Source organism: Oreochromis niloticus, linkage group LG3 (genome assembly GCF_001858045.2).
Source record: "Oreochromis niloticus isolate F11D_XX linkage group LG3, O_niloticus_UMD_NMBU, whole genome shotgun sequence".
NCBI classification, from domain to species: Eukaryota; Metazoa; Chordata; class Actinopteri; order Cichliformes; family Cichlidae; genus Oreochromis; species Oreochromis niloticus.
This window is the reverse complement of record NC_031967.2, coordinates 46,548,636-46,620,724: the sequence shown is the minus strand read 5'-3', so window position 1 is coordinate 46,620,724 and position 72,089 is coordinate 46,548,636. Positions and strand designations below refer to the sequence as shown.

The window sequence follows — 72,089 nt, the reverse complement described above, 5'->3', positions numbered from 1 at the left end:
AGCAGGACGTGAAGCGCCCAAGACTCTGGGTGACACTGTAGATCTTGTTCTGCAGATAGACCAACAAATTGTGTCATGGCTTCTTCATGCTCCTCGGGTCTTTTGCCCCCTTCCAGCCCCAGAGAGCTACAGCTCCACCACCTCCTCCATCCTCTGAAAGAGCAGCCTCTAATGCCAGAAATATTTCCATCAAGGAGATTATGCAGCTGGGGAGGCTATCCAAAGAGGAGAGTAAAAAGAAGCTGTGAAGGCCTTTGTGCTTACTGTTGGTTGGTTTGACATCTCTGCACCTAACAGTCGGGTGACTGAGAGAAATGCCTGTAGTTATTCACTTTGGTAATTGTGAACATTGAAGGAGATGTCCTCCATAATCACACTTATACTTGTGTTTCCTTAACTTGCATCCAACACCACTAGGTTCAGTTTAAATCCAGCTTCCCTTTATGGTTTGAGGGAAACTTTTGTTAAACCATTGCTACAGGTATGTCTGCATGAGAGCAGATAATTCTGACGTACTTGTAAGAAGATTTGATGAAAAGGAAACTGACCCTGTAACTAATTGAAAGCAGGTCACAGCTGTGTTGAGGGCTAATAAAAATAAGACCATGTAGTGTCCAGTGTGACTACACGTGCAGTGGGATATTCCAACACTGATTGTGTAACCCAGGAGGCAAAGAAGTTTTATGGTTCAGTCCTTGCTGCCAGTAAAACCTGTTGAAAGCAGCGAATCTGAGAGTCTTTGGTCATTTGCTTGAGTGTTACCCTAAAGTGTAAAATTCCAACCCCAGCATTTGGTTTATTACACATGGGCCAGAAGTGTAAGTCACTCTTTACTGATGTTACAATATGGCTTTATGGAGCAGACATGACCCCGCGTTCTCAGGTTTCTGCCATAACTTTCATTATTTGCATAACACCTCCCCCCTCTGGCTTCCACATGAACTGCATCTGAATTAATAACTATTCATGCACATCATGACATGTCCTCTTTTTTTTCTTTTTTTCCCTTATTGATAAATACCACTTCATTACTATTCATACCACACCAAACTAATTATTAAGTAATATATAGAAAGTTAAATAACAATTAAATAATAGTCCTCACTTTTCTTCAATATTAACTATAAAAAAATTAAGCTTTTACAATGGGTCAACAAAAAAGGCAATTTTTTGCTAACATTACTGTAAACAGAAATTTTATAAATACAGGACAGGTTGGGCAATAAAATACCAATTAAATAAATTCCCATTTCTTTATTATCTGGAAAACCTGAGACAGCTACAACTTTACTTTTTTTGTTGAGCACAAAGTATTTTGGTCACCAGGTGGCACCAGAGATCACTAATCTCTCTCTTTGAACTTTAAAGAAGATATTTAAACTACAGTTAACCTAAACTTTCACACAGTTAGTCTGGGAAATAAAATCTGTGTTCCTACTGACTACTGGTGAGATAAAGCAACAGAAAATAACATTGGAAATATAAAGAGATGTTTCAAAATTGATCATACATACAGCAAAGTACTCGGTTATGAGCTGTAATGACAAAGAAATAAAAATACACAAAAGTAAAATGAGTAGTTTGTTCACATTAGATTTAAGAGATGCTGGTTGTACTTTATGGTCATTTTGGAGGTTTGTGGTGATGATTTATATTCATGGCAAGTCACTTATTACCCCCAGAAACAGAGGAGCCTGATGAAACACACAGCAGCTGTGTTCACACTCTGGGAGGTTTGTTAACAGTGCTGTACAGTGCAGAGGCATCCTCCACAGCAGCTTGGTGTTTTGATCTGTGAAGTAATCAATAAAATGATACTACTATTGTACACGAAGTATTAAAACATTAAACTTGAGGTGCAGTTATCCTGAGTGAAGAGCTGCTCACCTTCTAGCACTTCTGACATTCATGGTGGAGTATATAACACTCTCTTCCTGGTATCTGTCAAACTGGGCTGAGCTGAAGTTGGAGTTAGCAACGTCTGGCCGGGTGGTAGCAAATTGTACAGCAGCATATTGAATTTCATCCGTCTGTCAAACACATGGATGAACATTTTTTAGGGCTTTTTGACTTTTTGCAAACGGAACTAATAAACTAAAACCGTTAAAATCATAAAACTTTCTTCCCTCCTCCCTTCTTACAGTTAAACATCTGTTACTACCTCAAGGTATCTTGACTTTGCTCATAAGTTAATGCAGAAAAGCATGAATGTGGAAGTACAAGATAAATAATATGGGTGAACATTGATACAATGGATGTAATCAGTCTGTGTGATGGGTTGAGCTAATTGGTGACTCTGAAGTCTGAACATTATGTTTTATCTGAACTCTCATCACTCACCTGTGCTCCGTTGTCTGGCCTCTCTGCAGCCTCTGATTGGTGTTTCAACGCCCTTCTGATAAGACAATAAAATACACATTTCAACAAACAGGATGGATTCATGTTTTAATGTACAAATGTCCAGTGGCATAAATTTAGAAACTATGAACAAGATAAACTATCACAGCTAACAAAAGCAGTCTTTAGCCAACCAAACCTGCAGGAAAGTGTTGTTATGAGCATAAGTTGTAATGTAAATATATCAGAAAGGTGCAGAAAAGTCTGGATAAACATTCAAAGGAAATAAACATTAGATATGAGGCCATATCTGTATGCAGCTCACTTTTAAAATTCTTGCCAGTATAAAAGGTTTTGGCTCACAATCATTCTGCAATTTTCCAAACGAGTGAAATCCATGGACTGAGATGGTTAGTCATATGTTTTAATGCTAAACAAACCCTTTGCTGTATGTTTTTCCAGCACTTATTGCTTGCTTGCTTGTTTAGCGATGTTCTTATAATCTGTACTAACTGATCAGCTTCACATTATGTACCATGATTTTTAAACTTGTCAATGACGTTGCCAACAAAGTCTCAGAGAACTTTAAGTGTCTCGAGTTGACTAATAAAATGATCTCTTAGTTTTTTTCTCTTTACTGTGCTCTCAGTGTGAACCTGTACATCTACAGAATTAATATCTGTCAGATGAAAAGGTTGCAACAATTGTGATTACATTTTGCAAAACCCCGACAACGCTGAAAGATTACATCAAGTTTTTGTTAAAGATGCCATGAAATCACACAATCCTGACAAAAACTAGGTTATGAGACTAACATATCAAAGTTGAATATTTTTGACAAAAAATGTATTTCTGACTATTGTCTTAAGATTGACTTGAACAAAAAACACCTTTAAAATCCAAATCAGTTATTAAAACATCCCACCTAATCCAGAGCAGGAGAAAGAAGAGTATGATGACCAGAGCAGTAACAGAGACTGAGAGCATGACAGGAAGTTTCCATAAACCTGGAAATAAGTGAAACAAAAACGTTGAACTTAATAAGTTAATCAGTGATTGATCATTAAACAATACAATTTTCTCTAAAAATGTTAAAATATCAGGACTTAATGCTGTGAACTAAAACCAAAACTGGATAATCGAGGATTCCAGGATGTTTTGGTATCATTTCAGTTTAATTTTATTTGTGAAAAATCACAACAGTCCCCTCATGGTAGTTTTCATTGTGAGGTGAAAACCAAACAATAATAATATCAGTTTCAACATCAGTTGCATCAGCAACTTACCTGTCACAACAGTGAGATCATGTAAGGTGGAGCTGCGACGTCCTCTTGTGTTCTGGGCTTCACAGTAATAACTCCCACTGTGTTCAGGTCTGAAGTCAGTGATGATGAAGTTCTGTCCAGATGCTTTTGCTGAGTTATCATTCTCCTTGTACCAGGTGTAGTTAGCTGCTGGGTTAGCATCACTGCTACAGGTCAGAGTGACTGAACTGCCCTCCACTAACTCACCAGAGGGACTGACTGACACAGAGGGAAGCTTTGGACCATCTGGAGGAAACTGAGAAAAATTACTCAGAAATTTTTTACATTCAGTGTGAGAAAATTTCCACAAAGAAAACATTACAGGAAACTGTTATCCAAACTGATCACTGATCTGCTGATGTTTACTTACACTGGACATCTATGAACAAAGACACAGAGAGCTGATCCTCAGTCTTGCACTCATAGATTCCTCTGTCCTCAGAGCTGATGGAGGTGAAATTATAAATACCTTCTGGTGTTAGAGGCAAGGTTTGGTTGCCTTTGTACAAAGTGCTGTTAGCTGCTGGACTAGCATGTGTGTGACAGGTCAGAGTGACTGAACTGCCCTCCACTATCTCACCAGAGGGACTCACTGACACAGAGGGAAGCTTTGAAGGATCTGCAGATAAAAGATTTCTTTGTTAAAGTTGGCGTTTAAACTCATGTAACATTACAGCATGATAAACTGTAGGTGGCTTGGAGCTGTGATATATTGTTGGTGACACAGTGAAATAGACTCACACACTGATGGAGAGCGATAATCCTCATATCCAGAGAAAGCACAGGAGATGTTGTCTCCAGGATTAAAGTAGTCTGTATAAGCAGACGTTTGCTGTGTCGTGTTTTTCTGTCCGTTCTTGAACCAGACGTAAGAAAGACGACCAGCTGGACTGCAGCTGCTTTGACACCTCAGCTCTGCCTCAGTCTGAGTCTGATGGACTGATATTATTCTGCTCACCTTCACCTGCAGAGCTGAATATGACAGCACAGCAGTGACATCATGTAGAGAGAGGCTTTATGTGTGGATATGTAACTCTACATTTGACATGTGAGCTCATAAAACAATCACTTTTGTTTCCACTTAATTAAACCTGCTAACATTGTGTGTTCATCAGTACCTGTTACAGTCAGAGTTGTTCCAGGTAAACTGCTCTTCCATTCAAAGCTTTGTGTTTTGAATTTAAAGTGATACTCGGCTGAATCCCTCTCTGTCAGGTCTCTGATTCTCAGAGTGGAGCGTCCTCTCTCTGTTTCAATGACCTCAACACGACCTGCATAGTGGGAGTCTTTTCTGAGGTCCTCGGGGTGTGAGCGATGCTGCTGCTGATGACTACGTTCAGGACTGAACCAGAATTTGGACAAAGCAGGATGTGCATGACTGTAGATGCAAGAAATGTCCACTGATGAACCTTTGAGGGCACAGATGCTTCTGCTGGTGTAAGACACTCTGTTACAGGTTTGATCATCAACACCTGAAATATATGAAACAGATTTGTTAGAGGAAGATTTGACTGCAGCACCACAGGGCAGGAGGCAGTTGGGACTTCTTGCTGATATATTGACTTTACTGAGATTTAAAATAAACATGAAGGTGCAGCAACATCTTTTGTATTAGAAACAGAAATTAAGGATATAGATCATTAATAAAAAGACTGCAGCAGCAGCTTTATGTCAGTGTAAGACTGAAGTAAACTCACACACTGAAGGAGAGGGAAGCTTCTCGTATCCTTTTACAGCACAGGAAATGCTGTCTGCATCACCAAAGTATTCTTCAAAAGAAGACTCCTTTCTGTCAATATTCACTTCGTTCTGGTACCAGACATATGAATGAGGATCAGGTAGACGACAACTGCTCTGACACGTCACCTTCTTCCATGTAGGATACAAGGTTGGCCAAGTTTTTATCACTTGTGCCTGGAGAACTAAAAATTAAACACAGCAAAATATAAAATACACACAACATTCATAGCTTGTAGTGTCTCAAAGTTCAAGCAAAACTTTTCATTTCGAAATTATGTTACAAATTTTTACATAAGAATCTGACCTGTGACAGACAGAGTGACTCCAGGTGATCCACTATATTTCCCTCCTGGTTGGTTTGTCACAAATCTGAACTTGTACTCAGCTGAGTCGCTCTCTCTCAGGTCTGTGATTCTCAGAGTGCAGTCTTTGTTATCACACTGATACTGAACACGACCTGCAAACTCTGCCTCTGTCCCCACATCCACATGTTCATCACCCTTCATTTTAGTAAACCATACAGCTTTTTCAACTACAGTCACGTTCCCATTTACTCTGGATGGGTACGTGTAGGTGCAGTGTATGTCCACTGTTGATCCTTTTAAGGCACAAATCTGAGTAGAGGTGTAAGTCACTGACCAACCATCCTGACCCTGTACTGCTGTAACACAGAGCACATCAGAAACAAAACAATGAATTCTTCTGCTTTTAAAGGTATATATAACTCTAATGACAATCAAAAATGATAAATACACCAACATCTCTAATTACACCAGGAAATGACATGGACACGTTGAAATCAATTCTCCAACAGAAAGTAATTGATCTAGATTGTGAATATAAGGAGCATAATATAATAGACCCAGAAATAGGTTCTGAAAGTAATTTTCTCTCTTCTTTTGTTAAAAATTGTAATTATTTCACACAGGAACAATATGAAAAAAAAATCAACCTAGACGGGAAGCTCTCATTAATTCACTTTAACAGTAGAAGTATGTACTCTAATTTTGATTTCATTAAGGACTACTTGCAACAATTTTCTCACCCCTTTAGTGTTATAGCCATCACTGAAACGTGGTTTAATGTCGATAAAGGAATAGATTTCGGTTTGAATGGATATGATTTAAAATACATGAATAGATTAAATAAGGCGGGCGGCGGGGTTGCTATATATGTCCATAACTCTATAAGATATAATGTTGTAACAACTATGTCTATGGCTATTGATGGAATTTTGGAATGTTTGACTATTGAGATCATGAATGAAAAAAAGAGAAATGTTATAATAAGTTGTATATATCGGACACCCAGTTCAAGTATTGACATTTTTAATGAATGGATAGAAAAAGTGTTTTCTTCGGTGAACCAAAAATTACTATTCATCTGTGGTGATTTTAATATTGATTTGCTAAACCCAACAAGGTTAAAAGCCATTGATGACTTTTCTGACACGATGTATAGTTTATCATTATATCCAACAATAACAAAGCCAAGCAGAATAACATCACATAGCGCCACTATTATTGACAACATTTTTACTAATGTCATGGATTTCCAAATTAATAGTGGCCTGCTTGTCTGTGACATAACTGACCACTTACCAGTTTTTACTTTGTATGACTGTGATTTAAAAAAAATAATAGATACCAAGATTACGATAGCAAAGCGAACAATAAATGAAGAAGCAATTCATGCCTTCAATTTCGATTTAGCGCAACAAGATTGGAGTTCGGTGTATGAAGAGTCAGAGGTGGACAAGGCTTATGAAAATTTCCTTGATATTTACACTATGTTGTACAATAAACATTGTCCTGTAAAAGAATACAGGACAAAGAAAAAAAAGATAAAAAGTCCTTGGCTTACAAAAGGAATTATCAATGCATGCAAAAAGAAAAACAATCTGTATAAACAGTTCATCAAAGTAAAAACAAAAGAAGTGGAACAAAGATATAAAGCATATAGAAATAAATTGACTGATATTATAAGAACGAGTAAACAACTTTATTATAGAAGAAGATTATATGATAATAAAAACAATATAAAAGGAACTTGGGATGTGTTAAATAACTTAATTAAACAAGGATCTTCTGGAACATCATATCCTGAATATTTCATTGATGCAAATGGTGTAAATTACAACATGAGTAACATTGTTGATGGGTTCAATAAATTTTTTATAAATGTTGGCCCTGAACTAGCAGCGGACATCCCGTGTCAAAAAAATGAAAATATCAGTAATATAAAACCAAATCCCTTTTCACTGTTTCTCTCTGCTACAAATGAGCAAGAAGTAATAAATATCACATTAAAATGTAAAAGTAAGTCTTCAATGGATTATCATGACATAAATATGTCTGTAGTTAAACAGGTTATTCTGAATATTGCTAGTCCCTTAACATACATCTGTAATTTATCATTTCAGTCCGGTTGTTTTCCAAAAAAAATGAAAATTGCAAAAGTAATACCACTATACAAAAGTAATGACAAACACAGTTTTACCAATTATAGGCCTATTTCACTACTGCCTCAATTCTCAAAAATTTTAGAAAAACTTTTTAATTCAAGATTAGAAAAATTCCTTGAAAAACATAAAATAATGAATGTTGGTCAGTATGGTTTCAGAACGCAAAGAACCACTTCAATGGCGATAATTGAGGCAGTAGAAGAAATTACTAATGCACTGGATAAAAATAAATATGCAGTTGGTATTTTTGTTGATCTCAAAAAGGCCTTCGACACGATCAATCACTCAATTTTATTGGATAAATTGGAAAGATATGGTGTTCGAGGGAAAGCTGGAAACTGGTTAAAAAGTTACCTAACGGGTCGGGAACAATATGTTAGCATAGGGCATTACCATTCAGAGAAACTTGGTATTACATGTGGTGTTCCCCAAGGGTCAGTGTTGGGACCAAAACTTTTCAATGTTTACATAAATGATATTTTTGATGTTTCTCAAGTACTTAAGCTCATACTGTTCGCAGATGATACTAACATATTTTTCAGTAGCGATGATTATACTGATCTTGTAATGACTGTAAACAGGGAGCTAAAATTAATAAAAAAATGGATGGATATAAATAAATTATCATTAAATATAAATAAAACTAAGGCAATGTTTTTTGGTAATTTAAAATATAATATAGAATTACCAATTACTATAGAAGGTGTACCCATTGATAATGTGAGTGAAAACAAATTTTGGGGAGTCATAATTGATAACAAAATTTCATGGAAACCCCACGTCAGACACATAAAAACCAAAATTTCCAGAAGCCTCGCAGTTTTGAATAAAGTGAAACCATACCTTGATAAAGATGCACTTCGTACTCTGTACTGTACTCTGTACTGTACTCTGGTTCTTCCATATTTTACATATTGTGTGGAAGTGTGGGGAAACACATATAAAAACACAACTAATCCATTAGTCACAGTACAGAAACGAGCACTGCGTATTATTCACAAGGCTGGTTATCTAGATCATACTCACAAACTCTTTCTTCAGGCAAAGTTACTTAAATTCCAGGATCTGGTTAATTACAATACATCCATAATCTTATACAAAGCCTTTAATAAACTTCTACCTGCAAATTTACAATCTATATTTGAAATTCGAGAAAGGGCTTATAATGTGAGAGGCTTTGGACAATTCAAATTACCCAGAACTCGAACAACCCGTAAAGGTTTTTGTGTGTCTGTATGTGGTGTGAAAATCTGGAACAGTCTGAGTTTACAACTGAAACAATGCAAAAATATTCATAGATTTAAATTTCTCTACAAACAGTTGGTCTGGTCACAGTATAATCAATGATGGTGTTAGTGTGCTCTGTAATGTCTGTTCTCTTACCATTGCTGGCATGGATTCCAAGGGGGAAAAAAAAAAAAAGTTTGTGTGTATGTATGTATATATATATGTACATGTGTGTGTAGATATATATGTATGTATGTATATGTATGTGTGTTTGTTACTTGTAATTATTATTGCCTGTTACCTGTGGTAACGCAATTTATAATTAATATATTCTGTATTCAGTTATGAAGGTTCTATTTGCTTTGCTTGGGTGTAGCTGCGGGAAGTTTATTGTTTTTGTTGATAAGTGAATATAGGGGTGGGATTTAATAAGTTTTCTTCATCCCACTCCTTTTCAGGTACATTTTGTTGTTTGTTTTTTGTTTTTGTGCACTTTATGTTCAACTTTATTGTTGTGCCTGAAATGAACAAATTAAAAAAAAAAAAAAAAAAGGTGTGTCCACGCTCTCTACAGTTTAGTGATGGTAAATTTGATTCTTTTTACTGAATCGAGTTTTAATGAGTCACTCACCAAAGTGAATCGGGTTTTTTGAGTCATTTGAGTCACTGAGTGAGTTGACCAGAGAGTGCAAAAAATGTACATTTTCACTCAAACTTAATTTTTTTCTCTTTTAGTGTAAATCCTACTGCTAAGATGAGTGATTCTTAAAGAAAACAACTATTTTATATACCAAAAAAGAGCAAAAGAATTTCTAAAGGGAACATTTCTTTTGTTTATTTTTATTTTATTAGTATTTTCCTTACATGTGTCAAATATATATTTTCTCATCTAAATGTCCACTGAGCTGTGAGCCAGGGGGCGGTAGTGCGCCTTAACATTGGTTGCCAACGAAGAAGAAGAAGAAGTAGCTGCGAGCCAGGAGGGAGGGGGTGAGTGAGTGAGTGAGTGATTCGTTCGCTCTATGATTCAGCACAGGAGGGAGGGGGTTAGCGAGTCATGAGTGATTCGCTCGCTCTATGATTCAGCACAGGAGGGAGGGGGTGAGCGAGTCATGAGTGATTCGCGCGCTCTATGATTCAGCACAGGAGGGAGGGGGTTAGTGAGTCATGAGTGATTTGCTTCCCCTACGATTCAGCGCAGGAATGGAGGGGGTGAGTAGCTCAAATGTGCTGTTAGCATGTTAACAGAGCGTTGCTACTCTGAACTGAGGAGCTATTGTCTTGATGTGAGCTTCTACTCAGGGTTTTTTCTTCCAGTTCAGAGCAGAAATGTTTTTGTTAAGATACTGGATGTTGTGTTTTTCTTCACAATTTGAATTATAAGCTAGATATATTTCTACTAGTGAAATTAGTTTGCTAACAGCAACAGGGATGAGTCAGTGAGTCAGTTGCGCTTGTGAATCATGATTCACGAGTCAGTAAAGTGATTCTCGAGTATTGAACGATTCGTTCATGATTCGCGCATCACTACTACAGTTAACCTGTATGTGAGCTGAGGCAGGAGGACACACACTCTGAAAGTGCAGTTAAGGAATTTCACCTGTGAACCACGAGGAGGCTGAACTGAAGACAGGAAAAAATAAGAGAAGTCTTTGTGAGAAAAGAGATGTGACCTAAATAAATGAGAAAAGCAAAACACTGATGTGTGCAAATTTCCAGCTGATGGGAAAGTTTCTTAAAACATTGCTCAACCTTTGTCTGCATGTGAGCAGTTATTTATGATGCAGTTGCAGGAAGAATTGTCAAACAGGAAAAGTGCTCTTGAAAAAAACACTGATGCTGAAACTAACTGCAACCAGGTTACAGCTGGGTCGGGTGATAATAAGAATAAGACCAAGCGGTCTCAACGTGACTGCATTCACAGTAACTGAGGATACAATCCCACTATAAGGGAGGTCGAGACATTGTATGATTCAAAATATTTTAAAAAATATGTTACAGACTCTTGTTCAGGTGGTTTATTGTATATCAACGGCAAAAAAATGAAACTTGGACCTTTGTGTGATTTTAGTGTAGCTTCACTGTTTAACTCAGTTTGTTTCTTTGTGTTGTGTCTGTGTGTTTTCTTGCTAATGTGACAAAATGGAGGCAGAGGAAAGTTTAACAGAAACTATCTTCTCTTCAACTCTTGCATAAACAGAGCTGGAGTTTAAAATGTTTAGAAAGCCATCAACTGCAAATGTTCCATATTTCTGTGTATTTTCTTATAGTTGATCAAAAGTCAGTTATCTGTAAAATATGAAAATGTAAATATAAAATACCTGACAAAGTGAGAAGACAGATGATTGCAGCTTGTGCTCCTTTCAGTCTCATGGCTGGTGTCCTCCTCTCTGCTGTGGCTGCAGACAAGTTCAAACACATCAGCAGGTAAATGATATATACAGGAAATGATGTCCATCATATTGATCTGATGTGTAGCTGATGGCGCTCTCCACTATAGTTAGTGTGCACAGTTACTGTAAATGCCTAAAACGTTATCAGAGTGCAGAATTTTTTCTTTGTCATCTCACTCTTTTCGAGACACAAACTTCTCAGTTTAACCTGCTGCTTCCTTCCTCTTTTTGACAACTAAAACTGCTGCAATTTCATCATTTTACTTCTGCATGTGCAACCAGTGACAAGAATAAACAGCCAAAGACAAACTGAAGTGGTCTGCACAGCCAAGACAAATATACCACCTCACACACACTATTATTACACATATGTGAAAATAATAAAACCCCATAGGGTACACGTGAAGTTTAGGGTCGATGCAGTCTTTTTGGCTCAGTACGCATATGTATCGAACGATACAATTTTTTAAATTTATTTTATCAACTTTTCTTCTGACGATGCTGTCTGTGTTGAGCGCTCAGTGGATCTGCGTTTGACTACTCCGCCTAGGCTGCACTGTCGAGCGCAGATCCACTGAACGCAGAGCAAGCTAGCGAGACAGACGCTAAGCTCGTTGCAACATGGCAACTGCCTCAATCCTACCCGAAATTGAACCTCCCCCACTCTCATTCAGATCTGGCGTTTGGACCTATCTTGGTTTTCATGTGAAGCATGACCCTGATGGTAAGCGCGTCATGGGAAAAAGTAAAACAGTATGTCGGATGTGCCACGCAATGCTCAATTTGTGGGAACTAGTGCGTTAGCGCAGTTAGCTTGTTAACGTGTTGACGCCGTCCAGCCTCACGCACGGGGCGATCCCGAGTCATTTAGACAGCCGTTAGCACATGATTCGCCTTATGGGGACCTGGTATGTTTAATATGCTGCTGAGAATATACCCCAGAAGAAGCGCATAGTATAGCTTTTATTTCGGAAAGAGCCATTTCTCTGTAATAAACTCTCTTTTCCAAAGATGAGTGATTTCTCGATCAGATAGATTTATTTTTTTAATTATTTTGTTGTTTCAGCAACATTAATTTAAAAACTGTACTTTTGAGTTAAAATTTATATTTATAATTTTAATAAATGACAAATTAAAAAGGTATGAACATTTTTTTTATCGAAAAAATATCGAACCCTGACACCAAAGTATCGAACCGAACTGTGAATTTTGTGTATTGTTGCACCCCAAATGTATATATATATATATATATATATATATACATATATATACATATATGCAGCCACATCAGACAACTTTAGGGTTAATCTAGGCCAGTGGAACATAAGACCAACAAACTGCACGACAAAACAAGATAAGACAGAGTTTTTTGTCTTTGTGGCTCACAAGGGAAGCCAGCCCAGGCCTTCACCTGTCCTTAGCCAACTTCAACTGATTCCTTCGCTACAGCACTTTTTATTGTCAAGCAATCATTCATGAATATGCCATTACAAATACGTGACATTCTTAAGCAACATCAGTGTCTATATTCTGTGTGTGTGTGTGTGTGTGTGTGTGTGTGTGTTTCCAGTTATACCATACATAGACATACAACCTTTCAGTGAAGTAAACTGTGTGTATGAGGTATGCAGAAAAGCAGAAGTAAACGTCTTGCTGAAATATAAAAACATGAACTTGCAGTAGGACATTTAAAGGTGTGAAGTCTTACACTTGGAGATAACGAACAAGACAGTCTGGTTTCTACAGCTATAATGGAAATTATAACGTCAAGGCTGCTTCCGCTCATCTCATGGTGCACAAGTGCACACAGACTCTTATCAGACCTAATAAGGATAAGATACTTTATCGGCATACAAATGATTATATATTTCTAAGCATAAATGACAATACAAAAAATATCAATTCCGACATTGCCCACAGCACAAGATACTGAAAAATAAAGACTCACTAAAAGAAAAGAAAAAAAAATGGCTAAAAATAATGGCTGGCTATTTTACAAAGGATGTGAATCTTCAAGAAACATCGACCTGCCGTTGCTGTACCCGACTTGTTTGCAGGGGTGCTTGGTTCAGCTGGTGATTCACCATTTAGCCAATTAGACCACTTAACAGTTTGACTAAGTTTCTGTTTCTTACAGATGTCCAAAACACAACACCAAAGAAAAAGAAAAACAGATTCAACAAAACCATGACAAAGGAGAATCATCATGGTTTAATCACTGTGGAAATGAGAAACAAACATGAGTATTGCTGGTGTCCCTTTTTGCACACAGCTTAAATACATCATAATAAAGCTTTGAATCAACAACTGTTCTAAGATATTTATAACATTCAACATACTTCACAATGTGAGCTTTAACAGAGGTGTAAGAGAAATGATTTTGTGTGTATAAGTTATTTTATTGTAGAGTCTTTGCTGAACAATATCTTCAGGCAGCTGCTGTGATTTAGTGCTACATAAACTTTCTGTTTTTGAGTGCAAGGTTTAAGTAAATGACTATAAATGTATGTTATCGGGTCCTTAAGACTTATTTATTATGGAGTGGAAGGCCAGACTCTTACTTAGCATCAGGTAACTCCGAGTGTTAATGGAAGCCATGCAGAGTGACACTGCTGCTATTCTTTGGGTCCCAAAGGCTTGCTGTTTTTCTGATACTGGACTCGAACCAGCTTATTTGCAGCTATTTTGCTCTCCAAGTCTTTTTATTTCCGTCAGACTTTCAATTTTCAGCTCCTTACTGGCTATGTGGAGGTCAGAAGGTATACCATGTTTAAAGATATGATTCCTTTTCTGTATGCTGGACTTCACAGATTTAGTCACCCAAGGTTTATTGTTAGGATACATTTTAACTCGCCTTGATGGAATTATTGTGTCTCTACAAAACACAGTGCAAAAAATAAATAAATAAAATACTGACAGCTGGCCTTGCTTGCCAGGGGTTGAAAGGGTCCCACACCTTTGATGTCCTAGCTGGTGCCCTTGATGACATTCATTGTCAATACAGAATAAGGTGGGAAGTCGTAAGAACTACACCAGACAGTGGGTCAAACTATTTAAAAGCATTCCTTGTGTTTGGTGAACAACGTCGGCCTGAGAAAGCGGCATCAGAGTTGGATCAAGACTTCTGAAGAGACCAAAAGGGACTACCCAGACATTCATCATTCTGGAGCAAGATGCCAGTCTTGATTATCAGCTTCCTCCACATCAAAGGTATCCATGCCACCTATTAAATTTAGTTGCCACAACAGATGCTGCAAGAGATGCATGATGCATACAAATGGCTATCACAAGCCACCTTCAGAAATGCCAGGCAATCTGGAATAAGCTGGGTCGGTCTTACATGGCAGGAGAAATTGTGGAAAGTGAATGAATCTTCCAACTTATCCGGCCCAATTAAACTCATTGGAAGTCAACATACATAGCTCTGGAAAGAATCACAGGGATCATACAAGAGAAGGGGAGGATGCTATCAGGAATGTCTGTGAAAAATTCATAGTGAAAAGTTTTTTGTTTCTAAACTATGAAGTAAAAGACAAATGGAAAACAATGGCTGAACCCTGAGCCAGGTTCCTTCCTGTTAAAAGGGAGTTTTTCCTTCCCACTGTCGCCAAAGTGCTTGCTCATAGGGGGTCATATGATTGTTGGGGTTTTCTCTATATCTATTATTGTACAATCTACTGTACAATATAAAGCGCCTTGAGGCAACTATTGTTGTGATTTAGCACTATATAAATAAAATTGAATTGAATTGAATGGGCAGGAGATCAGATCTCCAAGGTTTCCTCGTCTATCCAAAGAGCTGTGACCCCTATGAAACTTTGCTGGTGCGTTGTCCAACAATCTGTAATGGTGGCAACATGGCTGACTTTACTGAGGTGCAACATCAAAGCTTTTTTCATCTTGTTAGCAGCTCCCTCTATTATAGTCGAGTATGCCTGCAAATTACTTTTCATTGTGGATTCAGTGTCAATGAAAGTTATCTAAAAGAAGGTTTTTCAACCACAGAAAATGACCTTCACAAATGAAATTAATCATGAGCTTGTCAACCTTCACCTGTAGTACTTGTATGTTTGCACCCACTGTCATCACATCACTGATTTTTGTTTTCTTCCTACTGAGATTTTATGTTTTTTGTTTAGATTCATTGTGCTAATAGAGCATTTTAAAATGAAAAAAAAAAATCCCTTTAAATTCAGACACGTGAGGTATTGCTATAACTCAAAAGCTGGGTCCAAGACCCAGAGCCCTGACACCGTGAAGGTGAATAAATGGACTCTTGTCCTGAATCGCTGCTTGTGAGTGTGTCGGCTCCTTGACACAGTGTACTACATAAAGGTACTCTAGCTAAATTGTTTGGTGCTGGTAAAGATCATTATGAGGTCAAGCTCATCATTATTTTTATCCTTGCATATGCATCCAATGACCGCTGTAATGTAGGTCACATATAGCATGCTGTGTCAGGTCTTGGGATTGTGCTTGTAAATCTATCCAGCTGCTGATAACTGCCAGAGTTTATAATCTTGGCATTTATTTTTATATCAAATCCAGTGATGTCTGAATTCATGATCAGTTATTTTTGCTTTATGATGTGTTCTACCTTTGTAATAATGTGTTGCAAGGACAAGCATCAACCTGAACTGACCTTCAATATACAGAGCTGTTGTAGCTGCAGGTTTTTCTCTTTTGTTAACAAAAAACAGGCCGCAAGTGCTCTAAAATATTTTCTTCTGGATCAGCATCTTTTTGTTAACTTTTACAAACAAATGAATCTAAAAATACACCTTGGATAAGAACTTCTATACTACACATAATCTGAACAGGTAACAGAAGAGCAAAAATAAGCTGTAATTCTAGTCTAACGTTGTGCTGCTGACAAACAAGCTTTATATAACTGGAGCTGAAAGTAAAAATATAAATCTGCATTGCATCAGCATCACTCTCCACTGTGCTGTTTTTACTTTCTGTTTCCATCAGCTGAGTCCTGTCTTTGGTTTGACTGCATCTGTACAAAGTAACAGAGTCTCTGATTAGATCTTCTCAAAAATTAGATGGTGAACTTTTGCTTGAAGGTTGGTCTGATGTTTCCATCCAGCAAACTCAAAGCAGATTGCCATGGATACAATTAGATTTCTTTTTAAAATGTGGTAAAATGTTTTTACAGAAATTAACTTTTCTACTAAAAATCCATTTGTAATAAACTACTAAAATATTTACAATAGCATGGCTAATGATAGTATATTAAACAGAGTATGAGATTAGACAAGATGTTTCATCAACATCAGTTCAATTCTGACCCTGTCTCTATCTCACTCTCACCTCCATTGTCTCCATAAGTTCATTTGATTCAGCTGTAGAGCTCAAAGGTTTCTTCTTCCTAATAACAAATAATCACATTTTAAATGTAAAACTGTTAAATCAGAAAGTCAAAGACCACTTCTGCAACAGAGCAATGTTTTATTTTACCTCATCCACAAAATCACAAGAAGCAGAGGAATCAGCATCAGGACCACCAAAGTTAACCTGATAATATTCTGTATAATTATTGATTTCCCTAAAAATAAAGATAGAAATTTGATGTGATTGAGAGAGAGAGAGAGAGAGAGAGAGAGAGAGAGCATATGCTTTGTTATTGAAAACCTGGAGAGGAATCTTATGTTCTTTGTAACTGTTTTTTTAGTAATGGCTCAGTGAAACATGTTGCAATAAACAGACTTGTGAATGTAGAAAGAGCACCTGTCACAACAACACGTTCTCACTCCCAACTCGTCAAATGTGTGACGCATGGTCAGGCTCCCTCTGCTTCACTTGTCGACGCGCAGGGTACCCCCCTCGCGTCGAGAATTGACGTGAAGGGTCCTCCTATTGAATACTATAGAGCTCCCTAAACGTTGTTTATTGACGACAAGAGATTGCCGCGGAAGAGCCTGTTGTCCGTATATTTATACATTTCCGAAATCACATTGTAGTGACGTGTACTGAACATAATATATTATATAATGTAAACAACTACCCGAGAAACAGCAGATACAGCAGATAAATTAATTATAGGCCATTACTTTTGTATCGTTTATTGCATTTATGGAGGGAGAGGTGTATGCTGGGTAATGGCACAGCTAGCGACTGGGTGACTTTATTCACCCGCTTCGGATGTTATCAGTCCATACAATGGGCGTTATTAGCAGAAATCAGTCCCATAGATATGGGCCATCCACCTGCTAGATTGTTCAGAAGGTTGTTATCATCCATCCAGATGGAGGATCACTAACAGGAACGTGGGAAGACTCAGCGAGTCAGCGAGTGTCAATAATGTTAATGTGGTTATGTTAGTAATACACCGAGTGCTAATATAACAGCTTTAAGATGCATTTGTAGATATTATTACGTGTTTTACCGTCTTTATGGTGCTAGCTTAAAGTTACGGTGTAAACGTTAGCTTATATTGTAGTAAAGCTGTTACTGTTTAAACGATGTTGGGACAGAAATATTAGCTTCTGTCATGACTGATGAAGTTACTAGTTAATAAAGTTTGCAGTAAAGTGATTAATCGCAGCCACAGATTAACAGTAAATATCCCGATTAGCTTCAATGCATCTGTAATAAATATGTGCAAGTTTCAGTGCTTCGTTTAAACTGTATGATACTTATACTGACCCAGGGTCAGTGTAAAATACAATCCTAGCTGTATGAACAAAGTCTGGCTCCTTTAATCCTGCATGACAAACCTCAGGATGCAGGTTATTATTACTCTTTCCTGCTGGCACACCTGTCACACCTGAGAGTCAGCTAGAAACTTACAGTGACCTGGACATCATGCAAAGACTGCCAGACTCTGTAATACTGTAAATGATCAGTGACTCAGGTTAACACTAAACTTTAAACAGTACCTCTGTGTCTCTGTGTGTGCTGAACATTTAGGATTGAGTCAGGCTGCATCAGCTGAAGCTTATTTGTAAATATCAGTATTTTTTATTCAGGTGTGGCGAAAATATGTAAGACTGCAGTGAAGCGATGTACCAGATTAATCCCTGGCCAAAGGTATCGTCAGTAGCGGTCCTAGCCTGTTTGGCGCCCCGGGCGAACACTCCCTCTGGCGCCCGCCCCCCCCCAACCACCACCACACACACACACACACACACACACACATAAAACATATTAAGGATTATACATTAACATAAAACTGTTGTCGGAACCATACTGAATTTCGCCAGAAAAACACACACACACACACACACACACACGAGAGAGAGTATGCATGGTATGCAAACGGCTACCAAACAGCCATCATAATTCGTCATACAATGAGAACAGGACAAATCAACAATTGACAATGACTAATTAATATTAAAATCTGTAACATAATGTATTGTTTGGAGTTTAGTCTGTTACTGTTACTATTTTTACCATTTCTTCTTGGAGCAACTGTAACCCACATTATTTCCTTAGGGATTAATAAAGTATTCTGATTCTGATTGTTTCAGGATGACCTGCCATTATCCAATGACACATCTGCTTACCTGGATCTTTGGCTCGTTTCTCCTCCTCTTCTTTTCTATTTTTTCTAAACTGAGTACCTGATGGCTTTGAAATTATCTTGTCCATCTTACATTGGTTTTAATTGTGCACTCCAGTATGAACACAAATCCCCCAACTCGAGGATTGCCACAGCATAACCTAATAGACCTGCACCTTAGTTCACAGATTCACTTTGTCTAAGGTGTATTACTGGGATTTCGCACAACCCAGGATTCAAATCATGAATACATAATGGGCTTGGATTTACAACATTATGAATGAAATGTGCTCTATTTGGAAGCAGCCCCCCCCCCCCTTTCGTGTGTTAGATTTTAAATCATCAAACTGTAAATTTTAAATTTTAAATTGTTATTGATCCCTTTACCCCGAGTCCTGAAGTGTAGGGGAGACCAGGGATAGTTGTAACATTTTTGACATTTCTGTCTGTAGCTTGGAGCTGTTTTAAGGTAGTGGATTCAAAATTTAATGCAAAGTATTTACATGTCTCTGCTATTAAATAGTGCAGCTATTTTCTCTGCAGCACAATTACTCATTGCATGGTATGGTCTCAAACACAAAGAGTGAAATGTTACATCCATCCATCCATCCATTCGCTTCCGCTTATCCTTTTCAGGGTCGCGGGGGGCGCTGGAGCCTATCCAGCTGTCATAGGGCGAGAGGCGGGGTACACCCTGGACAGGTCACCAGTCTGTCGCAGGGCCAACACACAAGGACAGACAACCATTCACACTCACATTCACACCTAGTGATAATTTGGATTATCCAATTAACCTATCCCCACAAGCTGCATGTCTTTGGACGGTGGGAGGAAGCCGGAGTACCCGGAGGGAACCCACGCAAACACGGGGAGAACATGCAAACTCCGCGCAGAAAGACCCCGGCCTGATGGTGGAATTGAACTCAGGACCTTCTTGCTGTGCGGCAACAGTGCTAACCACCGTGCCACCGTGCTGCCTGAAATGTTACAATTAACCCCATAGTCTGGGTTAGTTGTAACATATCCTGGGGTGAAATGTAACACAATGAAATAAGGGTACTGACAAAACATTAACATGTAATCTTTTTTATTCAACACATGAATGCACTTAGAGCCATTAATGTAGCTATGTGTGTGTGTGTGACAGAATGCAGAAATCTAGCTATTGAACATGTTCCAACCCCCCAAAAAAGACAAATTATGGAATTTTCTGCAACTGAATATTTCATTAATTTTGGTTGGTCTTCCTTGAGTTTGGCCTCATTGGCTCAGTGGGCATTATAACCTACAACTCTTGCACCAACTTTTGAACATAACAATGAAGCTGAAAAAATGTAGTTGTTCACCAGCATCGCAATTCCATTACTTTTTATCATGGCTTACCTTGGTGTGGTTTGCAAAGTGCTTCAGAAAGATGATAAAATCTGTTTCTTGCACCCATCCTGATTTATTTCCACTACCAATACTTCCTACTGGTCCATCTCTGACACAGTGGTCTGCATAATGTATGTGTGGGAACACAAACAGTGGAGGAATTGTGTTGCCAATGGCATTAACCGCATATACAAAGATGACTCTCTCTGCTGATGTCGTTGCCCCAACTTGTTTAATATAAGTTAAAGTAATACAGGGAGTGCAGAATTATTAGGCAAATGAGTATTTTGTCCACATCATCCTCTTCATGCATGTTGTCTTACTCCAAGCTGTATAGGCTCGAAAGCCTACTACCAATTAAGCATATTAGGTGATGTGCATCTCTGTAATGAGAAGGGGTGTGGTCTAATGACATCAACACCCTATATCAGGTGTGCATAATTATTAGGCAACTTCCTTTCCTTTGGCAAAATGGGCCAAAAGAAGGACTTGACAGGCTCAGAAAAGTCAAAAATAGTGAGATATCTTGCAGAGGGATGCAGCAGTCTTAAAATTGCAAAGCTTCTGAAGCGTGATCATTGAACAATCAAGCGTTTCATTCAAAATAGTCAACAGGGTCGCAAGAAGCGTGTGGAAAAACCAAGGCGCAAAATAACTGCCCATGAACTGAGAAAAGTCAAGCGTGCAGCTGCCAAGATGCCACTTGCCACCAGTTTGGCCATATTTCAGAGCTGCAACATCACTGGAGTGCCCAAAAGCACAAGGTGTGCAATACTCAGAGACATGGCCAAGGTAAGAAAGGCTGAAAGACGACCACCACTGAACAAGACACACAAGCTGAAACGTCAAGACTGGGCCAAGAAAACACACAAGCTGAAACGTCAAGACTGGGCCAAGAAATATCTCAAGACTGATTTTTCTAAGGTTTTATGGACTGATGAAATGAGAGTGAGTCTTGATGGGCCAGATGGATGGGCCCGTGGCTGGATTGGTAAAGGGCAGAGAGCTCCAGTCCGACTCAGACGCCAGCAAGGTGGAGGTGGAGTACTGGTTTGGGCTGGTATCATCAAAGATGAGCTTGTGGGGCCTTTTCGGGTTGAGGATGGAGTCAAGCTCAACTCCCAGTCCTACTGCCAGTTTCTGGAAGACACCTTCTTCAAGCAGTGGTACAGGAAGAAGTCTGCATCCTTCAAGAAAAACATGATTTTCATGCAGGACAATGCTCCATCACACGCGTCCAAGTACTCCACAGCGTGGCTGGCAAGAAAGGGTATAAAAGAAGAAAAACTAATGACATGGCCTCCTTGTTCACCTGATCTGAACCCCATTGAGAACCTGTGGTCCATCATCAAATGTGAGATTTACAAGGAGGGAAAACAGTACACCTCTCTGAACAGTGTCTGGGAGGCTGTGGTTGCTGCTGCACGCAATGTTGATGGTGAACAGATCAAAACACTGACAGAATCCATGGATGGCAGGCTTTTGAGTGTCCTTGCAAAGAAAGGTGGCTATATTGGTCGCTGATTTGTTTTTGTTTTGTTTTTGAATGTCAGAAATGTATATTTGTGAATGTGGAGATGTTATATTGGTTTCACTGGTAAAAATAAATAATTGAAATGGGTATATATTTGTTTTTTGTTAAGTTGCCTAATAATTATGCACAGTAATAGTCACCTGCACACACAGATATCCCCCTAAAATAGCTAAAACTAAAAACAAACTAAAAACTACTTCCAAAAACATTCAGCTTTGATATTAATGAGTTTTTTGGGTTCATTGAGAACATGGTTGTTGTTCAATAATAAAATTATTCCTCAAAAATACAACTTGCCTAATAATTCTGCACTCCCTGTAGTGTGGTAAGTTGTAACATCTGCATTATTGTTACAACTAACCCAGACTGTTGCTGTTACAACTGACCCAGACTCCTATAGCCATGAGCAAACATTACAGCCAACGGCTAAAACATTAGCACTAAAGACCTACACAGAATATATCCCCATAGACATACAAATAACATAATTTAAGTTTGATGAGTTTAACTGCAAAGCAGATAATGCTATAAGAAATTGAAATAAAGTAGAAAAACTTACTTTTTGGCATACAAATTACTTTTTTCGTGTTAAATTGTCTGTGTTTGACAAAATGTGCTGATTTTTCACATGTGATAGCAGAACTGAATTGGGCATGTAGGATGAATCACATCATTTGAAACTTAGCCCTGATTGGAGAAATTGGAAGTGTTACAACTGACCCACGTTACATCTATCCCCGGTCTCCCCTATATTTATTTTCTTACTCTTCTTATATTTATTGTTTGTTTACTTGCACTGCTGTAACTGGAGCCTCGTCGTCTCGTCTCTCTATATACTGGACTGTCTGTAGCGGAGATGACAATAAAGTTTACTTTGACTTCAGCAGCGAGCAGGCGCACCGAGGGCTCTCGCGCTCACTTTTCGTGTATAGAATTTTGAAAAAACATCGGTGCAAATTATAAGTCTGTATCATAATGTCTGGTGTTTTCGTGTTTGTTGTTTTGTTTTTATTTAGTTTTATTTTGCGAGTTGGTTAATAGATGCTGCTCCAGCCAGCCACAGAATCCCCCGCCGCCCCGCCCTCTCCTCCCTGAGCCGCAAGCAGCAGGCGCACCTTGCAAACGAGGGCGCCCTTACTCCCAGCAAATGGGCGATAGAAACCGATCGGTGCCTATGCCATTCCCAATATGCGCTGGCTGGTGTCGGGGCAGCATGAGTATGAGCAATTTTTTTTTTTTTTTTTGCCGATGCCCGTGATGCCGCCCCCCACCACGATGCCGCCCCGGGCAACCGCCCGTGTCGCCCGTATCTAAAACCGCTACTGGGTATCGTACTTAAATCAGACTACTGATCCAGCCACATCAGCCTTTTTGTGAGGTCTGTTTAAAGTAGACTTTAAGGCCAAGGGCACAAAACAGCATAACCATTGATCCGTTAGGTTTCATAGCGAGGCGCGTGAAGTGTGGTATGATCAGTTTGTAACTTCCTCCCTCTTCCTTGGAATGCATAAAGGAGTGTGAGCACGACTTCTGTGGCAGAGCTGACATGACTGTGAACTGTGATGTTTGATGTGTGTTGGCTCTCCTGCGCGCAGTAATAAATAGCTTGATCACAGCTCTTTCTGTGTTGCAAACTTTATTTACAAAATTCCACAACACCCCCCCCCCCCCCCCTCCCACTGTGAACCTGAATTCAATATTCAGAAGAAAATGAATGGATAGACTGACATTTGTTTAAATACTTCTAGAAATCTGAGCTGTTGGTGTGGTAATAATATTAGAGCTAGCAATCTTTCTTACTGAATCTCTACTGTGAGTCATGTTACCTGAGATTAATTCTATGTTTACCTGACAGCCTGGACAAATGTGCTGTGTGAAGGATGTAAATCAAATCAGATCTTAACTGCTTACATTTAAGGAGCCTGGTCATATTTAATTGTAATATGTATTACAATTGTAATTTAATTGTAATATGAATATGAATATGATTTTCTGATTGCTGATTCCAAGAGAGTCTTTGTGGAAATACTGTTTGGCTTTTTGTCATTTTAATTCTCTTTTCCGTTTGCCAGAACAGTTCTCCACAGTTGCTGTCCACATGGGTCAGTGGGACCAAGCAGCACTCTGCTAATGTGTGGACTCTGACCAGTGTGGAGATCAGGGAAATATTTTACTGCTAATATTCATAATCATCATTACCATTGCATTAATTATCATTTCATCAAAGCATTTATTGAAGCTGTTGGCCTTATGTTAAAACTTGTATAACAGGTGCAGCTATAATCATTTATTCATTATTATCTTTTATTTGTTTATATCCTTTTTATTAAGCTTTGGGTAGTGGCATTTGATTAGAACATTTATTCAACATATTACATATATAGTTTCAGTTAGGTTATTGCACACATGGGAGTTGGCCTCTGTCCTCATAGACAGAGTGTATTTTGAGGTCGAGACAGACACACACACACACATAAATAGTAGTTAGACTCATGTTTATGTAAGAGTTCAAATAATGGTTTGCAAAAGCTTGTGACTGCAAAATTATGTCTGCATGAGGGACAGTTTGTTCTAGGGGATAAGCGAGAGTTAGAAGATTAACAGGAGGCACCTGGCCTCGAGACGGAGAAGATGTCCTTTCTAAATGTGTCAAAAGTCGTCAACAGAACATGTGTGGTTTTGAAACTTATGCGTGTATTGTATCTGCTTGACGCATGAGGGGGCGTCTAACCCTGATGTTATAAAAACAACTGCTTGTGTAGTCTTGGGCGGAGATTTACAGCTGGTGTGTGCAGTGTTCATCTCCCCACGCGTGTGTTCATTAAAAATCATTGTTTGACTTGACTCTTCTGGACCATTGTTGTTTTTGTGCCCATCCTCAATATCTGAACCCGCAACACCAGCAACATCCAGCAAGACCCAGGCAGCGTTTTCTATCTCCCAGCTGGAGTTTTTTTGTTTGTCTTTGACTGGAGAGTCAGATTTTTGTTGAAGCTGGAGGTACAGCCTCACACTCGCAGAGGTAAGTCAGTTTGCAGAGATCCCTCCCACCCTGGCTTTTAGTAACATTTCAGTGACTGCTGCTTATACCACAGGTTAATACACGCTACTAATCCCTGATGGGAGAATCTTCACCTCTGCCAACAAAGAAGCCTGCTGGATATTTGTTTGCAGTCTGATAATGGGACATCATGCTGTGCATCTTCAAAGTTTGTCTCTTGATGATTATTCATAAACAGTAATGTGAAGTATGCTTATATCTAGTATAACTGGACCAACGTGGTGCTCTTCATTTATGGAGGCTGTTGAGTCTGAATGTTGGATGTTGTGTATCTCGTGTTCTCTGGGCTTTGTTGTCCTCAGTCTTTTTGCAGGATCAGAAAACAAAACCAGGATGACCATAAATGTTTCTTCTCCAATTGGATGATGATAAGACTGTGACACGGGATGCCACCTTTAGTCTTGTGATGAAGCAAAGCTCAGGAAGAAGTGTGATTAAATGGTACCCACATGTGTGCTGCTGAGAAGGATGTACAGGGGCACCTGCAGCCAAATCCAAGCCGCCTCAGGTTAGTTGTAGTTGCAGACAGCTGAGGCATCAAATGTTTGATTAAACGGATGAAAAAGAGAAGTTTCTTCCCTATAATTATCACTTTTTAAAATCTTTAGCAACTTCAGGTCTGTCAGCGTGCTGAGGTCACAGAAACAAGAAAAGAAGCTTCAGACTTCAGAGTGTTGTTTACAGTTTTCTGTCATCATGATCTCCCCTGAAGTTTATCACTATTAGGCAAGCAGTAAGTCCACAATACTGTAATGATGATTCTGACTTTGGTCACAGTTGCATAATATTTTAATAATATACAATTATTTTTTGTAATTCAGATTTTGTCTGTTAATCAAAAATTTACTTTGTGAAATTTGTATTTGAGAATGCAGAATGTGACAATATATTTTTGTTCAACATTTAATTTCTTTCGGTTGCAATTGTTAAATGAAAATATATATATATATTTTTTCAATTTAGCAAACTAATTTATCAAAAATATATATACATATATCTGTATTAGTTTTAATACATTAATTTGACACCTGTATTGAAAATACCATATTGTATTCATACAGAATCAGTTTGGTATCATTGTCTGTCTGTTCACTGATTGCTGAAACTAAGAGCTAGTTTGATCTGTTTAGATCTAAAGCATCCAAAGTTGAGCTCTAATGTTTTTTCACCCTTGTGTGTGTGATATGTGATTTCCTACATGCTGACAGAGCAGAGCACCAGTTTGTGCTCACAGATGGTGACGTTGTGGAGAGACGGTGGTGTTTCCTCAGAAGAACTAGCAGAGTCACAAAGAGCACGAGTCCATCTCACCACCTTGACTTGCTGACTGATGCTCGTCTGCACTGCACAGAGGAAATCAACTGACCGAGGTTTGTCCAGTGACGTGTTATGAAATGTATATTTGTTTTATGCTTACAGATATGTTTTTCTTGACAGAGGGGCTCTGCAGACAAAGCAGAGAAAATATGTGCTTTACATTTTACTGTGATTTACTGGGATATTTGTTGCCTGATGTTCAGCAGGAATGGAGGAATGGAATCAAAGGGAGATGTTTTTGATGTTTTTGTGAGTAAATCTTCAGTATTATTTATTTGCTTGGTTATCTTAGGAGTGTTTCTGAGTGAGGGAGAGAGGAGTCATCATCCAGGTAAAGTGACGTGGATCAGTGGATACACTTGTCTCCCCTTTAAAGGAGACGATCCGAGTCATCCTTAAATGTTAGTGCTTTCAAATACACAAACATTTTTAAAGGACAAAAACGAACATCCAACTTTGACTGTAATACAATAAAATCTTTGCATGTGTGTTTTCAAACTCTCAGATGGACAGGATATCAGTCTTGGACTGTCTAACCTGCCGGAGCAGCACTGAATGATCACCACACATGAGCATGTTCCTGCAACATTCAGCAGCTTTGCTTTTGGTAAGTAGAGTTACCTAACTACAGTAACACATGCCATCCATTTCTAACGGCCTGGTTACTTCCTGTCAGTTATTTTAGAAACCATGTGGTCACCTGACCTAACACTGTTTCTTCTTCTTCCCCTTAATGTTGAAGTGTCAAATGTCAAACAGCTGGAGAGGAAACTACACCAGTGTACTGGGATGTTTCACCAACACGTGCCAGATGCTGTTCCTTCATGGTTTCATCACCATTTAAGAAAATAATCCTTAGAAATCGTTGTTTTTCTCTTTTGTAATTGATGATAATTCAGTGAATATACTGCGCTGCTTCCTTTTATTGCGTCTCACATTGCTTTAAGTTTTTCAGTGTCCAGTTATTTTTTACTGCTGTTTGAATTCTCTGCATGTTTGACCCTGTAGACTGTTTAATGGACTGCTTATCTTCCTGTTTGTAACCGCTGCCTGTTTTTGACTAAAGGTTTGGATTTCTGACTTTAACACAGCCTCTGCGTGTCCTCCCTTTGTGTCCTCTTCCTCTGTGAATGTGTTGCATGTGTCACAGATTCATTTTATTAACAGCTTTCACACAGTGAATTGCATCAGCATTCATTCACAGCACATTTCAGAAGGATTCAGATCAATACAGTGATCTTATAGTCAGAATTATCCTGACAGACTGCCACTGTAAATTATCTTTCATCAGCTAAATTTTAAAGTTCAGTATTTCAAAGCAGGCGTTATGAAGAATCATATTGGCATTAGGACTGTACCAATATGTACTAACAAAGTCAAAGTTTTTTATTATGCTAGAATATTGGAAGACAATCAACTTTTAGTGTTTTCTGCATATTAATTATACTGAAATAGAGATAGTGACCCTTACTGTACAGAAGTATACTAAACAACTGACAATCTAACAAACATTATTGGCCTGAGCCGTCATGCACAGTGAGTCTGATCCTGTGCTGTGAGAGTATGACAAGCATGTTTCTGGTCAGTTTGGAAGAAATAACATCACAATGTTGATCTTTTTTTAATATTCCTTCTCTTTTACAACATAAACTGTGATCAAAGCTACTTATGTTCACAGCATGTAATAATACTGACAGTCCAGGGCATTGTGGTCTGTTGAGCTAGGGTTAGGGTTAGCAATTCAGACATATGTAATCAATATTACTCTTGCTGGAACAAACGCCTAGGAATTTGTATTATAATTCATGAAATATTCAAATTCAGTATCAGTCATTTTATATTATAACCATGTATCCACCCAGGCTCATGGTGGGGCAGGGCTCTGTCCTGGGATGCTTGAGTGAAAGGTAATGTACACCCTGACCAGGTATCCAGTCTGTCACAGTTGTTTTCAATATTTGGTTCCTAAATATGAGTGAAAACAAAAATCCAACTAGGATTCTGTATGATGGATGAAGTCTGTCTTTGAATGTATTGTCCAGCTGATCCATCAAACCCCCAGCAGGTGAACCTTATTCATGACATAACACAGTAACAATGTAAAAAATTAAACAGCAACAGTCTAAATGTAAAGTGCATTCTAAACTCCTCTTCAATAAATTATTTGGATGTGCAGTGAGTCATTCAGGACTGTAAAACGTGAACTACAGAACCCAGAGTCTTCATCATTAAATCTCTGGTTGCTATCTTATATCAGATACTTTAAAGGTTTTAGTAATGTTGCATTCTCATGGTGAGGCAAAGTGTTTTATGTGTGCGTGTGTGTCATGAACGGCTGTAAAAGCCCTTTAATTACAGAACAAAACGGGGTTTGAGTTCGAGTTGCAGACTGTCGCTACTTCTAAACGGAACGCAGCCTTCCTACGGCGGACAGCTAATAACAGGAATCGGACGCGCGGTCCACCCTAGTCCACAGCAACCACCATAGCAACCGCCTAGCATGTCTTTAAAAACATATTCTGTCTTCATAACTTTCAAAAACGTGAAATGATTTGTAAAGCATGAAAGTGTTGCAGAGAGCTATGGCGGTATCTTTGGAAGCTGTTTACATAGCTAATAATATACGATGTAACCATGGAGACAGTCAGTCACTGAGCTAGCATGTTTACTACAGTGAATAAGGTGATTGCGTGCACAGCATCCACACGCTGCAGAGGGTAAAGACATTACTTCAATATTGTTTTATATTTATGTATATTTGCCTTGTGTTGACCATCACCTCAGGTTCACCATTACAGTTTCAGCATACAAATGTACACTGTCTAAATGTGAACACATTCAAAAAAATCATGTCTCAGAAATAAGCACAGCTGTTCATGTTTGTCATTATAGTTTTATTTGTAATAAAATTGTGAACTTCAAATTGTTTATCAAGTCAAAGAACATTTGACAAGTCTGAGTCATTCCTTTGCCCTATGAGAGCTGGAATAAATATATATCCTGACAATTACAGTTGAAACAGTAAAGACAGGTAGAAATGGGCTCAGATTAATCTTTGCTTAGTCAGACACGTCCTGTGTTGGCCTTAACCCAAATTTCCCTTGGGGTCAACCTTCAGGATCAATAAAATTTTATTGAATTGAATTGAATCATATTAAAAAACAAACAATAGCACGATCCGTGTGAGTTTGCATCCATTTCCAAATTGTAGTAAAGCAGCCCAGTCTCATACATAGGTAACAGAAATGTCTCTAATGTAGATGTGTACAGTGTAGTGTAAGCATGAAAAGATCATAAAGGAAACACTAACATTTATGTGAAACTAATTTTAATAAAAAATGAACAGGTGATTTACAGATTTATAAGAAAGAATCTGAAAACAACACTTTTTTGTTCTAAGTGGTCAAAGTAGAAAACAGAACTGATGTTCAAGAACAAACCGTAGCTGCACTAATATTACATATCTCGATTGTTGTGGTGAACAGACATGTTGCTTTTAAAACCACATGCAGTGTGTGACCATGACTGTCCACTGAGACCATGAACGCCACTTCGCTGAAGCATTCTTCTTCTTCTTCTTCTTCTTCTTCTTGCCATCAGAATGGAAGCAGACAGAGCACGAGCTGCTTTGATCTACTGAAAGGAAAAAGCAGAACATCTGAGCTGAAACCATTAAGATAGAAACAATCGTTCAATGCAGTGTCTCAGGTAGCTTAGCCTGTTACAACTGTTGATACAAGCTCAGTACAGTTAACACAGTGTCAGGGAACTCCAGTGTGGGAACTAGTGGCTTTAGGTTTGTAGTCATTCAACTTTCATCCATTCATTCATTTAATTCAGGAGGAAGAAATGTCAGGTTGGTGCAGGCTGGTTACATGCATTTGGTCCCATGCTGTCTTTAAACAAATGACTTGGTTCACTTTATGGCTGGGCTGTATGTGGGGTTATATCATGTTATTTGGGCAGGAGTACCTGTCCCCTGTTAGGCTTAGAAAGTTTCTCCATAAGCAGAGCTTCTAACTCTTATGGCTTTTAGCACATCTGTAGCTGTGCAGGCTGACAGGTTTTTGGTGGCTCTTTTTAGCCCACACTGGTTGTGAGTGTGTAAATAGCTCCACTAGGTCTTTTGGGTTGCAGTTAACTTGGGAGGAAGGGGGGGGGGGGGGGGGGGGGGGGTCTGCCAGGACTAGATGAATAACAATGATCTGGGATACATAAATTTCATAATGCATGCATATATCTCTATCAATTAAACCTGGCCCGAGGGCTGCCATTTTTACATTCAGTTATTTCTCTGTTGGATCTAACTAATGAATGTGTTACAGTTAAACTGACACTGGTCAGTGTAAATGGCTCATTGGGACACAGAAACCTTTAAATTAAATACCATCACCTGATATCGAGTGTCAAACAATATCAAAGCTGTAAAAGCTGTTTACAGTCAGAATTTATAAAACTATGATTGTAAATAAATTCAAACAAGTGAGCTTTTCTCTTTGTGCTGAATATCAACACTGTGACTTCTTAGACTGTAAGCTTTACTTCAGCACAGTTGTAGAAGCTGTCACTCCAAATGTCTTTTGATAACAAGAAAAAAATACCTTTTCAGTCCACGGCCTGAAGTTCTTCTCCAAACATCTTCTGCCATCGGCTTTGTCTGCTGGTTTGAAGACAATAGACCACAAAAAAGATGATTTAGTCACTTTGTCTGCATCATGCAGCTCGAATGTGTTATGTAACGATGTTGAATAGCCGCTGTTATCCCTCTGCTGTGTCAGTAGGATTGTACTGTACAGCATCTCATTCATATGTGAGGAATGCCAATGTAACACGATAACAGACGTCTGGTCTTACATCATTAAAATATAACGGGCAGGAGATATTTAGATATTTTTATATTTATATTACATTTTATAGCTGACAGATATTACTAAATAGATAGAATTTACTAAATGGTTGATGTACATGAAAAATGTGTCCATAATCACAAATGACCATGAGAGCCAGTAGAATTAATTCAACTAAACACTCAAAAGACGTCCTTAAATGCTCTTTAAGTGGCAGAACAAACAAACAAACAGTTAATCGCTTACTTGAGGTGAAATCTGCTCAGCTACTTTGAAAACAGCTTCTAACTGGTTGGTCCTTTAACAGGATGATTGCTCAGGGGTAAGGCCATCATGCAGTCCAGCAATCTTTATGGTTCTGCTTTGATTCACCAGGAACTATTAGGGAAACCTTTCAGCGCCTCCTGTGAAAGACACAGGGATAAACACACAAACATTTATTAACATGTTCCACAGTCTTCCAGTTTGATTTTCTCATCCTGTGGACAACAACGTACAGAGATGCAGGTTTATGTTAACTTTTGTAAGGTTTCTTTACTGAACACATCCAGCTGCAGCTCCACTGTGATCCTGAACTGGATAAGCACTTAAGAAAGTGTGTCAATAAACGGACAAACATCAGCTTACTATATTTATCCAAACAGACGGGACCAATAATGCTTCACTGAGTTAGAGACTTTAACAGACTCTTCTATGTAAGAATGTCTCGTGCTGATGGACCTGCAAACTTGACAACAAAGGTTTTTCAGACTACATGTAGCTGTCCTCTATGTCAGCTCACACATTTACATTCATGTCACACTTATTTCTGCTTTCCCATTTTTATCATTATTACTTACATTTTGATTGGATACCTTGAGTTTGTAAATGATCAGATTACATAATTGGGATACAATTCAATACAATTCATGTACCCAATTCAAGGTCGCGGGAGGGTGAAGCCTATCCCAGCTGATACAGGACAAAGACAGGCTGCCAGTTATCGCAGGGCAAAGACAATACGTGTAACAGAAAATCCACTTAAATGTTTGATATTTCTAATAATAATCATAATTATGACTATTATTTGAAATATTATTTAAAGGTTTCTTTATAAATACATTTTGATTTTTTTTATAACCCCTAGAATATAAACCTGAGCTGTTTCAGATTCTGACCTCTGACCTCAGTGACCAGGCTGTGTCCTCACTGCAGCTCCCTCTTGGAAGTACGTCTGCTTCTTGTCTTCCCCCAGTGATGACCGCCTGCCCTTAATATCACGTACTGTACCTGAGGAACAAAACAGGACAAACACTTGCCTTCATTTAAGAAGTACATTCATACAGAGATAATCTATGGAAACACACTAGTTCACCCTTTGGGAGGAATCAGTTCCTGTGAAACATTTCTGTAAATCAACATCGTGGAGAATGAATGAAATGAGTTCTTCAGGTGACTCAGCAGTCCCACACTGACAAATGAAACTTCTGTGGAAGAAGAATCTGGATTTCCAATCCAGTTAAACTATTAAGGATTAAGCAACAGTGCTCATCTTTGCTCTTCTGAAATCTGTGTTAAACAACAACAAACATAAATTAGTAACAAAAATACAGCTGAGTAGAGGCTTTACAAACCACCAGCAGCCATAACGCTAAATTTTAATCTTCAAATGTTTCTGAGCCGTCTTCAACCTGCTTTTAACACAGAAAAGTCCCACAGTCAATGCAGTCTGACTCAATCCTAGATGTTCAGCACACACAGAGACACAGAGGGACTGTTTAAAGTTTAGTGTTAACCTGAGTAACTGATCATTTACAGTATTACAGAGTCTGGCAGTCTTTGCATGATGTTTTTGATATTTTTTTCTTAGATCTTCTTAGTTTTTATTTCCACTCGGTAGGTTTCTGTTATCATGGGGCACGGAACACGGGAGGTTCCATGCCCCATGTTTAGTCACTCTTATCCATACTTTTACTCTTGTCTCGGCATTCAGTGTTCTTTCTGTCTCCCAGTCAGTCTTGTGCCCATGTCTGTTTCTCCACTGGTCTCAGTGTCACACCCGTGTGCTTCATGGTGATGTTGGGGTATTTCTATAGAAAACAAAAGATCCAAAGGGGGTTGTGGATTTTATTATGACATATATATCTCTCTACACTAGACATGTAATCATAGTTGCTTTCATAAATTGTCCATCCATCCATCCATCCATCCATCCATCCATCCATCCATCCATCCATCTTCATCCGCTTTATTCGAGGCCGGGTCGCGGGGGCAGCAGCCTAAGCAGAGAAGCCCAGACCTCCCTCTCCCCAGCCACCTCCTCCATCTTATCCGGGGGAACACCAAGGCGTTCCCAGGCCAGCCGAGAGATATAATCTCTCCGGCATGTCCTGGGTCTGCCCCGGGACCTCCTCCCGGTGGGACATGCCCGGAACACCTCAGCCAGGAGGCGCCCAGGAGGCATCCTTGTCAGATGCCCGAACCACCTCAACTGGCTCCTTTCGATGTGGAGGAGCAGCGGCTCTACTCTGAGCCCCTCCCGGATGGCCGAACTTCTCACCCTATCTCTAAGGGAGAGGCCAGCCACCATTCGGAGGAAGCTCATTTCTGCCGCTTGTATCCGCGATCTCGTTCTTTCAGTCACTACCCACAGCTCGTGGCCATAGGTGAGGGTAGGGACGTAGATTGACCGGTAAATTGAGAGCTTAGCTTTTACACTCAGCTCCCTCTTCACCACGACAGACCGGTGCAGCGTCCGCATCACTGCAGCCGCAGCACCAATCCGTCTGTCGATCTCCCGCTCCCTTCTCCCATCACTCGCGAACAAGACCCCGAGATACTTGAACTCCTCCACTTGGGGCAGGAACTCATCCCCGACCCGGAGTGGGCACTCCACCCTTTTCCGGCTGAGAACCATGGCCTCAGATTTGGAGGTGCTGATCCTCATTCCCGCTGCTTCACACTCGGCTGCGAACCGTTCCAGTGCGAGCTGGAGGCCTTCACCTGATGAAGCCAACAGAACCACATCATCCGCAAAAAGCAGAGATGAGATTCTGAGGCCACCGAAGTGAAGGCCCTCCGCCACTTGGCTGCGCCTAGAAATCCTGTCCATAAAAATTATGAACAGAACCGGTGACAAAGGGCAGCCCTGGCGGAGCCCATCACCCACCGGGAACGAGTCCGACTTATTGCTGGCAATGCGAACCAAACTCTTGCAACGGTTGTATAGGGATCGAATGGCCCGTAGCAATGGGTCAGACACCCCATACTCCAGCAACACCTCCCACAGGACACCCCAAGGGACACGGTCGAATGGCTTCTCCAAGTCCACAAAACACATGTAGACTGGTTGGGCAAACTCCCATGCACCCTCAAGTATCCTTGAGAGGATAAAGAGCTGGTCCAGTGTTCTGCGACCAGGACGAAAACCGCATTGTTCCTCCTGTATCCGAGGTTCGACTAGCGGACGAACTCTCCTTTCCAACACCCTGGCATAGACTTTCCCAGGGAGGCTGAGGAGTGTGATCCCCCTGTAGTTGGAACACACCCTCCGGTCTCCCTTCTTAAAGATGGGGACCACCACCCCGGTCTGCCAGTCCAGGGGTACTGCCCCTGATCTCCACGCAACATTGTAGAGGCGTGTCAACCAGGACAGCCCTAGAACGTCCAGAGCCTTCAGGAACTCGGGGCGGACCTCATCAACACCAGGGGCTCTGCCACCAAGGAGTTGTTTAACTGCCTCAGTGAGCTCTGTGACGATCCGCTCCCACATGTGCACCAGGGAATCACTGACCTCCTGCACAGTCTAAAGTTCTTGTGGTGTCAGATGGAGTGAAACATAACGTCATATAATGTTCCATTGGATTTAGGTCAAGTGCACATGGGGGGGCAGTCAGTCGTATCAGTTAACTGATCTTCCAGGAATTGCCTGCTTACTTTTAACACATATTACTTTCCTAGGAGGAAACCAGGACCCCCTGCACCAGCGTAGGGTTCGACAGTGGGTCCAAGGATTTCATCTTGATACCTTATGGCAGTCAGGGTGCTGCTGCCTAACCCTCTGGAGGTCTGTGTGTCCCTCCATAGATATGCCTCCCCAGTTCATCATTGACCAACCACCAAACCATTCATGCGATGTTACAGCCGTCTCCAGACCCATGTCATGTGCTCAGGGTGAAGCTGCTTTCATCTATGAAAAAGCAGTGGTGGACCTGCCAATTCTTGTACCCTATAGCAAATACCAATCAGGCACCACAATGTTGGGCAGTGAGCACAGGGCCCATTTGAGGATCTAGATCCTTCAGGACACCCTCATAAATTCTGTTTCTGATTGTTGAGTCAGAAGATATCATTTTGTAGGGCTCTTGAAGTACTCATTCTGTTCCTGCTTGCATATACCAGTCCTGCTGATGGATTAAGGACCTTCTACAGCCTGGCCAGCTCTACTAGAGCCGGTCTCCTGGTATCTCCTCCACGTTCTTGAGACTGTAACAGGAGACAAGTCAAACTTTCCTGCAGTGGCACAAATTGATGTGCCATCCTGGAGGAGTTGGACTACCTGTGCAACTTCGGAAGAGACCAATTATCACTTCGTGCAACCAGTAGTGACACTGACCCAAGCCAACTGCAAAACAACAATAAAAAATGAAAAAAATGATCAATATCCTAGAGGTTTATTGATCGTGTTCTTTTTAAGTGCTTTTTTTTTCAGGAGTGTATATAGTCTGTCTCACTCTCACTAGCTACTAAGGAATGAGAAGGTTAGTATAATTCTATTTGATTTTAAGTTCAGTTGGGTTTTATTTATATAGCTCCAGTTTACAACATCAGTTTTCTCATGGCTCATATGAGTTTAGCAGCCAAAGCAATCTTTTCTGTATGATTATGTATTGGGATTACATTGCTCATAATTAGAAGTACAAGCTGAAGTTTAATGAGTGTAATTCAACACTGTGAATGACTAGTCAACCATCATATAGCAGGAAGAAAATAGAGAACATAATAAATAATAAAACATTTGTAAGTTCCCACAAGAAGCTAACTGAGAGCAAAATGTTAATCTTTATCCTATATGGAGACAATCTTCATGTTTATGGGCAACTAGTTAGTAGTAGACAGCAAGCTGTCATGAGAGAAGTATAATTACTATTTTTGCTGTAATATGAGACTGTTTTCAAAGTCACTGTATCAGCTACTGACTCACCTCCTCATGTGCTATCAACCCCCACTAAAAAAAACACTGTGTTGGCATATAAGTCACACATGAAACTGAATCAGTGTTCCTTTAGAGAAGGGTAGATACTCAGTCAACACCCTGATCAAATACCAGTGAAATGCAACGGGGGTTTCCCTGTTTTTTTTATACTGTTTGTGTTTTATTTGGTATTTTCAATAATTTTTTGATATTACTTCATTTTTTTTATTAATATTATTATTTGTCTGCAATAATAAATATTAATAATGCTCTCACAAATAATAAATGGTAGAAAGAAGGTCACTGGGTGCTGATGTACTTTTGTGTTAGCGTTCAGTCTCTCAAACCAACAGAAATATTTTTGAAATGTTGGCTCTTCCCTATTGAAATATCTGAATTTGTTGATGTTGTATTAAATGTGAGCATCGCATTATTTGTGACCACACTGCAGCTAACTAGATCATAATTTGTACTGAGTGTGTGAATATCATTTTAGTTCCTCCCTGCATGGGGGGTGGTGCTGTTTCTCCTGTTATATATTTTCTATTACGCAAGCTCTAGGTCACAGCAGGCCATTGGACGAAGACTGAAGGCACCTCCTCTCAACTGGGGCTTGACTAGACTGGATGAATTCCACCTTCTTTCAGACTATCAAACAGACTATGGCTGTGTCCAAATTCGGGGGTAGCATGCTTCGATGGCTGCATTTGTGGGCAATTACGCCACAGCAACACAACGAATGCTGTCCAAATTCGAAAAGTCCTCCAAACGTGGAGACAAATGCATCCTCCTTTTCCCCAGATTTGAAGGATGGGTCGGGTGTATGCTTCGTGGCGCACCATATCCAAGGATTTATTGTGGGTCATACAAGAGAATTTTTCTCATAAAAATCCCGGACGCAGTGGGAATTATTTCAGGAGAGGAATACACTTTTAAATTTAAGTATAGGAAAATCTGGTGGTACAAAAGTTACATTTTTGTAGTGGTTGTGTTGTTAGGCTTCGGTCATTTGCTTATAGTTATTTTTTTTATTAAAATAATCTTTGTAAAAATTGCCCGTAAACTAGCTTGTATGGTGGATCCCGCGGTTTTTCATGTATTGCTGCTTATGTACAGCTAATTTTGATTTGGTTGAGAAAACGATCACCTCATGGATGAGGTGATAGGACAGAGACCTTCCATTAGGCCTCCTGTCCTAATTTCCTCTCTCCCTGAGGACACTCCAGGGCCAAGCACAGCAGTGGGTGACCAAAGCGAAAGCAATGAGGGTCAGCCACCCACAACAGGGAGGAACAGGAAAAGAGACAGGGATGATGAGCTGCTAGACCTCATCAGAGGGGACATGAAGCAGCAAAGAGAGGCTGAGGAGAGGAGAGCGCAGGAGAGCAGGGAGAGGATGAACAGACTGTTTTCACTTCTTGAAAGATCAGTTCCAAAATGAGTTTTGCATTAAGATATGTATTTATTTGAATATATTTGTTAAGTTGTTATATATGTTGTGTTAGTTTAAAACTTTTATGTTATGAATCAATTGATTAAAACAAGCAGTAATTGTCACTGAACTCATTTTATTTACAGGTATTTTTAACATGTATGAACATAACGCTAACTTTGAACAGTTTTAAATGGATATTTCTTTAATGATAATAATGTAAATAACAATAAAACAGAATATTTATAATACATCAACAAAAATCAGGCCTGGGATCCTCCTGGTTAAAAAACAGTCCAGGACTGGGACACTCAGGTTAATCCTGCAGTACAAGGGTCTGGTCTGGTAAAGAAAAGGTGGAGAACAACATAAACAGTTTTAGTAGAAAGGTATGATTTCATTTATTTTAAGAGATCAAGCATTATTCTGATTATTAAGCTTAATTAAAATATTCTAATACGCTGTGACAAGACGTAAATTTCATACACTTCATCTGTGTAACTAAGCTGTTTTGTGAACTCAAAAATAACCCTGTTTTCAGCTTTGTGAAATTTTTACAACCCATCTATCCACACAAATAAGTTACAGGATGAAATGAATGCTAGAGAATAAATAGAAACAGAATGTGTTCTTCTATATGTTTCAAAGAGATTTAGTTTACATATTTTATATAATACAGTACGCATACGAATGAGCTGCAATTATTCAGTCACTGAAATTTTTAAACTACCTAAGTAACTAATTCCTAAATGCATGTATTGTAATTATTTTTCTTCATTTTAGTGGGAAAGTTAAGTCACCATAACTTTTTGTGTTACATTTGTCACATTTCTATTACTCACATTTGTGTTATGTAGAGACTTTCTCTAGACTGAACTGAAAGGTATCATGCCTGTAACGCTTTATTTTAGTAACTTTATATCAATTTAAAACACAAACAAAGGTAGTTCCTGAGCACCCTGGTTAGTGTTTATTTCTGAGCATACCTCACAGCTTTCTCCACTCAGCTGACACCATCTGATGGAGACACATTTGAAGTCTGTTGTACTGAGGTACCTTTTTTCCCCCCGTCTAGATCAAAGAGAATCACTGTCACAGTACTAAGGTCTTTATCCAGCTAATTGCCCTGAGATGACTTACGTTGTGCTTTAAATCAATAGAATTCAATAATTCCCACAGACTCACCTGATCATCTTAAAGTTTTTAGATTAAGCGGTTCTGTTAGTTATATGTAACAACAATCATTACAAGAGGGAAAAGCATCATTTAAACATAGCATAACATGGCTTGGTTATTGGGAGGCACTGAGCAAGTTACAGCTTGGACTGAATTATTTTACCACTAACTGCAAAAATGGTAAAAGTATTTGTACATTTGTAAGTTTGTACAAGAAGCTGATTGAGAAAAAAAAATCATCTTTATCATACCACAGTTTACACCTCAAAAAGTAAGATGTAGTCACAAATGTGTCCCAGCCCTGGAGACCATCTTCTCCTTTATGCGCACCAAGTTAGTTGTAGACAGTAAGTTGTCATGAGAGAAGTATAATTATAATATTTGTTGTAACATGAGAGTGTTTACAAAGACACAGTATCAGCTACGGACTAACTTCTTCATGTGCTACTGTACCAACTCCCATTAAAAAAGCTCTTTTGGTTCTATCAGTCACACATGAAACTGGTGTTTCGTTAGAGAAGGGTGGATGCTCAGTTAACACCCTCATCAAATACCACCAAAATTCAACAGGAGTTTTTACTGTTTTCTTATGCTTATTGTTGTATTTAGTATTTTCAAGGTTCTATTTGATGCAGATGCCGATTTTTTTTGTATTTTTTTGTCCTGCCTTTGTCTCATTTTTGTCAACAATAATGAATGGAGTGATGCTACCATGAATAATGGATTGCCGAAAAAATAAGTTTCACTAGGTGGCTACAGCTTATATCATTTGGTGACAGCTTTTACTCTCTCAAATCAAGTGCAGTGTTTGTGAAAAAATATCTGAATTTCAAAGTTCACAGTCTGCTTTATTGTCAAAGATCATATATACAGTCATACACAGGAATTTGAAATTGCAATGCTCCCATGGCCCTCAGCGTACACTAAAAAAATATAACGATAAAAATAAAATAGAGGTTTTATTTACAACACAATACAATACTATACATTTATATAAACAGCATTGTCCAACACAATCATAGTGATTGTGGGCAAGTTCGTGTGCAAGTGGGGGTGGAGCAGTCAGTGAAAAGGGAATGGTGGTGGTTCAGAGTTAGTATGTTTGGGGGGTTCAGAGGGAAGAGGTGAATGTAGGTCTGGAGTTCTTGTGTGTGAGAGCTGTTGGATGGATGAGTGGAGACATCTGTAATGCAGAGGGCTTTCCGGATGAGGATGAGATGTCCTGGAGGGAGGGAAGCGAAGTACCCATGATCCTCTCTGCTGGTCTCAGTACCCATTGTAACTTGTAACAGCGCAGGAGCCATACCACAGTGATGCAGCTGGTGAGGATACTCTCAAAGGGGGATCCGTAGAAAGTGCTCATAATGGGGGTTGAGGCTCTTGCTCTCCTCAGTTTGTGGAGGAAGTAGAGTGGCTGTTGGGCTTTACTGATCAGTGATGCTGTGTTTTTTGACCAAGATCTTCTGAGACGTGCAAACTCAAGAACTTGGTGCTGCTTACCCTCTCCACAGCAGCACCATCGATGGTTAGTGGGGTGTGCTGGGTGTGAGTTCTTCTGAAGTCTATGATGATCTCCTTAGTCTTCTCCACATTCAGGAACAGGTTTTTGTTGCTGGAACACTCAGCCAGATGGTTAACTTCACACCTGTAGTAGGTCTCATCGTTGTTGCTGATGTCACCTACCACAGTTGTGTCGTCAGCAAACTTGATGACAAGGTTGGGGCTGTGTGATGGTTTGCAGTTGTGGGTCAGCAGAGTGAAGAGAAGGGGGCTCAACACACATCCTTGGGGATGTGTGTTGGGGATTAGTTTGTTATTGTTACTAGGTCATACTTTGTATTGACTGTGTGAATATCATTTTAGTTTCTCACCACATGAGGGTGGTGCTGTTCCTTCTGTTATGTGTCTTCTATATGTAAGCTCTATATCGCAGCAGACCATTGGATGAAGACTGAGGCCACCTCCTCTGAACTGGGGTTTGACTCGACTGGTTGAACTCCACCCTCTTTCAGACTTTCAAACAGACTCTTCTTTCACACAGAGAGCAGTGCTGAGCTTTATCTGGCTACAAGAGCCAGATTAGTAACTTTGCACATATTGCAAATAATTGTACACAGCAATCCTGATAACCATGTTTGGAAAAGTTGCCATTACAGATCCTCTTCTTGCTATAAAAAACACGGAAGCAAAGCCTAGGTTTGAAAACTTTAATCTTAGTAAACCACAAGGCTTCCGGAACAATGTCCCTCATTTACTAATATGTGCATGCAAATATTCTCACCCTGTGCAAAAACGTTTCCACACCATATCACTGTTTTATCATATTTGGGCACTGGCCAACTTTGTACTTAGATTCTCACGATTGCCTAATCCTGACCGCTTATGTGATGCAGAATGTGTGAATTTACTGTCAGAGTATTAGTGTTAGTCTGCACCCTCCAATTACCACAATCCCTTGCACTATGTACTAAACAATGTAATGAACAAAGGTAATTCACGAAGCCAGTTGCCAATCCCTGCTACAGTACAGTTCAGTGATTGTTTTTTTTTTTCAGAAGAAAACGTCCCCATTTTCCCCAACCTATCTTGAGTTATTTATTTTAATTCGTCTGCTTTTACATTGTATCAAGACCCTACTGTGTTTTTTTCTCAGTTCTTTTTTTTTAAAGTGAGAAATTTTTAAGTGTAAATTCACAATATTGATTTTGTGTTATGAACTCAAAATAGCTGCCATCATGCTTAATGCTTCACAAAACTGCTTAAATTTTTATCTCTTAAAGAAATGTTTTGCACATTGTTTCATCGGATAGAGCCGAACTACTGCCGTTTTGTGAGCTATTTTGTCAGTAAATGGCAAAGTTCAGTAATGATTAGGCATAGACATAGACAGCCAGAATTAAAAAAAAAAAAAAATGTGAAACAGCTTTGGGTGTTACTTCTGCAAAATGTTACTAAGACTGTCTGTGAATTGATGATACAATAATAAAGTGTTTTTAGAATGACAGCTATTTAATTTGCTGTTTGAGGGATTGGTACCAGTCGGTCAAAGAGTAAAACAGAACCCTATTGTTGGAGCGACATAAAGAAATGCTGCACAGACATATGCAGCACATGGAGCAACTGAGTTTGTCTGTGAATTAAGACATCACATTATGATTTGACAGTGTTAATTGGCAGATCTAGAACTTTGAATAGCTTATCAGAATGTCCTGAAGAGCAGTTAATGCCAGTCAGTCTGATTGTCTCTATAGTATAAGTGCTTTCTTAATGGGTCAATGTACTGAACATTATAATAGTATAGAAGGAGATAAAGGAAAATAATATTCTCATAAAAACACAATCATGGAGAAACTTGCTTGAAACATTTAATTTGGCAAAACGTCAGAAAGATATAGCTCCCAGGCCTCTGGTAGAGGAATTAATTACACAGAGAAAAGATATGAAGAGCCTTTAGGCAGTTCAACACCAAAAGATAAAAAAACATTTTTTTATCTTTTAAACCATTCAGACATTTAACACTCAAATATTGTGTTCTGATTTACCTCCATAATTAATTTGTAGACAGTGCTGTTGGTCGTGATCATTCGGCTCCCCTGGACACTAATTTGAATAGTGGAGGGGGTATCCCTTCACTCCAAAACCAAACATTATTCTAGAAGTTAGGATAGGGCAATGTTTTTTTTTCAGGCAGGCCACAAAATCAAGCCATGCTACAGTCCCAGCAGATCAGATGACCTTAAGAAAAGCCAACGTCACATTTTCTGACCAGTTTGATCACCTTGGTCAAAAATGGTTATGACCAAAGAATGCAAGATCAAAAATCAGTGGTCAGTGCTTTTTAGTTTTATTTTTTAATCAGGTTGAAAGGAAAGCTATTGAAAATAACCTTTGCCAGAGAAGGACTCTTATGGAACACCAAAGGGTTTATTCTAAACTGGGTAATTGAATTGTCAATTTCCCTTAGAGCGAGAGCAACAATTTTCTTCTAGTTCTTCCTCAGTTCCTTAAGATTTGTGAGGGTAATAGCTATTTTGCATGATTAAACTACCTCCTGTGCATCAAAACCCCCCAACCAACCTCTAGCCCCAACACTTTCTTGCATGTTTTTAATCAATGTCATATCCGCTGTCGCCAATGCCTCTTCTTTTCTGTATGGGGCTCTGTTTTCCCCATCTGTGGCTTTCCACATATGCACATGGAAGCACAGATATGACCCAGATGGATTCAAACCACCAAATATAAGTTACTGCAGTTAATGCAGGACCACTGCAGTCCTGCATTAATTTTATATTTAACTCAAACATTTTTAACCACACCTCATGTGCATCAGTTCCTCCAATCCAGGTTGCTTTGTACACACACACACACACACACACACACACACACACACACACACACACACACACACACACACACATATCACTAAAACACAAGTGATGCAACACACAACCATGCTTGAGAGTTTTATTATTGCAAAGGAGGAAGAGTTTACAGAGAAAAGATGCGCAAAGACGAGCAATACTTTTTATACTTTTCCACAGTTGAAAATTTAGTCGAAAATTTAAGCTACGGTTTAGAACTAGGGTTGGGAGTGCCACTATTCATGACACAGATTTTTTATTTTGTTGCTAAACTTTTATGCTAGAGACAAAAGATGAAACAAAAATTGTAAAGCCAAATGAAGAATGAAAAACAAAAGTCATTGCACACCAAACAGTGTGTATTTTGATAGATATTTCATATTTTCTTAACACAAACAGAAGGTCGATGTTCATGACACCCTTTATCATCCCAGCACTTGGAACCTGTGAGATCCAAAAGAAGAAATCAGTAAAATTCTACACAAATCAACACCTGAGACAATCCTTTTGACTTTTACTTGTTATCATTTAAAATAATTAAGACATTTATTAATCATGTGAAATACTGTGTTCTGGTTTACCGCTATGATTAATTTGCAGACAGTGCTGGTTGCGCCCGTAATTATTGGGCTCTCCTGGGCACCAGTTAGAATAGTGGAAAGCCGTTCCATCAGTCCATAACCAGGCATTCTCCTAGATGAGGGAAATTGTGCATTGCACCGATTTTATTCACACCAAATGGTCAAGCGTAGCCACTGTCCCAGCAGATGAGCTAACATTAATGCAAGCCCACATCATATCCTCTTAAAAATTAATTTGTTAAATCTCACAGATACACTATTAAAGCTGCTTTGGCCAGTCTACTGTTTCTGCATTCTCTGCATTTTCTACCTCCAGTTCAGGTATTCTTCATGCTGTTTCTGATTTAATCTATTGTCATTGTCTGTTTCATTGTAAGTACTCTCTCTGCTGTAGGCTTTACATATATTCATTTAAAATAGCAGGGAGGGTCTAGTTCAAAGTCATTCACACATAAATTAATAGTAATAGTATAAGACTGAGCAAAATACCTCCTGTGCATCACTTCCTCCAATCCAGGTTTCTTGGTTGCCATGAGTGGCAGTCATTATCATGTGCTGAATCCCATGGTACTCTGTGATGCTGTGCACAGATGCAAGGTTGGCCCCCATGGACAAGCAGTTTTTCTTCAATGGAGATGGAAAGTGGGGAGCAACATCTGGACTCAGTTACAGTAAAAGGATATGGATTAATCAAGTGTGGACGACGATACAAATAAAATAAACTTACCTCTGCTTTAGCCCATGTCATGGGTCCTGGAACATAGAGGAAGCAGCGACCACGCAACAGAGTCCAGCCTCCAGGACAATCAGAGGACCTCTTGGCCAGGTGCCTTTTGACTGGGGGAAAATAAAATTGTACATTTTTGGTTTTTCCACATGAGATCAACATTTCCACTCAGTAGACTTAATTCAGACCCAGATGGGGATTGTAAGTGACCATTACAATGATAAAACTAATTGTTTAGAGAGTATGAAAAAAAACCAAAACTGTAGACCCCTTCTCTAAACTACCATGACCTCAACTCTTTTCAACTCAACTCATTATCTTTTAAATTCAAACTGCATGTTTGGATTTTTGTCCATATCTCTATCAGTAATGCTGCAGTGTGCCTTTACAACCATTTGTAAAAGGATGGGTCTTTCTAAAGACCTCACTGATGTCAGGCATGATACAGTAATAGGATGCCACCTTTGCAAGAAGCCAGCTCATTAAATCTCTTCCCTTATAGATGCTCCTAAACAAATCACCTGCAAGTGTCAACTGATTATTCCAAAGTCAAAGCGTTTACTCAACCACAAAGTGGCAGAGCACATAGTCACAGTGCTGAGGTGTATAAAAAGTCCACAACACACTGCTGATTAAATAACATTAAGCTAATGTTTTGTTGTATTTTTTTTTAGAGAAAAGAAATACCAAGTTACATGAAACAATGAAAAATTCGTAAAAATGTATTGTCATCAGAATGCAGGAGCTCTAAGTTGTAGCATATGGCATTGAAGGAAATATTAAGGGGAACATTTCCCTATGCCAATTTAAGATAGACATTGGATGCGTTTATTTTATTTTATTTTATTTGTAGTCCATCATTGTAACTTTAAATGTTCAGGAAGACGGGTAGGTTAGGCATTTTACTGTGCCATTCACACTGATCTGAAAGCCAAGTCAGAGAACAACTAGACTAAATAACTGATCTTGTAGTTTGTGATCACAAGAGTTCAAATGTGTAAACTTCTTTTCAGCTTGAAAAGTGAACTCCAGTAATTTACACTATTTAGTTTACACAGTTTTTTTTCTTTTTTTTGCCCCTCTTTTGTTTGTTTTTCTCCTTAATGTATGACACTAATCTAAATCTTAAAAATGTATTTTTTCCTTGTAATTTTTTATTTATTCATGTATATCTTTCTTTCTTATTAACCCAATAAGGTGATATAGAAAAAACATGTTTTGATGTTAAATCATTCAGGCATTTGGCCGCATGTAAATAGAAAATAAAGAGGACCTAAATTTCAAATCATGTTATGTAACTGCAGATGATATATAATTAGGCAAAAACTTAAGGGGCACATTTTTGCAAAAATGTTGCAGTATGCTGACTGACCTGTTTGATTAGTTGCAGTCCTTCCTTCAGGAAGAACTGAAAAAAAGGACACTTGTTGAATCTTTTGCCACCATTTACAAATAAGACTGTACAGTGAAATACTCACAATACTCACCAGCAGCATGGGTCAGAATCATCACAGCACAAACAAACACACACACAGGAAACATCTTCATGGTGATACAGACGATACAGCAAAGTTATGAAACTTCAGAAAGTGTGTGGCAGAGGGGATGCAGAATGACCGTCTCTTCTTCTTTCTTAGTATCAGCCTGTAGCTACAAACTTTGAAGGGAAAGCACAGATAATATATACAGGTTCTTATCTCAGCATCTATCATAAAATGAGGAAGTGACACAGCCAAACACAAAGAAATGGCATTTTAGATAAAGTAAGATCGGAGCTTTGAATGTTTGATCCAGCTATGAAGTTGTTAATACCCACCACATAAGTTTTTGCTTGTTTGTTTTCTGTTTTTGTTTGTTTGTTTGTTTTTTGTGGGATTTCTGGCATGCCCCTGCATTGTGGTGAATTTTTATGTATCTCTTTGAACCTTTTCTAAATCCATTCATGGTGGAAATGGCCTCTAGTAATGTAACAATGCAACAAAAACTCATGATAATATCGGATAACAAGATTTGTTATACAAACATGTTGGCAAACTGATGTAGTTGATATATATATATAAATATATGGAGAGAGAGAGAGAGAGAGAGATAATGTGGATATAAATTTGGTATTGATGTTCTCAAATAACAAAGATACAGTGCTAAACAATGGGTTATTTTAGGCCAATGTTTAGTTGTTTGCTAGGCAACGGAATGGAATCATAATATTTGGTCAATATAAGAACATTTAAGAACGGAACATGCCAAGAGTGATTGCTTAACTCAACCAATGTAGGTGAAGATCGAATCAGAATCAGAATCAGAATACTTTATTGATCCCTAAGACATTGTTCTAAAATTGCATCCAAAAGGGACCCAAAATTAAAAAACAAACAAACCAAAACAAACTAAAACAGAAAAGTCATTATAAAAAAACCCCAAAAAACTATTAAGTCTGATGAGACAGCCCAGGAATGCAAAGGCAATTTAATGAAAATGAAACTCAATCCATAATCGTACTACACTGGACAGAACTACAGTGTGGCTCTTTTGTATCTTGCACATGCACAATGGGCACCCTGAAGGTCCTTCTGAGCTTAGTGTGCCCCACTCAGAATTAATAATTTGCCCTAACTTAGTTATCTTAAGCAAGGTTTACTTAGTTCTTTTGAAGCAAAGAGTTTGCATTTTGTTTTTTGTTTTTAATTCTGGGAACTAAATCAATTTTATAGTGACTTCATGCTGGTCTATCTGCAGGGTCCTCATACAGTCTGCTTCGTCCCTTGGAGCCTGTTTGAAAGGCAGACAAAATAGTCATTAACTAAAGAAATATTGATACCTTGGTTTATTTTTATACTGAATAAACTGAACATAGAGGTATTATTTGTCATGGTCCTGAGTCTGATGACTCAGTGTTTTTGTTTTGATAGTTATTAACTTATGTTTCAGTTTTATTCTGGTTCTGTCTTCTGCTAGGATTTCTAGTTCTTAGGTTTTGGTTCCCGTGCTCCCTCTGTTCTGTATCTAGTCTGTGTCTCTTTGCCTGTCGTGTGCTTCATGTTTTATTTTAACATTTTTCTGCATTCAGTCTCTTTCCCCTTGTTTTCTCTGTGCCTGTCCTGGTCCCACGTCTCCTGTCTAGTGTTGGTCTAGCCCTCCGGTTTTGTGCACCTCGACCCCCTTACTTTAGTGTTCCTGGTCAAAATTGACCGGTCCTTGTTAACTGCTCTTAAATTATTACAAAAACCATTTTTCACCACCAAATTTTTTATTCAACATTTTTTTTGCTGTGAACAATGTCTCAAAGTAGTATTTAAGATGAATAAATAGAGTTAGACATAAAATAACTGCAGTGAAAATACAAATAGGCACTGAAAATGAATTACAAAATGACCATGTAATGTAAAAAATAAATTGAAAATCAAAGACCAAACTCAACATGAAGCCGTGCGTGTGTGTGTGTGTGTGTGTGTGTCTGTGTGTGTATTCATGCACATGAGTGGCATGTGACACTCAGGTGAGCTTGGCCTTGCAAACATAGGCATCATATTTGCAGCATCTTAGGCTTGTTTTGTTGTCTCTAGGGGAACAGAGCTCACAGCGCTTCCTTTTCTGCCCATTTTCTTGTTGGTGGAGAGCAGCAGCGGCTGGGGCCGGGGCTTGCACACTCCTAACCAGACTGGCAGAGGCTGGTGTGCGGGGAATGTGCTGGCACCGTTGAATAAGAGGAGTTGCCAAAATTTTCCCCAGCTTTGCTAAGAAAAGTCTCCTCTTGAAACTCTTCCCCTGATTCCAGGTTGGGTCGATGGCTGTCCACACCATATATGTGTTGTAAGCACACACATCAAGGATGTTGTGGAACAGTGCCTCAGGCCAGCGGGCTGTCATTCGCTAGCCGGTGTATATACCAGTAAGCTGCAATAAAAGGAACAATAAATAAGAGATGAGGAACAATATTTAGTCTGTCTGTGAAGGTTCTCAGTCATCCAGGTCATCGTAGTCTAAGGAGCTTGGAAAGAAAAGCGTCTGGACTTCTTTGAGTTGCTTGAAGACGTTTCACCTCTCATCCGAGAAGCTTCTTCAGTTCTAAGGTCAAATGGCCGAGAGTCCCAGCTTTAAACCCAGTGGGAGTTTCCCCCCCAAAGAGGGACAAAGGACCCCCTGATGATCCTCTACCTAATCACAATCCAATGTAGTCATTGTGTATGTAGCTTAAGGGCCTTTTGTGTTTATGAATAAAAATTTGAAACTGAAGTTATTGAACAGAGATAATAAATGCAAAAATTTCCCCAGTGATGTTCAGTATGGTTTAGATTCAGTGTGAAAATTCAGGTTCACAAGGGCTTCATACTAAATTATCACGAATTTAAAACATAATAAAACTAAATTCACAAACATTTATGTACCCATTGTCAACACAGTTAAGCATGATGCGGTAAAGATAAAACCAAAACTCTTGTGACATGTCTCAACTTCAGTTTTGAAGGGTGGTTAAAAGGTAAAAGTTATAAGCTGGTAAAACCTCCAACTTCTTCGAGACGTTACCAAAGCTGTTGGCTAACTGATGAAACCAAGATAGTTTATCTTCAAGTCACAGACCTATATGAGTTCCTACCCTATTTTTATGTTTTGTATATTGAAGAAGAAGAAAAAAACAACTTCAGTGACATCGTAATGGTTTTATCTAAACACAGTGTTGCATTATACAGAGGCAAAAATACACAAAAAAGAAAGTAAAATAAATAAAATAAAAAAGTGTCATTGTCCAAAAAATATAATTGGACTTAACTGCATATGTATTTTCCCATTTTGGAGTGATATTTAAAATGGATTGTTCAAATACTACATAGAACAAGTGCAGAAACCAAGAATTTGTTTGAATGAGTCCAGACAATGTGTTACATACAGGCTTGTAAGTTTGTCTTAACTTGAATTTTTGAGAACCACTCCATAGAGCTTGTTACGGCTGTGATGGCTGAGTGGGTAAGGTGTTGGACTTGAACTCCAATGGGGATTCCCCCTCCAGGTTCAAACCCTACTCACAGCGTTAGCGTCTTCCTCTGGACAGGTAAAGTTCTGCTGATTTTCCCAGAGGAACCCACCCAAGGGATTAATAAAGTTTTATCTAATCTAATCTTTTTATCGAAATGTTAATTCTGAACTACACTTCTCAGCCTACTTTAGCTCTCCTTCTCACAGATATCAAGGAAGCACTAAGACTAAAACTATAACTTGATTTTTCTGACTGAGCAATAACTAAATGATACAGTTCCACTGACATAAACATGTTATTTCAGCTACATGAAAATACATATTTTGTGGTAACTTACAATGTTAATATTGCTTCTTACAAATTTAATGTAACTTAAATACCAAATTATTTTTGTCATCCTTAAACTTAGACATCTCTAGTACAACACTTCTTAATTTATAAATATAAATAATTATGCTGGTGTTGTTTAATAATATTTTAAACAATATGAAAAGTTTATATTAGCTTGTTACAAAATTTAAAACTTCATTAGCCTTACAATATGCGGATTAGGATCAATATAAAATGTGATTGTTGTTCATATATATCTATAAAATATATATCTATCCTTCGAGCTTGGGTCCTCTACCACAGGCCTGGGAGCTTGAGGGTTTGAGGGTCATGCGCAGTACCTTAGCTGTTGGTAGGACTGCACTCTTCTGGATGTAACATATGTGTTAAATACTTGTGAATTTCACCCAAAACACCTTTTTTCTAGTATTAAATATGTCGTTTTGCATCTCACTCTCCTACCTGTGTGATCTGAGTCTGTGTGCGTTCGTGTGTGTGTGCGCTGCGTAGTGACGTAGGCGCGTGCATGTGTGCCCCGGTCACAGGCAGCTCCTTTCAGCATGGCCGGAGGTAAGTCACTGCCATATTGCTCTCTGCTAATTAAAGTTTGTTCAGACCCCAAGCTGAAATGTGAATACAGCTGAACCGCCGCGTTTTTGTTTGTCGTTAAGAGACTCGTTCGGGATAAGTTTTGTGGAGGGCAGAGTTTGCTAATATACTTTTTTTTTAATGAGTTTTAGCCGAGAACGCAGCTGAAATGCTAGCATGCTAAGTTAGCCTGATCGCTAGCGGCTTGTGAGCGTATTCGCTGCAGTTCTTTTAACAGCGTGCACTCTTTTTTCCTTCGTCAGGAGAGGTGTACTGGCAGGCGCGTGACACACACAGATCAGATCCATATTTCTGTGTTGCAGGTATGGAGATATTCTTATGTTTTGGAGATGCAGTCTTTCATTTATTGTTTTTATAAGTACAGTGTTGTATTGCCTGTTGGATGGCGGTTATTAATATGATTGTACTGAAGTATAATGTTTGAATTATAAGCACTAGAATATTGGGTCCTGGTAATTGAATTGTATTTATCTGACTGTTTATTTGTTTTTGAATTATTTTGTTTATTGTTCTTATAAGATGTTTCTGAAGATTTTTCAGTGACATATTATTTATTTTGTGCTTTTGGTTTTCGAGAGCTTAAGTTAATGTTTTAAAACAATTTGATGTATTTGATTTATTATATTACTGTAGTATTAATGATGCTGCAGTCACAGCTCCTTTCAGCATGGCTGGAGGAGAGGTGTACTGGCAGGCGTGTGACACACACAGATCAGATCCATATTTCTGTGTTGCAGATGTACAGTAAAGAGCCAAAGATCCAGTACTGTCTCCTGCCTCTTACTTTCACGCCAGAACACAACGCAACAACAACAGGCGTAACGCTTGAACGGGTTACATGGACAGAGATCTTTGATGTTATACCTGGGATCTGCTGGAGCCACTCGCCTAGCTTGGGAGTCACAGCACCTAGTGCTCCTATTACCATTGGGATAACTTTTACCTTCACCCTCCACATCTTCTCCAGCTCTTCTCTGAGCCCTTGGTATTTCTCAAAATTCTCATGTTTCTTCTTCCTGCTGTTGCTGTCATTCAGAACCGCTACACATATCACTAAAGCCGTCTTTGTCCTTTTGTCTACCACCACTATGTCCGGTTGGTTAGCCACCACCATTAGTGAAACCCTCCATGCATGGTAAGGAGCTTCCTTGTCTTGATGTCAGTGGCTTCTATCTCCTCTTTTGTCAAGCTTATTATCCTAGCAGAGTACCTGATCACGGGCAGGGCGTAGGTGTTGATAGCCCGAATCTTGTTCTTACCATTCAGCTGACTCCCCAGGACTTGCCTGACTCTCTGCAGGCACTTGGTGGATGCAGCTTTCCTAGCAGCCTCTTCATGGTTCCCATTTGCCTGTGGGTTCCCCAGGTACTTGTAGCTGTCCTCTATGTCTGCAATGTTGTCTTCTGGTAGTTCGATACCCTCAGTTCTGACTATCTTTACTCTCTTCGTTATCATCCGATTACATTTCTCCAGTCCGAACGACATTCCGATGTCATTGCTTCATATCCTCGTGGTGTGGATCAGTGAATCAATGTCTCGTTCACTATCGGCATACAGCTTGATGTCATCCATGTATAGGGGGTGGCTGACAACTGCTCTATTCCCTAATCGGTATCTGTAGCCAGTCTTGTTATTGAACTCACTGAGGGGGTTCAGACCTATGCATAACAGCAGTGGGGACACAGCATCTCCCTGGTAGATCCTGCACTTGATGTTGACTTGTGCTATGGGCTTGAGCAAAAATTTCCCCAGTGATGTTCAGTATGGTTTGGATTCAGTGTGAAAATCCAGGTGCAAAAGTGTTTCATACTAAATTATCATGAATTTTAAAACATAATAAAACTAAATTCGCAAACATGTGCGTACCCATTGTCAACATAGTTAAAAATGATGCCGTAAAGATAAAACCAAAACTCTTGTGACATGTCTCAACTTCAGTTTTGAAGGGTGGTTTTAAAAGCTCAGACTTCTTCGAGACGTTACCAAAGCTGTTGGCTAACTGATGAAACCAAGATAGTTTATCTTCAAGCCACAGACCTATATGAGTTCCTACCCTATTTTTATGTTTTGTATATTGAAAATGAAAAAAAAAAACAACTTCAGTGACATCGTAATGGTTTTATCTAAATACAGTGTTGCATTACACAGAGGCAAAAATACACAAAAAAGAAAGTAAAATAAATAAAATAAAAAAGTGTCATTGTCCAAAAAATATAATTGGACTTAACTGCATATGTATTTTCCTATTTTATAGTGATGTTTAAAATGGATTGTTCAAATACTACATAGAACAAGTGCAGAAACCAAGAATTTGTTTGAATGAGTCCAGACAATGTGTTACATACAGGCTTGTAAGTTTGTCTTAACTTGAATTTTTGAGAACCACTCCATAGAGCTTGTTACAGCTGTGATAGCTGAGTGGGTAAAGTGGGTAATGTAAGGTGTTGGACTTGAACTCCAATGGGGATTCCGGGCTGCCCCGGTCACAGCTCCTTTCAGCATGGCCGGAGGTAAGTCACTGCCATATTGCTCTCTGCTAATTAAAGTTTGTTCAGACCCCAAGCTGAAATGTGAATACAGCTGAACCGCCGCGTTTTTGTTTGTCGTTAAGAGACTCGTTCGGGATAAGTTTTGTGGAGGGCAGAGTTTGCTAATATACTTTTTTAATGAGTTTTAGCCGAGAACGCAGCTGAAATGCTAGCATGCTAAGTTAGCCTGATCGCTAGCAGCTTGTGAGCGTATTCGCTGCAGTTCTTTTAACAGCGTGCACTCTTTTTTCCTTCGTCAGGAGAGGTGTACTGGCAGGCGCGTGACACACACAGATCAGATCCATATTTCTGTGTTGCAGGTATGGAGATATTCTTATGTTTTGGAGATGCAGTCTTTCATTTATTGTTTTTATAAGTACAGTGTTGTATTGCCTGTTGGATGGCAGTTATTAATATGATTGTACTGAAGTATAATGTTTGAATTATAAACACTAGAATATTGGGTCCTGGTTATTGAATTGTATTTATCTGACTGTTTATTTGTTTTTGAATTATTTTGTTTATTGTTCTTATAAGTTGTTTCTGATGATTTTTCAGTGACATATTATTTATTTTGTGCTTTTGGTTTTTGAGAGCTTAAGTTAATGTTTTAAAACAATTTGATGTATTTGATTTATTATATTATTGTAGTATTAATGATGCTGCAGTCACAGCTCCTTTCAGCATGGCTGGAGGAGAGGTGTACTGGCAGGCGCGTGACACACACAGATCAGATCCATATTTCTGTGTTGCAGATGTACAGTAAAGAGCCAAAGATCCAGTACTGTCTCCTACCTCTTACTTTCACGCCAGAACACAATGCAACAACAACAGGCGTAACCCTTGAACGGGTTACATTGGTGCCATGACCCTTTAAATTCATCAAGCATCGACGTCATCTCGATCGCAATGGGGAGCTCTTCGGAATTGCCCTTGTTCCAAGTTGGTTGCTTTTCCTAACTTGTGTGGTACTTTTTAAATGAGCTTGGACATTTAATCTGCTCAATTCTGATCCTGATTAACATTAAGTTTTTGCTTTTGTACAGTTACGCTATTTTGAATCTTGTGTTTTTTGTGATTGTGCTTTATTCATCATTATGGAGTCAGCATCTGGTTCAGAGGCAACTGGTGTTCCTGATGGGGAGGTTTCCTCTAATGTTGGTTTGGGGCGAGGGTGGTTTCTTGGGGATGAGTTTCAGACACCTAAAGTTGGTGTGTCATTTGCTCCCAAGTTTTGTTCCACTCGTCTCCAGGTTCCTCCCTGTGACATTCAGACCCCGCAGACAGCTGCCAATGCTGAGTTGAGTACACTCATCTCAGATTTGGCCAATCAGATTGGTCTGTCCATTGTATCCCAGCTGCAAGGTGATAAGGGGACCAGTATGCCTACTGAAGCCTCTAAGGCTGAGCAGGGACCTCCTGAGCTAAATTTGTCTGGGATGAAACTTGTCTTGCAATCAGACGTCAAGGAGCCGCCAGTTTTCAGGGGTGACGGCAGTGATAAATTCTCCATTCATGAATGGGTGGAAATGATGGAAATGTACTTTGTAAAACGCAACAAACCAACAGATCAGCGATCACGTGACATATTGGCTAGGTTGATGGGGAAGGCTAAGGATGTAGTGAAGGTCACCCTACGTCACAACCCCTCACTTGACCATGTCCAGGTTCCTGAATTGATCTTTGACGTTCTGAAACAGCACTTTAGTGTATTGACTTACTCTTCTATGCCTATGGCTGACTTCTATAACACCAAACCATTACAACATGAGGGAGTGATGGAATATTGGATAAGGCTAAACAATGCTATTGACGTTGCTGACGAGTGCTTGCGTAGGCAGGGGCGTAATGTTGAGGATCCGGGACGTGAGGTCTCGATGATGTTCATCAAGTATTGCCCTGACCCCATCCTCTTGAACAGGCTCAGCATCAAAGCAGCTGAGGAGTGGACAACCACTGAGGTTCAAGAACGCATTGATAGCTTCCAGCGTGAACTCAGGGCACGCAGTCAGGGCAGTTTCCACACCTCACAGAGGCAAGAGGTTAGCCACAACTGCTCTATTGTGCCTCAAGAAGTGATGGCATCACAGCCTGTGCAGGCCAGTGTCGCCTTGCAGTCTCAGCCTACAGCACCAGTCTCAAACCTTGCTTGTCAGCTTTCGCCCACAGCAGCTTGCTTCACTCCTGTTCTGATGTTTCGACAACCTGTCTCTCTGGGACATCAGTGTCTTCTTGCCCGGTGTCTACGCCTACTCCTCAGTTCCAGCAGTCTCCAACATGTCCTGTGACCACTCAGTCTAGTCAGCAGTCAGTTGGTTGCGAGCTTGGTTCGACTAACACCCAAGCTTTTGATGTGACTGGCATGCGCGCTCTGATCAGCCTCTTGGATCGCGTGATGGCATGTCAGAATGTGCAGTCTGCAGCCCCGGCATCTGCACCTTCGCAGCGTTTTAACCGCGGGCCCTTTCTTAAGAAGAGTTGTCAGGTCTGTGGCAACACTGGTCATTCCACTCACATGCACTGCAGGAGAGAGAATCTCTGTCTTGCATGCTTTGCTCCTGGTCATTGGAAAAAGGACTGTCACAGTCGTCATGAGGGACAGGAGGCCGGAGCTGCTGCGAGGCAGAGTTGGCCTTCGGAAAACTGAATCACCCACACTTGGAGAGGGGCAGTGTGGGGGATGAACCTAATACCCTCAATCCTGTTGAATCGGATCTTGAACTTCTTTATGTCAACACCTGTTTGACAACGCCAGAGGGATACCGTGTCGTGGTTCAGGGACCAGCAGTAGTGCCTACATTTAGTGAATTGTTCTACACCCAAGTTGCAGTGGATGACAAGGTTAACTTGAGGGGCATGATGGATTCCGGGTCCATGGCTTGCAATATGAGTGAAGAGGCCGAGAAGTCACTTAGAGAGGCTGGAGCTCTTGTGAGTGGACCGCAGTCAGCCGAACGTGTTGTGCTGGTTGGCTGTGGTGGGAAGCAGACCCACCAAAGTGTGTTTATGACCTGACACTTACTGTCCACGGTGTGAAATGCATTATGCCAGTTTTGGTAGTGTCGGGCCAGCGTGATAAGATAAGATAAGATAAGATAAGATAATTCTTTATTGTCATTGCACAGTCATACATAGTACAGTGGTACAATGAAATTGGAAAAACTGTCCTACGTCGGTACTACATATAACACAACACGACACGATATGACACATCACAATGCAACACAAACAACACAACACAGTATATTAACTTAGAAATAAAAAAGAAGAATAAGTGTTATGTGTATTGCACACTGTTATTATTGCACATTAATTATTATTGCACCTTGTTATAAATATAAATATTACTATTGTTATTGTTTTAAACATTGTTACCTCCCCCTAAAAAAAGTCCAGGCAGGTAGCCAATCAGGTCAGCTATTTGCATCATTGGCTCCAATGTCCTCAAGTACCTGATGCGAGTTATGAAACATTCTGATGACTATTGGAAGCTTGTGTCTGTGGGGAGCAAGCACTCGCTTCTTGACTATGAGCACTTCTTGGACATGATGTCATGCACCACCAGATGGAGGGGTGAGGAGGTTCCTGACAAAATTGGCACTGTGAAACTGCCTCGTGCTGTGACACTACTCCCACAGTGTGAGCACCTGGTATGGGGCAGGCTGCCCAGCAATGTGCCAGTCTCTCCAGGCAGCACGATCATCGTGGAACCTTGCACCTCTGGGTCGGGCCCGAGAGACGTTCTTGTTGGCCGGGTGATCACATCCATGTGGGGTGATCGGTGGGTGCCATTGGAGATGACCAATCTCTCCGCAAAACCAGTAACCTTGAAACGCAACTCGAGGGTTGCTGTTGTTTCATCATGCCTTGTGGTGGAGGACCTTGATTTCCCGCAGGACTCCTGCAAGATGGCGAGTATGGCCCAGGTACCATTCAGTGGGCCAGCCGCTACCGAGGCTGACTTGAATGACAGGTTGTGTTCCCTCGGTTTGGGTGATCTTGACATTGACGCATGCCATGCCAGCTTACATTCAAAGAGAGAGCTTGTTGAGCTAGCTGAGCAGTATGAGGACATCTTCTCTAGACACCCGCTTGACTGTGGCGAAGCTAAACGCTTTGTACATCGGATCCATTTGACTGATGAACGCCCATTCCGCATGCCTTACAGAAGAGTGCCTCCTGCTCATTACCAACAACTAAGGCAGGTACTCACTGACATGGAGGAGAAAGGGATTATTCGCAAATCCATCAGCGAGTATGCATCCCCCCTCGTCATGGTCTGGAAGAAGGACGGTGGATTGCGAGATTTGTACGGACTTCAGGTGGTTGAATGCGCGAACTCTTAAGGATGCGCACCCACTCCCTCACCAAGCGGATTGCCTTGCCGCGCTTGGGAGCAATGCCTTCTTCAGCACGATGGATTTAACTTCCGGGTTTTACAACATTCCAATATGTGAGGAGGATAAGAAGTACACCGCTTTCACAACGCCTGTTGGCCTGTACGAATACAACCGGATGCCACAAGGGCTCTGCAATAGCCCAGCTTCATTTATGCGCATGATGCTGAACATCTTTGGTGACCTCAACTTCACCAGTCTGCTCTGCTACTTGGATGACCTCCTGGTCTTTGCTCCCACTGAAGAGGAAGCCCTGTGCCGGCTCCGAGCTGTTTTTCAAAGGTTAAGAGTAGGGCTGCACGATTAATCGTTAGAAAATCGCGATCTCGATTCATACTTATGTGCGATCTCATTTCCAAATGACAACGATTTAAAAAAAAAGAAAAAAAAAGACGTTGACGATTGTACCGCATTTTGATCCGGGACGTAATCTGCATGAAAACAAGCGCTCACTCTTCCTGCTCAAATGACAAGGGCGGAGCCTTATACCACGTGATACAGAAGCTGTGCCGTGTGATGCTCAAATTGGCAGGAAAGAAACAACGGAGAACACGTCAGGGATGACGAGAAAGTGACAGGAGAAAATCCGTCCCGGTCAACCACCCAAACATCAATAACGGGAACCTTATACAGCGCTTCCCTATACCCATCGAACTCCCGCAGGCACAAAGAAATTATGGAGGCTATTACTTATCACCTGACCAAAGATATGGCTCCCATCAACACTGTGCAAAATGAGGGATTTAGGAAAATGATCAACACCCTAGACCAGGGGTCGGCAACCTGCGGCTCCGGAGCCCCATGTGGGTCTTTAGTCCTTCTACGGCTCCGCGTGGGTCGGGGAAATAAATAATTTTTTGTAAGTAATTAGCTAAAGTCTATTTTATTTATGTTAGTTCTTTTTTTTAACTTGTAGTTCTAAATTGGAAGATTGTTGTGATATTGAAATATAAATATAAAATTATATTCTATTAGTTTTTGATCGATCAAAATAAGCGTCACACTTGCGGAAGCCGATATACCCACCGAAACGCCGTGCCAGACTTTCAACCCCAGGTAGGCCAATTATGGATCTTCGGATCCACATTATGTCAGCAGCTGTTCTCCAAAAACAAACACGTTCACGCCTCACAGACGACAGCTTACAGTCGTACGTAAAGCTGAAAGTGATTTCGTACAACCCCGATCGTACAGCAGACGGTGTACGAGGTTCAGGCGCGGAAGTCCCATTGTAAACATATCACGGCAGACCCGACTATGTTTCCATGAACACGCTTTTCAGCATCTTTTTATTGACCACTTTTCACACACGGTTGCTTTACGCATACAGCCGGTGTTAAAGCTCGCAGCCCGACACACACCAACACAACAGCATAGGTGGCACAGACGTTAAGGCGGCGAGGCATGATTGCGGGTACCGCTGAGGTGCGTCCGCCTCCCCTGCAGCGGCGCTGCAGTCCACGCCCCGCCACACATATTAACCAGGTAAAATACATACTTACGCGGAATTTTGCTTCAAAATGTGTTAATTACATAAAATGTAATTTTCTCTGTAGCATTTCATGCATTTAAGCAACACACCTTAGTTGTTCACACAAAGCATAAAGGTAAAAAAAACAATATATACAGTGTTATGTTCATTTTAGATGTCAAAAAGTATTTGCGGCTCCCAGTGTTTTCTTTTGCGTGGAAATCGCGTCCAAATGGCTCTTTGGGTGTTAAAGGTTGCTGACCCCTGCCCTGGACAAACGCTACAGAGAGCTAACTGTTCACGAGACTACTGGATATGCCCCATTCTACTTGATGTTCGGCCGTGTCCCACGGCTACCGGTCGACGTTATGTTCAAGTCTGTTTTGCATGATCCCATTGTGGTGGACTTTAACAGCTACTCCAAGCTTCTTCTGTCATACTTGTCTGAGGCTGCCAAGATCGCCCAGGAGCACACCAGCAATGAGCAGGAGCATCAGGCTCGTCAATACAATAAGAAGATCAAGGGTGTGTCTCTGAATGTTGGGGATCGCGTGCTGCTTGCCAATAAAGGCGAGCGGGGCAAGAAGAAGCTTGCAGACAAGTGGGAACCTCGGGTTTACACTGTTGTGGAGAGGCATCCCAGGACCCACATTTAGAGGATCAGTGACTCTTCAGGCCAGAGTAAGGTTGTACACAGAAACCTTCTGTTGGACGTGAGTTTCCTTCCTGTTCAGGATTCATTGGGAAGTCAGTCCCTGGACCTTTTCTCCAGTGAGGGGGGGATCTCAGTGCTTGTGGGGATCTGGAGGACCCTGGCAGTCTAGAGACGGAGTCTACCGCAGCAAGGACTTCCTTGTGGGTCCTTTCGGATTTGAGCCATGGGATGGATGTGGATTCTGTGGCAGGAGGGCAGGCCCCACAGTCCACGGATCGTCAGCATGGTTCATGTGATGGTGTGGACGTGGACAATGCCTTACCTGACTCTCAGATTTGCACGACTCACACTTCAGCAAGCCCTTCTGGGCGGGCCCAGCACCTTGCTCTTCCTACTCCGGTTGACTGTTCCGCTACCTCTGATGTGACACAGTCTGGCACAGATTCTGCTCCAGGTGCCTGTCATGGGGACGCTGTTGTTCCGCAGACTGTTCCTGTTTCTGGCTCAGACATAAATCAGACCTCTGGTCAGCCGTATCCTGGGCAGCCATCCAACTTGCCAAGACATGACCCTGACTGTGCCAGTGTTCGAGGCAGAGTGGTTACCAGAGCAGGTCGGGTGGTAAAGTCAGTCAAATGGCTGATAGAAAACATGGTCCAGAAGCCTATTACATGGGGCCTGTTACCACCACGTGAGGCTCGGCCTCTAGCATAGACTGTTTTTTTGGTCATCCCTTTGTGTATTATGAATGTGTATTTCCTTGAGGCATCATGACGCACTCACTGTGCGTGTTTAATGGGACCACGTTTGATGAGGTATAGGTAGGGCTGTTCGATATAACGATATATATCGGATGACGATATAAAAACATCTATCGTTTCATTTTACGCTATCGTTTGTTTCGTGGTGTCACAAAATAAACTGTTTACGGCAATATTTTTTCATCGTTTTGATGGTCACTGTAGTGGCTATATTAATTTCTTAAAGTTCTCTCTTTCTCTTATATTTAATATAACCACACTACAGACGGACAAGCGCCTGTTTTTATGCGTTGTGGTTAGCAACAACGACGGTAACACCATTGCGTGTCCGTTTGTTTATGTTCCACATAAACCTTTCACAATAAAGCTCAAGATCCTGTTGGGACTTTTTAAAATAAACTGAATCACGTGAAAGATGCAGAGTATTTACGGATGAGAAGTAAAAAAGAGCCGCCAGGTACTAAAAAATAAACCTTAGACTCAAACGTTAGAACAGGCTTTTCCCCGCAGCACGCCATGTAATAAATACAAAGAAAACGGCGGCCGTTACAACTTATGTCTAAAAATGTATAGTTTCATGCATCGGTTAAAATACTCGTCTCCAGCTACATAACGCGCAGCTAGAAACACTTCCCGCAAGTCGAGCTGCTCGAGATTCACAGAATTTACAGAAAATGTTACATTTTTGTGATTTATATCATTATCGGGACGATAGAATTCTTATATCGGGATATGAGATTTTGGTCATATCGCACAGCCCTAGGTGTAGGCTGCACCTTTGTGTTCTGAAAGGGTTGGAGGCCTGATCAACCTATCCAACTTCTTTTAATCCGTTTTACGGATAGTTTTTTAACTGGACAATGGGATAAGATCCTTGGGTTGCCTTGTCCGGACGTGATGGTAGTTGAGCATCGTTGTGCCTCTCGGTATTGCAGTACCATTCAGATGTGTAGTGATTTTGGTGAAATTCAGGGGGGGTGAATGTAACATATGTGTTAAATACTTGTGAATTTCACCCAAAACACCTTTTTTCTTGGATTAAATATGTCATTTTGCATCTCACTCTCCTACCTGTGTGATCTGAGTCTGTGTGCGTTCGTGTGTGTTTGTGCGCTGCGTAGTGACGTAGGCGCGTGCATGTGTGCCCCGGTCACAGCTCCTTTCAGCATGGCTGGAGGTAAGTCACTGCCATATTGCTCTCTGCTAATTAAAGTTTGTTCAGACCCCAAGCTGAAATGTGAATACAGCTGAACCGCCGCGTTTTTGTTTGTCGTTAAGAGACTCGTTCGGGATAAGTTTTGTGGAGGGCAGAGTTTGCTAATATACTTTTTTTAATGAGTTTTAGCCGAGAACGCAGCTGAAATGCTAGCATGCTAAGTTAGCCTGATTGCTAGTGGCTTGTGAGCGTATTCGCTGCAGTTCTTTTAACAGCGTGCACTCTTTTTTCCTTTGTCAGGAGAGGTGTACTGGCAGGCGCGTGACACACACAGATCAGATCCATATTTCTGTGTTGCAGGTATGGAGATATTCTACGGTGGCCCCTAGAGACAAAGCACGTGCAAACTCCAAAACACATGCAAACTCCAAAACACTTGCAAACTCCAAAACACTTGCAAACTCCAAAGCACTTGCAAACTCCAAAACACTTGCAAACTCCAAAACACTTGCAAAATCCAAAGCACTTGCAAACTCCAAAACACTTGCAAACTCCAAAACACTTGCAAACTCCAAAACACATGCAAACTCCAAAACACATGCAAACTCCAAAACACTTGCAAACTCCAAAACATTTGCAAACTCCAAAACACTTGCAAAATCCAAAACACATGCAAACTCCAAAACACATGCAAACTCCAAAACACTTGCAAACTCCAAAACACTTGCAAACTCCAAAACACATGCAAACTCCAAAACACTTGCAAACTCCAAAACACTTGCAAAATCCAAAACACATGCAAATTCCAAATCACAACGGAAGTGCTCCAGGACGCTAGGGGCAGTGTTGAGCTCGATTTGCAAAATAAACGGCAAGTTTGTCTGTATGGGACGGTTGCCTAGCAACCATGATACTAACCGCTGGAAACGTGTCATACAACTTTGTTTGACAGAAATGAAGGAGAACATATTTTGTTCATTTGTTTGTTTGTTTCTACAAGAGCTTTGTGTGATTTAATAAGTATCTGAGGCTGAGACCACAGGACTGTAAAACATGATTTCTGGGCTTCATTTCTGTACTGAACAGTCATTTAAGATAAGTTAGCAAATAACATTTAGCTAATGTTGTTCATGAGACTAAAGTCATATCACTTTGGTAATGTAAATATAATATGGCCAATATTATAGTTATTATATTAATCATTATTAGTTATTACAGCAGTGAACATGAACTCTGTGTCAAATACTGAGCTTCAGTAAAGATTCAAGTTGCAGTTATTTATATGTCTAATCACCTTAAATCTTCACTCAAAGACAAGTATCTTTCACAGTGCATATATAGGTGTATCATATATAAGAGACAAATGTTGTTCCTTCAGTATGTTGGCATTACTAAATTTGGCTCATTGCTTACATATATTTATAAAAAATGTTACAAGCAAAACAAAATGTACGAGCTGTGATAACTGTTTCTGATAGAATGAAGAGTAGACTGATATATTAAATATTCCTTTATTGGGTGAGAAAATCAGACCATGTCATAACTGCTTTAAGTCATACAGAATAGATATCAGAGCCTTAAACAGGCTGACTTCTGCTAAATGGGTCAAACTGGGCAGAACATAAACAAACACATAACATCCTTATAAAATATGATGTAACACTATAGATCAACTTACCTCAGAATATATAAAGCATATAAACAATTACAGCAATATGATGCAACAAACACAGCAGTGCTACTAATCCAAAATACTCAAAGCTTCATAGAACTGAAACAAACATTTATTTTTAGCTCCATTCTGCTGCTGATACATACTTTAGGTTTCTGGATATTAAACTTGTTGCTGCCTTTCATAGTGTGTAACTTGAAGGCCCTGAGTACTTTCTCCCACACTGAAAACACTGGAATGATAACATTATTTGAACATTACCTAATAAGACTGATTCAGGACAGACAATTAGTTATGTTAAACTTTCCTAGCAGTCCTTCACAAACAGGGAACAGTCTGTCTATTCTCTCCATCTGTCAGCTGCTGCTGGCTCTTCCTCCTCCTCTTCCTCACACACTGCTGAGTTTGTCCTGGTGGATCATCAGGGGTGCAAAGCCTCACAGATGATGTGCAGCAGTGGGTCCCTCAGTCTGTCCTCACTCTGGACACTTGCAGTCGTCACACATGGAAATCAAATGTGCGATAAGCTGCAGGATTCAAACACAAGTGTAACTTATAAATACATGTTCATACTTTTATTCCACAATCAGAGAGAAAGAAACAGAGAGAGAGTGCAGGACAGACAGACAGGTGACAGTCTCAGGTGTACACACTGCTACAAAACAGCACAAGAGAAGGAGGATTTAGTGTTTGTGTTATTACGAGTGCTAAACAAGAAGAGTTCCCAGATGGTACAGTGGACACATGTGTGACTCCTGTGATTAAAGCATCTTTCTTTCAGCTTAACAAGTGAACCGTCAGCTCGTTCAAACACACGTTAAAGTCCGTTTGGCTCGACACCACCGAACAGAGGCAGCAATATAACATAGCTAACATTAACAGTGCAGTGAATCCTGCTTGTGCCGTCATATTCAGGACTGCAAACCGAGCAGCATCACTGACTTTCAGCTTGTTGTGTTTGTGGATATATGACTGACTTTAATTATCCATAAAATCATCACATTCTCTGTAAGATTAATGTCAACTATTGAACGGCGTATATTTTGAAGTAAAGGCTTTAAAACCAAGTCAGTACAAACATCGCTAATGTCACATAACTTTCCCGACATGTGGCCAACAGTAATGTTTTAATGTTCTTCATTATAAAAACATTTGCGCATAAATAAGTGACATGATATTCAGTACTTACTTTTGAAAGTTTACTCTTCGGCCGCTCCACTTCCGCCGTTTTTTTCGGCAAAATTATCCACACCACCGCCGCGCTATGACATCTGGGATATGTTGGGCCATGAAGGCTACACCGACCCATCCTTAAAATTCAGGGAAATTAAGGACGCATTTGAGGGCCGCATTTCGAGCAGCCTTTGAATTGGGACAGCCTTCGTCGTGTCGCTGTGACGTAATCGGCCTTAAAATGCGGCCTTTAAAGCTGCAGACAGCCCAAATCCGGTCATTGGTACTTCCTGGCTTGTGTAGTTACTAGGTAACAAAAGCTCAACACTGCCCCTAGCGTCCTGGAGCACTTCCGTTGTGTTTTGGAGTTTGCAAGTGTTTTGGAGTTTGCATGTGTTTTGGAGTTTGCAAGTGTTTTGGATTTTGCAAGTGTTTTGGAGTTTGCAAGTGTTTTGGAGTTTGCAAGTGTTTTGGATTTTGCAAGTGTTTTGGAGTTTGCATGTGTTTTGGAGTTTGCAAGTGTTTTGGATTTTGCAAGTGTTTTGGAGTTTGCATGTGTTTTGGAGTTTGCAAGTGTTTTGGATTTTGCAAGTGTTTTGGAGTTTGCATGTGTTTTGGAGTTTGCAAGTGCTTTGGAGTTTGCAAGTGCTTTGGAGTTTGCAAGTGTTTTGGAGTTTGCAAGTGTTTTGGAGTTTGCAAGTGTTTTGGAGTTTGCAAGTGTTTTGGAGTTTGCAAGTGCTTTGTCTCTAGGGGCCACCGGAGTTTGCAAGTGCTTTGGAGTTTGCAAGTGTTTTGGAGTTTGCAAGTGCTCTGTCTCTAGGGGCCACCGTAATATTCTTATGTTTTGGAGATGCAGTCTTTCATTTATTGTTTTTATAAGTACAGTGTTGTATTGCCTGTTGGATGGCGGTTATTAATATGATTGTACTGAAGTATAATGTTTGAATTATAAACACTAGAATATTGGGTCCTGGTTATTGAATTGTATTTATCTGACTGTTTATTTGTTTTTGAATTATTTTGTTTATTGTTCTTATAAGTTGGTTCTGATGATTTTTCAGTGACATATTATTTATTTTGTGCTTTTTGTTTTTGAGAGCTTAAGTTAATGTTTTAAAACAATTTGATGTATTTGATTTATTATATTACTGTAGTATTAATGATGCTGCAGTCACAGCTCCTTTCAGCATGGCTGGAGGAGAGGTGTACTGGCAGGCGCGTGACACACACAGATCAGATCCATATTTCTGTGTTGCAGAGGTACAGTAAAGAGCCAAAGATCCAGTACTGTCTCCTGCCTCTTACTTTCACGCCAGAACACAACGCAACAACAACAGGCATAACGCTTGAACGGGTTACATGGACAGAGATCTTTGATGTTATTCCTGGGATCTGCTGGAGCCACTCGCCTAGCTTGGGAGTCACAGCACCTAGTGCTCCTATTACCATTGGGATAACTTTTACCTTCACCCTCCACATCTTCTCCAGCTCTTCTCTGAGCCCTTGGTATTTCTCAAAATTCTCATGTTTCTTCTTCCTGCTGTTGCTGTCATTCGGAACCGCTACACATATCACTAAAGCCGTCTTTGTCCTTTTGTCTACCACCACTGTGTCCGGTTGGTTAGCCACCACCATTAGTGAAACCCTCCATGCATGGTAAGGAGCTTCCTTGTCTTGATGTCAGTGGCTTCTATCTCCTCTTTTGTCAAGCTTATTATCCTAGCAGAGTACCTGATCACGGGCATAGGTGTTGATAGCCCGAATCTTGTTCTTACCATTCAGCTGACTCCCCAGGACTTGCCTGACTCTCTGCAGGCACTTGGTGGATGCAGCTTTCCTAGCAGCCTCTTCATGGTTCCCATTTGCCTGTGGGTTCCCCAGGTACTTGTAGTTGTCCTCTATGTCTGCAATGTTGTCTTCTGGTAGTTCGATACCCTCAGTTCTGACTATCTTTACTCTCTTCGTTATCATCCGATTACATTTCTCCAGTCCGAACGACATTCCGATGTCATTGCTTCATATCCTCGTGGTGTGGATCAGTGAATCAATGTCTCGTTCACTCTTGGCATACAGCTTGATGTCATCCATGTATAGGGGGTGGCTGACAACTGCTCTATTCCCTAATCGGTATCTGTAGCCAGTCTTGTTATTGATCTCACTGAGGGGGTTCAGGCCTATGCATAACAGCAGTGGGGACACAGCATCTCCTTGGCAGATCCTGCACTTGATGTTGACTTGTGCTATGGGCTTGAGCAAAAATTTCCCCAGTGATGTTCAGTATGGTTTGGATTCAGTGTGAAAATTGAGGTGCAAAAGTGCTTCATACTAAATTATCATGAATTTTAAAACATAATAAAACTAAATTCGCAAACATGTGCGTACCCATTGTCAACATAGTTAAAAATGATGCCGTAAAGATAAAACCAAAACTCTTGTGACATGTCTCAACTTCAGCTTTGAAGGGTGGTTTTAAAAGCTCCAACTTCTTTGAGACGTCACCAAAGCTGTTGGCTAACTGATGAAACCAAGATAGTTTATCTTCAAGTCACAGACCTATATGAGTTCCTACCCTATTTTTATGTTTTGTATATTGAAGAAGAAGAAAAAAACAACTTCAGTGACATCGTAATGGTTTTATCTAAATACAGTGTTGCATTATACAGAGGCAAAAATACACAAAAAAGAAAGTAAAATAAATAAAATAAAAATGTGTCATTGTCCAAAAAATATAATTGGACTTAACTGCATATGTATTTTCCTATTTAGGAGTGATGTTTAAAATGGATTGTTCAAATACTACATAGAACAAGTGCAGATACCAAGATTTTAGGTTCACCTTTGATAAAGTCTTGCGTGTGTCAGCTTCCTTTTTATAGATACAAAAATATGTAAATGCACTGATCTGAATTATAATATTTCTGACTGTCAAAATTTCCCAGATTCAAATCGAATTTAATTGAATCGAATCGTGGATCGAATCGATTCGGGACCTTGTGAATCGGAAACAAATCGATTCTAGAAATCAGTGACGATACCCAGCCCTAGGTTTGGAGACACATGTATAATTCATACTAGGGTGAGAAATGCAGTCCATAAAAGAAATATGGACAACACTCCTTGGCAAGTTTTAGTTATGCATCATTATGCTGCAACTTTTACCATTTTAATTTTATATTGTTTTCTTTCAGAATACTAGCAATATTTTTAAGAATTTTATTCTGTCCCTCAGGTTATTTCTGATGATGGTTTTTATACGTTGTTATATGATGGGTCATAGTCATTTATTCTCTAAGTAATGGGATCAACGTTTCAATGTATATGTTTATTCCTGTTCTTCTCACGGCAAAGCCTGCCATCTAGTGGGGAGTGCCATTTAAGAGCACAAGCAGGGGTTTTTCTGCCAGAACTCCACAGTGAAGGTCCATTTCTCCGTGTCTCTGACAAGTCCTGCAACTGTTGCTCTTGTGTGGCGAAATGATTGATTTATCTCACTTATTAGTACCTTTTCAGTGATGACCTTCTTGTGTGTTTATGGAGTTTGATACCAGTTTGATTACTGGTGAAAGCTAGCTCGCAGGACTTTGTTTAGCCTGCTAATATTAAACATACCAGCGTACGTTTTTGCTGCATTACTTGACATGCTATGTTCATTTATTGTTGATGTTGAGATTTTGTATTGGTTGTTTACACATGGCAACAATATTGAATGTAACATTTGTGTATTTGTATGGAGACTAAATACACCTTACTCTGTTACTGTCATTACAGTTTTACAAAAGAATGAAAGTATTTACAAATGGCTCAAATAAGTAAAGCTCTGAAGAATGCGACGCAGTCTCCTTAATGTTCACTGAAGCCATTTAATATTTAGCTCTCTGCATAAGCCAGATAGAGACATTCAGCTGAGGACAGAAGAAATTTATTTCAAAATGTACCTGAAAAAATCATCTCCATGCATTGCTCATTGTCCCTGTAGTTGTTAGGCTCCTTCTGAAACCAGTTTGGGTATTGGAAACGTGTTCCATCGATCCAAAACCAGTAACCCTCCTTGAAAACAGAATATTACAACAAATAGATTTTTACTCCCAGATCATAAATATATATATATATATATCCAAACAATGTCCTAAAAGTAAATATTAATGGGAAGATTTCTTTTTTTTCTTTTTTTTTTTGTACAGTGAAAACTAATATACCTGCCAATCCATATTGGTTCACTGGTTCACTTACTTTAGTGGCATCAAATATCACCCTCTGAAGCAGCTGGTACTCCTCCAGGCTGTGTACAGATGCAAGGTTTGCATTCATGGACACACATTTTCTCTACAGTGGACAAACAGACAGGCCAGCTGGCAAAGAATCAAAACAACCTCCAGGATTACACCCTAACAAACATTCAAATAAAATAAAAATAATTTTTTTTTTATTTCAATGTCTTGATGCATGCTCAATCATCCAGGTAAGTAAATCTCCAAAAATAACGGAAGTGTTGGAGGTAGTCCATAAGAGACTACAAGATGACACCAACCTCAGCGACAGGACCACTCTCAGCATCGACCAAGTGTGTTTGGTTTTGGAACTGTGTCTTCATTCCACCTATTTCACACACAAGGGTCAGTTCTACAGGCAGAAACGGGTGTGCCATGGGCAGTGTTGGGGAGTAACGGAATACATGTACCGCCGTTACGTATTTAGAATACAAAATATGAGTAACTGTATTCCGTTACAGTTACCGTTTAAAAAGGTGGTATTCAGAATACAGTTACTTTGTTGAAATAAATGGATTACACGGCGGTACTTCCCTGTTTCATATTATCGCGGGTCAGGACTGTTTGGGTTTGTTTGACAGCTGTGTTCTTTTGATCCAGGCGGCAGCGTTACGGTTGCCATGGTTACAGGGTGACGCGCTCTCTCTGCGTGTTTCCTGGGTGAGAGAGCGCTCTTTTGTTGTTGTTGTTGTGCTAAGCTAAAAGGCAGAATGCTACAGGCATGGCCCTAAAGAATGTAGCCTCATGGGCAGTGTAGTCCGTGCTGCAGCGAGAATGGACTGCCATACACGTTATGTGTCTGTGAGCGAGGGAGGGAGAGAAAGGAAAAGTCCGAGCTGTCACGGAGCAAAAACGGGAGCTGGAAGCATGTAAATATAATAATAACCACCGCAGCCAAGAAGAGTGCCTGACGAGCCCAGTTGTAAGTAAGCTATTAAGACTGGACTGTACACTGTGTTCGTGTTTTCCTCCGGAAAAAATAAGTTCCGTTGGAGCAGCCTTTCAACGCGTCTCTCTGTCTCTGGCAAGCAAAGTTGACCCAGACAACAAAGTAAAGCTAGTTTTCGGCTACCAGCCCGACACGGACCCACCGTATTAGCCAGAGGTCCCTTTACTACGGTTCGGAGCCGCGGACCTTCAGTAACAGTAATAAATCACAGCAATAGTACATTCACGTAGTTGTAAACAACATGATAATATATTAAGTAATCCAAAGTATTCAGAATACGTTACTCTCATTGAGTAACGTAACGGAATACGTTACAGAATACATTTTGGGGCATGTATTCAGTATTCTGTAATGGAATACATTTTAAAAGTAACCTTCCCAACACTGGCCATGGGCTCCCCAGTTTCACCCATCATGACCAATTTGTACATGGAAGAAGTGGAAAGGAGGGCTTTGCTATCCTACCCTGGATCACCACCAAGCCATTGGTTCAGATATGTGGATGACACCTGGGTGAAAATCAAATCTCAGGATGTACCACAATTCACGGATCACATTAACTCGGTGGACCGACACATCAAATTCACCAGGGAGGATATGAAATGTGGCAGGTTAGCCTTCTTAGACTGTGAGATTTCCATCAGTAATGGGGGACATCTAAAGGCTGACGTGTACCGTAAACCTACACATACGGATCAGTATCTAAGGTTTGACTCTCATCATCCACTGGAGCATAAACTGGGTGTTATCAGGACGCTACAACACAGAGCGAAAACCATCTGTTGGATTTGTATTGTGATTGCCATAGAAATATCTACTCATATATGCTTAGAGTTTTATAATTAGTTGTAGATTGGTAGAGGTGATCCCTAGTAGCCTGTGGAGATTCTGTGTGCCTTCCAGAGCACTCTGGCATGCACACACAACTTAAGGTCAGGAGAAAGGTTATATCTGCTCTTACTGATTTATGGTATAGGAGGAAACCTACTCTGTATCTGGTTAAGCATAAGAACCTTTTGTTTAGATGGACCGCTACACTCCTGGCACCAGCTTTGGGGAGTCTTCACGGGGTCACATCTTGACCCCACACACACACACACACACACACACACAAGGTATTCTTTGTTCTCATGTATACCTATGTAAGATGTTAGATGTTAATGAACCTATGCATATTCATGTAACCACAATAAAAGAGCAGTGTTACGGGAGAGCGGACGAGAGCAACTGGGGTCAAGCGAAGGAACGGCACCTGTCCGGTTCTCTCCCATGCACGGAAACATAAAGAACGTTGCCTACTCGTGTCTTGCTTGCTGTGTAATTACATTGTCTTCAACGTTCCAGCAAATAGGTTCAAGCTACAAACCTATCACCATCCCCACAGACACAGCGGCCAGGGAAGCAGAAGAACAGCACATCAAGAAGGCCCTGAGTAAATGTGGTTATCCCAGCTGGACTTTTGTCAAAGCTGGGAAGGCGCCAAAAGAAAGCTCCAGCCGATCCAGGAGAGAAGGACAACCAGTGACTAAGCGAAAACCTGTAGTGATCCCATATGTGTCAGGAGTATCGGAGCAGTTGAGACGCATTTTTTCTAAACACCGGGTCTCTGTGGCTTTCAAACCCCAAAACATGCTGCGCCAAAAATTGGTTCACCCCAAGGATCGGGTCCCCCCACACAAACAGAGTAACATAGTGTACGCTGTTAAGTGCCAGGAGGATTGCCAGGATTTATACATCGGGGAAACCAAACAACCTCTGGCGAAGCGGATGGCACAACACAGAAGAGCAACCTCATCAGGCCAGGACTCTGCAGTTTATTTACACCTACAGGCCAGTGGACACTCTTTCAAGGATGAGGATGTACACATCCTGGACAGGGAGGAATGCTGGTTTGAGCACGGAGTCAAGGAGGCCATTTACGTGAAAAGGGAAAGACCATCTCTGAATCGAGGAGGGGGCCTAAGGGTACATCTGTCACCATCTTATAATGCTGTGATTGCAGCCATTCCCCAACTCTCTGTGAATGGTACTCATGGTCATTGGTCAGTGGTCTTTGATCAATGGTCATGAGAATTTGCATAATTATGATGAAGGAACTGACCTCCCAGCCCAGCTTTATTGGCACTAGTTTTAGTTTTTAACAGATTTTGATGTGAAAATGTGTAATTTTCTTCCTTTAAATTTCTTTAAAAAACAAACAAAGAAAAAAACCCATCAATTTAAAAATAGACTTTATTATTTGGACACTTTTATATAGCTGATTTACATAGACAACATTCAGTATGATACTACTAAGATACTTTTATACTCGCCAGCAGCAGTGGTCAGAGCCATCATTGCACAGCGCAGTGCAGCCGGAGTCAGCACCTTCATGATGATATTTTGTGTCTCTGTAAGAAACACATGAAATAAGTAACTGGCAGTTCAATAAAGAAAGAATGGAAGATCCTCAGCATATGTGTAACACACCTGTCATAGAATATCGTCTCCTCTTTTAAGCGTCAACCTGTAGCTTCTGACTTCCAGAGTGAAGACCAATGATCATATACATGCCTCACTGCCCCAGTGTTTATCAACCTTGTATAATTTT

At 40.1% G+C, this 72,089-nt stretch overlaps 2 protein-coding genes and 3 long non-coding RNA genes across 8 annotated transcripts; 1 reads left to right on the top strand and 4 right to left on the bottom strand.

Annotated features, from left to right (window-relative positions):
• Positions 1-1,239: 1,239 nt before the first annotated feature.
• On the bottom strand, positions 1,240-11,704 carry LOC106097508 (uncharacterized). Of its 2 annotated transcripts, none has more exons than XM_019354659.2 (11): positions 11,394-11,704; positions 5,686-6,042; positions 5,339-5,563; positions 4,760-5,113; positions 4,383-4,613; positions 4,012-4,260; positions 3,624-3,887; positions 3,263-3,344; positions 2,341-2,395; positions 1,888-2,030; positions 1,240-1,792 (listed from the first exon to the last, which is right to left on the bottom strand). In XM_019354659.2, the coding sequence occupies exons 1-11, from the start codon at positions 11,491-11,493 to the stop codon at positions 1,720-1,722; spliced, it is 2,133 nt and encodes a 710-aa protein (XP_019210204.1). In that variant the 5' UTR covers positions 11,494-11,704; the 3' UTR covers positions 1,240-1,719. The 2 variants fall into 2 exon arrangements, with proteins under 2 accessions (XP_019210204.1, XP_019210208.1); XM_019354663.2 differs by having other exon boundaries at positions 5,686-6,039.
• A 4,113-nt stretch (positions 11,705-15,817) lies between these two features.
• Positions 15,818-17,074, bottom strand: LOC109197431 (uncharacterized). The gene is made up of 3 exons (XR_002058525.2): positions 16,929-17,074; positions 16,782-16,839; positions 15,818-16,467 (listed from the first exon to the last, which is right to left on the bottom strand). It is a non-coding gene; the product is annotated as an uncharacterized LOC109197431 (long non-coding RNA).
• An 8,323-nt stretch (positions 17,075-25,397) lies between these two features.
• On the top strand, positions 25,398-27,382 carry LOC109197103 (uncharacterized). Its single transcript, XR_002058412.2, has 6 exons — positions 25,398-25,452; positions 25,553-25,677; positions 26,179-26,314; positions 26,554-26,662; positions 26,767-26,868; positions 27,004-27,382. It is a non-coding gene; the product is annotated as an uncharacterized LOC109197103 (long non-coding RNA).
• Positions 27,383-29,863: 2,481 nt separating this feature from the next.
• Positions 29,864-32,715, bottom strand: LOC109197104 (uncharacterized). Of its 2 annotated transcripts, none has more exons than XR_002058416.2 (4): positions 32,266-32,715; positions 31,355-31,512; positions 30,863-30,921; positions 29,864-29,894 (listed from the first exon to the last, which is right to left on the bottom strand). It is a non-coding gene; the product is annotated as an uncharacterized LOC109197104 (long non-coding RNA). The 2 variants fall into 2 exon arrangements; XR_002058413.2 differs by having other exon boundaries at positions 29,865-29,897.
• A 10,624-nt stretch (positions 32,716-43,339) lies between these two features.
• LOC100696664 (ladderlectin-like) lies at positions 43,340-46,224 on the bottom strand. Of its 2 annotated transcripts, none has more exons than XM_019354715.2 (6): positions 46,037-46,224; positions 45,931-45,966; positions 44,559-44,668; positions 44,321-44,455; positions 43,832-43,943; positions 43,340-43,694 (listed from the first exon to the last, which is right to left on the bottom strand). In XM_019354715.2, exons 1-6 carry the CDS (start codon positions 46,104-46,106, stop codon positions 43,627-43,629), a joined length of 531 nt encoding a protein of 176 aa, XP_019210260.1. In that variant the 5' UTR covers positions 46,107-46,224; the 3' UTR covers positions 43,340-43,626. The 2 variants fall into 2 exon arrangements, with proteins under 2 accessions (XP_019210260.1, XP_019210264.1); XM_019354719.2 differs by having other exon boundaries at positions 46,046-46,223.
• Positions 46,225-72,089: the final 25,865 nt, after the last annotated feature.

Bases quoted from the DNA above. Each gene is read 5' to 3' on its own strand.
- LOC106097508 (XM_019354659.2), bottom strand. From the start codon at position 11,493: ATGTGTTTGAACTTGTCTGCAGCCACAGCAGAGAGGAGGACACCAGCC. The intron at 3,345-3,623 runs GTAAGTTGCTGA...ACTTATTTCCAG, and splicing joins TGATCTCACTGTTGTGACAG to GTTTATGGAAACTTCCTGTC. The intron at 2,031-2,340 runs GTGAGTGATGAG...TGTGTTTGACAG, and splicing joins GGCCAGACAACGGAGCACAG to ACGGATGAAATTCAATATGC.
- LOC100696664 (XM_019354715.2), bottom strand. From the start codon at position 46,106: ATGAAGATGTTTCCTGTGTGTGTGTTTGTTTGTGCTGTGATGATTCTG. The intron at 43,944-44,320 runs GTATTTTGCTCA...TCCCTCATCTAG, and splicing joins GAGGAAGTGATGCACAGGAG to GAGAATGCCTGGTTATGGAC. The intron at 43,695-43,831 runs GTAAACCAGAAC...TGGATCTCACAG, and splicing joins TCTGCAAATTAATCATAGCG to GTTCCAAGTGCTGGGATGAT.